This window comes from Petromyzon marinus, chromosome 41, assembly GCF_048934315.1.
Source record: "Petromyzon marinus isolate PM22_M1 ecotype Great Lakes invasive population chromosome 41, UKy_Petmar_22M1.pri1.0, whole genome shotgun sequence".
NCBI lineage: Eukaryota > Metazoa > Chordata > Hyperoartia > Petromyzontiformes > Petromyzontidae > Petromyzon > Petromyzon marinus.
In genome coordinates this window covers 7,384,418-7,438,736 of record NC_133707.1, presented here as the reverse complement: position 1 = coordinate 7,438,736, position 54,319 = coordinate 7,384,418, and the positions used below count along the sequence as shown (strand labels likewise).

At 48.6% G+C, this 54,319-nt stretch overlaps 2 protein-coding genes across 5 annotated transcripts; both read left to right on the top strand.

The window, feature by feature from the left end:
• Positions 1-1,834: 1,834 nt before the first annotated feature.
• On the top strand, positions 1,835-22,930 carry POFUT3 (protein O-fucosyltransferase 3). The gene is made up of 6 exons (XM_032969444.2): positions 1,835-2,297; positions 8,645-8,972; positions 11,802-12,215; positions 13,387-13,610; positions 14,414-14,632; positions 16,362-22,930. Exons 1-6 carry the CDS (start codon positions 2,223-2,225, stop codon positions 16,662-16,664), a joined length of 1,563 nt encoding a protein of 520 aa, XP_032825335.2. The 5' UTR covers positions 1,835-2,222; the 3' UTR covers positions 16,665-22,930.
• A 3,303-nt stretch (positions 22,931-26,233) lies between these two features.
• MELK (maternal embryonic leucine zipper kinase) lies at positions 26,234-54,006 on the top strand. Of its 4 annotated transcripts, none has more exons than XM_032969440.2 (18): positions 26,234-26,465; positions 29,322-29,460; positions 30,344-30,429; positions 31,123-31,239; positions 31,570-31,713; positions 32,507-32,575; positions 33,011-33,103; positions 33,949-34,047; positions 34,600-34,668; positions 35,576-35,674; positions 35,992-36,078; positions 36,707-36,859; positions 37,621-37,809; positions 38,370-38,778; positions 41,327-41,417; positions 43,938-44,160; positions 47,216-47,319; positions 49,700-54,006. In XM_032969440.2, the coding sequence occupies exons 2-18, from the start codon at positions 29,394-29,396 to the stop codon at positions 49,878-49,880; spliced, it is 2,280 nt and encodes a 759-aa protein (XP_032825331.2). In that variant the 5' UTR covers positions 26,234-26,465; positions 29,322-29,393; the 3' UTR covers positions 49,881-54,006. The 4 variants fall into 4 exon arrangements, with proteins under 4 accessions (XP_032825331.2, XP_032825327.2, XP_032825328.2 ...); XM_032969436.2 differs by having other exon boundaries at positions 43,935-44,160; XM_032969437.2 differs by lacking the exon at positions 26,234-26,465 and adding an exon at positions 26,473-26,663 and having other exon boundaries at positions 43,935-44,160.
• The last annotated feature ends 313 nt before the right edge of the window (positions 54,007-54,319 follow it).

Sequence of the window (54,319 nt, the reverse complement as noted above, 5' to 3'; positions counted from 1 at the left end):
GAGTGGAGAGTTTCCCAAACCTGGGAAGTGTGCTTATGACTGGCTCCAGTTTAACAGCAGAGGTCTCACTCCGAATCAGTCGAGTGGCAATATATTTTCATCGGCTGCGTAACGCTGTGTGGAAGCTACCTGGTCTGTCGCTCCGCACTAAGCTTCAGGTCTTCTCGGCCACGGCCATTACCTCCCTTCTCTACGCTTGCGAAACGTGGACCCCCCTAATGGAACATCTTCGCCGGTTAGAAACATATAGGCTGGCCTGCCTACGATCCATCCTGGGTTTGACCAGACTGGATTGTGTGAGGAGCTCACAAATCCTTGAAAGATCTGGGCAAGGTCCCATCGGTGAGCTCCTCCGGCAGGCAAGGCTGCGATGGCTGGGTCATGTAGCCCGCATGCCCAGCCACCGCATGCCGAAACAGCTTTTGTTCGGCTAGAGAAGAGATGGAGTGATGTGGTACAGGAGGCACGGGCTAGAGAAGAGATGGAGTGACGTGGTACAGGAGGCACGGGGCTAGAGAAGAGATGGAGTGATGTGGTACACGAAGACGTGGAGCTGAGTGGACTTGCCGATGACTGGTACCAGCGGTGTCAGGATCGGCCTCTGTGGAGGAGGCTCGTGAAGGACGCTACTGGGCAGCTGGAGGCAGTCGCCCTCCAACAACAACGGAGGGCGGAGGAGCGACGCTCACAACAACGAGCGGAGCGCCGGGTGGCTAAAGCACAGCAAGTTCGCACAGTAGGGGGCACAGGTGGTGCATCAGCCAGTCATCTCAGTCAGTCGACCCGTGGCACCTGGGTCTGCCCCGTGACCTCCTGCCAGTGGGCGTTCGACACTTCACGTGGCCTCAAGGTGCACATGGCCTGGCACAAGCGTCGTGGTGACGTCACCGCCACTTAGTGGCGAATGGCGGTTGTTGTTGTGTGTGTGAGTGTGTGTGCATGTGCGAGTGAGTGTGTTGTTGTTGTGTGTATTTGTGTGAGTGTGTGTGTATGTGTGAGTGTGTTGTGGGGAGCGGTAGTGTAGCGGTTAGCGCTACGCTGCGCAATGAACCTGGCGACCCGGGTTCGATTCCCGCTCACGACCAACACCAGTGACGATTATCTGAACCGGTCCCGGGCATCCCCTAGGTCGACTCAGCCTCAAATGAGTACCTGGTGCGGTGTGTAAATATCGCCACTAGGGAGACAAAGGCGGTCGGGCGTGGTGCTGGCCACCCACCCCCTCGTGTACCGTTCCGGCCTTCATAGGTGCTCGCTAACAGCACTTGCCCCTACAGTCTGTTAAGGCTATACGGGGGATCTTTGATCTTTGTTTTTGTGTTGTTGTGTGTGAGTGTGTGTGTGTATGTGTGAGTGAGTGTGTTGTTGTTGTGTGTATTTGTGTGAGTGTGTGTGTATGTGTGAGTGTGTTGTTGTGTGTGAGTGTGTTGTTGTTGTGTGAGTGTGTTGTTGTGTGTGCGAGTGTGTGAGTGTGTATGTATGTGTGAGTGTGTTGTTGTTGTGTGAGTGTGAGACTGTGTCAGCGTGACACTCAAAGAGTGTGTGAGCGTGACAATAGCGAATATTTGAACCGGTCCTGGGCATCCCTTAGGTCGACACAGCCTCAAATGAGCAACTGGTGCGATGTGTAGTAAACATCGCCCACTAAGGGAGACAAAGGCGGCCGGGCGTGGTGCAGTGCCAGCCTGCATAGGCGCTCGCTCACACCGCATTGCTCCAACAGCCTGTTAAGGTCATACAGGGATCTTTGTCTCCGTGAGAGCGTAGAGAAGGCGAGGGGGGGGAGAAAATGCATGGAGATTTGGGGGGAGGGGAAGTGCGTCTCAGAGGAGGAGGAGGAAGGAGGGAGGGAGTGGAATGGCTACAGAGAACGACTGGGGGAGGGAGGGAAGGAGGGCGAGAGAGAGAGTGAGGCTGTGGAGGGAGATAGTTGCGTGATGTGTCGGTGTCGAGAGAGGAGAGGGGATGCCACACTGGGACGAGGAGGGAGGAACACCGAGAAGAGTGGGAGAGAAAGAGACTGTTAGAGAGAGCGTGAGAGTGGGAGAGAGAGAGAGACAGTGTGTGTGTGATGTTGATGTAAAGAGAGAGAGAGGCACAGAGTCTGGTGGAAAGAGGGAGAGAGCATTTGAGAGAGAGAGAGAGCAACACACAGATTCAGCGAAGACCGCAGGCTCAGAGAGAACAACCTCCTCCTCATCCTCCTCCTCATCCTCCTCCCCATGGCCTCCCAAAGAGCTCTCTTCTGCTCCTCTCTAGGAGTAGCTGCGTGCATCTTCATCTTCGTGAGCCTCCAGGTAGTACACCGAGTCCCGCAGCAGCATACTGACAGTCTATACATTGATACAGTATATACACGAATATAGTATACATGCATAGTGTTCACTGACAGTATACACACTGATACAGTATACACACTGATACAGTATACACACTGATACAGTATACACACTGATACAGTATACACACTGATACAGTATACATGCATAGTGTTCACTGACAGTATACACACTGATACAGTCTACACACTGATACAGTCTACACACTGATACAGTATACATGCACAGTATACACACTGATACAGTCTACACACTGATACAGTCTACACACTGATACAGTCTACACACTGATACAGTCTACATGCACAGTATACACATTGATACAGTCTACACACTGATACAGTATACACACTGATACAGTATACACACTGATACAGTATACACACTGATAGTGTACACATTGATACAGTATACACACTGATACAGTATACATGCACAGTATACACATTGATACAGTCTACACACTGATACAGTCTACACACTGATACAGTGTACACACTGATACAGTATACACACTGATACAGTCTACACACTGATACAATCTACACACTGATACAGTATACATGCAGAGTGTTCACTGACAGTCTACACACTGATACAGTATACACACTGATACAGTATACACACTGATACAGTGTACACTGATACAGTATACATACACAGTGTTCACTGACAGTATACACACTGATACAGTATACACACTGATACAGTATACATGCAGAGTGTTCACTGACAGTCTACACACTGATACAGTATACACACTGATACAGTGTACACTGATACAGTATACATACACAGTGTTCACTGACAGTATACACACTGATACAGTATACACACTGATACAGTATACACACTGATACAGTATACACACTGATACAGTATACACACTGATACAGTATACATGCACAGTATACACATTGATACAGTCTACACACTGATACAGTATACACACTGATACAGTATACACACTGATACAGTATACACACTGATACAGTATACATGCATAGTGTTCACTGACAGTATACACACTGATACAGTCTACACACTGATACAGTCTACACACTGATACAGTATACATGCACAGTATACACATTGATACAGTCTACACACTGATACAGTCTACACACTGATACAGTATACACACTGATACAGTATACATGCATAGTGTTCACTGACAGTATACACACTGATACAGTCTACACACTGATACAGTCTACACACTGATACAGTATACATGCACAGTATACACATTGATACAGTCTACACACTGATACAGTCTACACACTGATACAGTATACACACTGATACAGTATACACACTGATACAGTATACATGCATAGTGTTCACTGACAGTATACACACTGATACAGTATACACACTGATACAGTATACATGCACAGTATACACATTGATACAGTCTACACACTGATACAGTCTACACACTGATACAGTCTACACACTGACACAGTATACATGCATAGTGTTCACTGACAGTATACACACTGATACAGTCTACACACTGATACAGTATACACACTGATACAGTATACACACTGATACAGTATACATGCAGAGTGTTCACTGACAGTCTGCACACTGATACAGTATACACACTGATACAGTATACACACTGATACAGTATACACGCATAGTGTTCACTGACAGTCTACACACTGATACAGTATACATGCACAGTATACACACTGACACAGTATACACATTGATACAGTATACATGCACAGTATACACATTGATACAGTATACACACTGATACAGTCTACACACTGATACAGTATACATGCACAGTATACACATTGATACAGTATACACCCTGATACAGTATACACACTGATACAGTATAGTCATTATCATCATCAATGAGGATTATCGGAGTTGGATGACAACTGATTCTGTCCTACTCATGATCAGCATTACAATAATCATCATCTGTCAGTATAGTGTATATCATCTCATCCATCACAATCATTGTGGTTGGATGATTGATGTAAATTGTAGAAAGTTAGATGATACGCTATCCAATTCATAATAATCATATACATCATCATCTTTATCACCAAAGTCATCATCAAATTGACCATATCCGTCTTATTATCCATCAACTTTATCATCGAAGTTATCCTCTTATGGTCCATGTTGTCTTATTTAATATTAACCATCAACATCAACACCATCATCGTCATCATCATGAGCAGCAGGAGAGTAAGTTGTGCTCCTGATGTTGGGTGAGAGGCGTCATATCGACGAACAATGCCCTTCGTTGCCTGTACTGCGTCTGGAGACGCGGTACTCGTCGTATATTTGCGGTGTAAATGGCACAACTGCGTGAGAATCCGCAGTGTGTCCGTGAGAATCGGTGGAGTTACTCGCTCGTCACCTCCCCCACCCCCATCACAGATGTGAGTCCGTGTCTACGTGCATCAAGACGATCACGGGCTTTGGTTAGGCGTTACTGGAATGGCGTTCGTATTCTTGGTTCTTTCGGTAAAGTCACGTAGAAGGGAAACAATAAAATTATTTTAAAAAATATATGAAAACAATAAAATTCTCAACGACGTTTCGACTGCAACACAAGCAATCATCATCACACTTGATGACTGCAACACAAGCAATCATCATTACACCTGATGACTGCAACACAAGCAATCATCATCACACCTGGTGACTGTAACACAAGCAATCATCATCACACCTGATGACCGCAACACAAGCAATCATCATCACACCTGATGACCGCAACACAAGCAATCATCATCACACCTGATGACCGCAACACAAGCAATCATCATCACACCTGATGACCGCAACACAAGCAATCATCATCACACCTGATGACCGCAACACAAGCAATCATCATCACACCTGGTGACCGCAACACAAGCAATCATCATCACACCTGATGACTGCAACACAAGCAATCATCATCACACCTGATGACTGCAACACAAGCAATCATCATCACACCTGATGACTGCAACACAAGCAATCATCATCACCACACCTGGTGACTGCAACACAAGCAATCATCATCACACCTGATGACTGCAATACAAGCAATCATCATCACACCTGATGATTGCAACACAAGCAATCATAATCACACCTGATGACTGCAACTCAAGCAATCATCATCACACCTGATGACTGCAACACAAGCAATCATCATCACACCTGATGATGATGAGTGCTTGTGTTCCAGTCGAAACGTCGTGAGAATTTTATTGTTTTATATTTTTATTAGAATTTTTTTTTTTATTTTATTGTTTCCCTTCTACGTGACTTTACCGAAAGAACCAAAAATATGAATCCCTGCAGTCACGAAAGCTTTAAATCAAAATTTAAAAATGGAATGGCGTTGTGGTTTATATTGGTTAGGGGTATGGCCAGGATTCTGGATATGGATAGTACTGTGCTTGTGTTAGGACTAGCTACGGCTGGTACTTGTGTTAGGGTTATGATTAGAGTTTGGGTTAGGGTTTGGGGTAATGCACATGGCGAGCATTTGCGTTCGACTTAGGGCGAGAGTTATCGGGAGGGTTATGGCTATGATGAGTTATTGTTATAGGTTAGGGATAGAGTTAGGGATATGGTTATGGCTATGATAAGTAATTGTGTTAGGTTGGGGTTAGAGTTAGGGGTAGGATTATGACTCTGATGAGTTATTGTGTTGGGGTTAAGGATAGGCTTTCGATTCACATGCGTGAGTGCCAAGACTGGACAGGACTTGAGTTAGAGACAGGGCTTAGGCGAGGGTCAGAACTGGTTCTGGCTTAGCCTAGGGTCACTGCTGGTTGCTTGGGCTCATGTTTTCTGGCTGCTATGCCACTGCAATGCGTGGATAATTCATCGCCGAGCCTGGCTGATGCCAGCATTGTATTCTTTAGTTCGGCTAAAGTGACTCACAAACACGCGTTTTTTTTACATTTTCCACGTTCAGCCTTATAGACGTGCAAGTGCTGCTGTTAGCGAGCACCTATTAAGGCCGGCACGACGCACCCGTGCAGATCACACGTCCGACGCGGCTGTGTGCCACGCCAATGGACATTTTGGAATAGCCCAGAGTGCAACTGAGGTCACCAATGTCAAACCATGAACCACATAGCGACAACATTGCTGGCTTCCATAATTTAAATCTATGGGTCTCTATGTGGCTCTTTGGGTGTCAGTGTAAGTCGTCTGTAGGTCTCTATATACGCCTATGAATTTCACATGTACGCCTACCTTCAAGTGAGTCTATATCTCGAATCATGGCCCACAGTGCCTCATTGCCCGCTTCAATGTTTAATGTTTAGTCTCTGTGCGAGTCTCTAGTTCGCTTTGCGAGTCGATGGATGTCCATGCGAGTGTGCGGGTCTCATCGTCAGTCGTTGGGTTTCTGTGTACGTCTAGGAATCGCCATGTGAGTTCTGTTCTGTATCATTTTCGATATTCACCGCGGGGCCACCGCTGAAGCCGTCCACTGGCTCATACCAGCACGGCCACCACACCCCACTTTGCCATTGTCTATAGAGATACAAAGGCGGAAAGGTGTGTTGCTGAACCTGTTGGCCACTCCACGCCCACGCGTGTATGTGGGCTACCTCGATACGTGCCCCCTCGCAGCACCAACTCCTTACACAGTTCATCCACCGACATGTTCTATTCACTGCTGGACGAAGGCCTTCCCCACACCGTCACCGTATCTCACGGTCCCAGTTTATGACGAGTGACCGTGTTCCATCCACTGCTGGATGGAGGCCTCCCCACGGTCCCGCATGGGCCCAAATGTGGAATCTGTCATTCGGCACAAAAGCCACCACGCGATGCGCACGCACAACAACCCAGCCGGGCGAGTCCGGCGTCTTATTTAGTTTCTGCCCGCCCTCCGCCTTCACGCACAAAAGAATTCGCAACGTTTCCAAACCAGTTGAGAGCGTGACACCCAGAAAAAGAAAAAAAATCCGTGACAAAAGGGATTCGTGACACTTCTGTTTGTGAGACACGTACACAGACAGCATTGGCCATTCTTGAGCACGCGACGCTTGCAACTTGAGCCACCCCCATCTGTAAAGACGCACTTGTCACCTGCATCGTATCACCAACACCACAGTGAATGTGTGTACGCGCGTGTCTTAGTCCAGGGGCCAGTTCCGTTTCGATTCTTTCTCACGACCAACGTCAGTGACAATTGTCTGAACCAGTGCTGGGGGCCTCCCCTAGGTCGACTCGGCCTCAAATGATTACCTGGTGCGATGTGTAAACATCGCCACTGGGTGGGGGGAGACAAAGGGGGCCTTGCGTGTTGCTGGACACCCACCCCCTCGCATTCACAGATGCTACTCGCAAACAGCACTCGTCCCAAATCGTCCGTTAAGGGGATCTTTGTCTTTGTCCAGCTTGACACGGCTGGTGCGGTTTGCAGTTTGCCTCCAGTGGGGTAACAGATGAAGGTGCAGTCCTGCAATTGCTAACTCGTGCCGCTGCTGACAGAAGGGCCTCCTCGAGAGGGAGCTCTCGAGAGCCTCTCTAGAAGCTGTTTCGCCCGTATCTACGCTGGCCAGATGTCTTGGAAGAGGTGAAAGAAGTACTCACCCCATACCCCACCACACCATTTACACAGAGTGGGAGGATTAGGTGTAGGGGATGTTGAAGGCAGGTGACGTGACCACCCACGTTTGGCCCCAACGCCTGAACAATATTTTCGCCCCCAGTTCACCGCATCCAGTAGACACCGCTCGCTACGCGACCGTGGCTGCGACTCCACAGTCTGGCAGCGAGCCCGAGCAGTAAATCAGCGAGGTATTAAAGCCCTGACCACGAAGGACATGGCCGAGCGGGGCTGAAACATTTTTCGTGAGAAACGAAGCCTTGGGTACTGTACATCTAACCTGGGATGCTGCCAGGGTGCAAATGTTTGCACTCCGGATCTGAAATCGATTTTATCTCCAGGCGCGACAGTTTGAATAATGGTACGGAATTTTAATCTTTGTTTAGACACGGAGGAATCCGATGAGCTATGAAGCTCTTTTTCACAGTTAAACGTTTCTTAAATACCCACTACCACGTCTGTCCACTCAGCAGTGAAAATGTGTGCACCAAACGGCAAGTCGTGTGTGGTGAGGTAAAGTGTGGGTACCCTCCCTCTTCCTTCCTCTTCCAAGCGTTCTAGCCAGCCTGGAAGAGTAGCGGAGGCCTTTCCGCCAGCATGTGACCCGAGTCAGCGACTTGCAGGGCTGCGCCTTTACCTCTCGGAGCACGCTCCGCGCTCACTCCCGCCTCGTCGGCCCCCCGTCCCGTCCCGCCTGCAGGTGGCCGACGAGCTGAGCGGGTACGAGCGTGCCTCCCTCCCGGGGGGCCGCCGCGTCCGCCCGAGGGCCGACGGGGAAAGTTTGGGGGGCCCGCGAGCCGACGACGCCGGGCGGCCTCGGCCCCGGCCCCGTCACGGGAGCAGGGTGGTGAGCCGGGAGGCGCAGCTGGAGGCGGGCGACGCGCGCTACCCGGTGCTCGTGTGGTGGACGCCGCTGACGGGCGAGGCGGGCAAGCTGGCGCGCTGTCCCGGCGTGCCCGGCGACTGTTTCTTCACGGTGGACCGCTCGTACCGGCGGCACTCCATGGCCCGGGCCTTCCTCTTCTACGGTACCGAAATTGTCTTCATATTATTTTTGTATTTTATATATTTACGTAAAATATAGAGCGCGTTGGCAGTTCAAGGCGCTCTATGACGTGGCGAAATGTTGACTACCTCGCCTGGTATACAGGAGGTCGTGGGTTCGATCCCAACCCTGACTCCTGCTGCACATTTTGAGTTTGCATGTCTCTCTCCACGTGTTCGCGTGGTTTTTTTTCTTCGGGTCCTTCGGTTTTCCCTCTCCAAATTTATAATCAACGTTATCACACGTTTAGAGTGTTTGGCCCCTGTAAATGTCCACGTGCTAAGCCACTTCGTTGGGCTATCATTTGTGATAGCCAGGTCGCTTCTGAAAAAAAGCTGGTGAATATTTTTGTTCGTAGTTTTTAGAGTTTATAACGTACAGTGAGGGAAAAAAGTATTTGATCCCCTGCTGATTTTGTACGTTTGCCCACTGACAAAGAAATGATCAGTCTATAATTTTAATGGTAGGTTTATTTGAACAGTGAGAGACAGAATAACAACAAAAAAATCCAGAAAAATGCATGTCAATAATGTTATAAATTGATTTGTATGTTAATGAGGGAAATAAGTATTTGACCCCCTATCAATCAGAAATATTTCTGGCTCCCAGGTGTCTTTTTTACAGGTAACGAGGTGAGATTAGGAGCACACTCTTAAAGGGAGTGCTCCTAATATCAGCTTGTTACCTGTATAAAAGGCACCTGTCCACAGAAGCAATCAATCAATCAGATTCCAAACTCTCCACCATGGCCAAGACCAAAGAGCTATCCAAGGATGTCAGGGACAAGATTGTAGACCTTCACAAGGCTGGAATGGGCTACAAGACCATTGCCAAGCAGCTTGGTAAGAAGGTGACAACAGTTGATGCGATTGTTTGCAAATGGAAGAAACACAAAAGAACTGTCAATCTCCCTCGGCCTGGGGCTCCATGCAAGATCTCACCTCGTGGAGTTGCAATGATCATGAGAACGGTGAGGAATCAGCCCAGAACTACACGGGAGGATCTTGTCAATGATCTCAAGGCAGCTGGGACCATAGTCACCAAGAAAACAATTGGTAACACACTACGCCGTGAGGGACTGAAATCCTGCAGTGCCCGCAAGGTCTCCCTGCTCAAGAAAGCACATATACATGCCCGTCTAAAGTTTGCCAATGAACATCTGAATGATTCAGAGGACAACTGGGTGAAAGTGTTGTGGTCAGATGAGACCAAATTGGAGCTCTTTGGCATCAACTCAACTCGCCGTGTTTGGAGGAGGAGGAATGCTGCCTATGACCCCAAGAACACCATCCCCACCGTCAAACATGGAGGTGTAAACATTATGACAACTTCACCGCATCAAAGGGACGATGGACGGGGCCATGTACCGTGAAATCTTGGGTGAGAACCTCGTTCCCTCTGCCAGGGCATTGAAAATGGGTCGTGGATGGGTATTCCAGCATGACAATGACCCAAAACACACGGCCAAGGCAACAAAGGAGTGGCTCAAGAAGAAGCACATTAAGGTCCTGGAGTGGCCTAGCCAGTCTCCAGACCTTAATCCCATAGAAAATCTGTGGAGGGAGCTGAAGGTTCGAGTTGCCAAACGTCAGCCTCGAAAACCTTAATGACTTGGAGAAGATCTGCAAAGAGGAGTGAGACAAAATCCCTCCTGAGATGTGTGCAAACCTGGTGGCCAACTACAAGAAACGTCTGACCTCTGTGATTGCCAACAAGGGTTTTGCCACCAAGTACTAAGTCATGTTTTGCAGAGGGGTCAAATACTTATTTCCTTCATTAAAATGCAAATCAATTTATAACATTTTTGACATGCGTTTTTTCTGGATTTTTGTTGTTTTTATTCTGTCTCTCACAGTTCAAATAAACCTACCATTAAAATGATAGACTGATCATTTCTTTGTCGGTGGGCAAACGTACAAAATCAGCAGGGGATCAAATACTTTTTTCCCTCACTGTAGTTTAAAAGTGGCAACAAAAAGTGAGTGATTTAGATGGCAAGGGTGCGTGCAAGGGCCGAGGAATGAGCGACTCCAACAGAGGGCACGTGGTGGAGTTTGGGGGTCATACAGGGGAGGAACGGGACGGAGGGGTGAGGGGAGGTTAATGGAAAAGAGGTGAGGCTGTGAGAGAGGAGCGGACGAGGTCAAGGAGGGAGACGGCTTAATGAGCAGGGGAAGTTTATTCCAGTGGTAGGGTGCGCAGGTAAAGGTGCAGCCTTGCAATTGCTTGCTCATGTCACTGCTGGTGGAAGATCCTCCGCTAGACAGGAGCTCTACAGAGCCTCTCTACAAGGTATGTTGTCCTGCCGATGCTCGCTGGCCAGACATCTTAGTGGAGGTGGAAGTACCCACACTTTACCCCACTACAAGCAACCTGCCGATTGACTTCACTGCTGGAGGGAAGTTGTTGGGTGGGATTCAATAAACTTGCACCGCCGTTTCAACTGCCACGCCAGGAGATGTTTTCGAAACGGCTACCTCTGGTTTGCAAGCCCAGTTTTGCCGTCCATTGCACCATGGTAACAATCTCCATCATCATCATCATCGTCAGCATCCTCACTTAATATTTAGGACTCTCCATAACTCCTCAAAGTGGAGGCCCTTCTGCCAGCAGTGACGTGGGGGAGGATATTGCAGGGCTGCACCTTTACCTATCTAAAAAATCATGACATTAATAAACAGCCTTATTTAGTTATTGTATTTTAGAAGGATTCCTCAAGAATTGTGGGGGCCTGAACAAATGTCTCATTTGTCTGTCTTACCACGAAATCTGGCGCTGTCACCCGCCTCCTCCAACACCCCCCGCACCCAAGGCACGGACTTCAGTGCTTGGGACCTCCCCCTGCCGCGCCAGCGCTCCCACGACTGGGCTCTGTTCCACGAGGAGTCGCCCAAGAACAACTATGTGCTCTTCTGGCCTCAGACGGCCGCCCTCTTCAACCACACGGCGACGTTCAGCCGCCGTTCCGACCTGCCGCTCACGCTGCAGTTCGTGGAGAGCACCAAGGCGCTGATGTCGCATCGCCTGCTGGTCGGCGCGGCCAAGAAGAGCCGGCTGCGGCGACCGGCGCCCGCGGGCCGGGGCCTGGCGGCCGTGGCGTACGTGCAGTCGGACTGCGAGCCGCCGTCGGACCGCGACGCGTTTGTGCGCGAGCTCTCGGCGTACATAGACGTCGACTCGTACGGGCGCTGCCTCCACAACCGAGACCTGCCCGGCCCGCTCACCGGTGAGCGGGAGAGGCATCCGCACTGTGCGAGGGGGCAACGCCATATCCCCACGCAGTAGGGAGGCGCGCTTGCTTTCAGACGCGCTTCTGCGGCCGTCCGGAACGCTCTTCCTTCCGATATTAGGAAGCCACTGGAGCTATGCACTTTTAAATGATCTATATTGAAAACTAATTTCTTTAGATCCGATTTTTGTGTTGAGTTTGTTGTCTTACCCCCGCACCACCGATTATCACAGTTCACTACGTATGCACGTGATGTTAATTCACATTTTTTCTGTAACCACCTTCTCCTGGTGAGCCGGGGGTACGGCACCTCCTCGACCAGGGGTCGGAAACTTTTCAAAGGAGTAGAGGAGTCATTGTTTGTGTTTTTGTCTTTGACCAAAATAGTTCGAGAGCCGCATCACATGCAGAGCTACGCATACACAGACACAGCAGCAAGTATACAGCAGATGACAAACATATTCTGACTTAAATGAACAAAATTGGTGATTGAATAAACTGCGACTATTTGGTTTTCCCCCCCTTAGTTATCCTGTAACAACACAGTTTGACGGTTGTACATTTTATTTTGAGTTAAAGCTTTCGTGACTGCAGTAATTCATATTCTTAGCTCTTTCGGTAAAGTCACGTTGAAGGGAAGCAATAAAATAATAAAATATATATTTAAAGTCTAAATAATAAAATATATATTTAAAGTCTTGTTGAGGGGAAACAATAAAATAATTAAATATGTATAAATATATATTTTATTGTTTCCCTTCAACGTGACTTTACCGAAAGAGCTAAGAATATGTTGTACATTTTGTCGTCACCAAGACATTACATATTGACCCATTCACTGTCATATTTAATACATTATCTTTACGTTATATTATGTTTCAGATTTCAGGTTGTTTATTTTTATTTTCAAACGGCTGCTCGCAAGGGGGCAGCCAAAGAGTCAGAATGGGGCTCCGGAGCCGCACGTTGCCGGCTCCTGTCCTCGATGCTCATGGGTAGAAGGGGATTTAGCGACAGCAGCGTGTGGCGATCCGCCAACCCCTCGCTGCTGCTGCTGCCTTCACAGCGGTGCCACCACCACCAACACCGCCACCACCAACCACCACCGCCACCACCAACCACCACCGCCACCGTCACCGCCACCCGCCCTTGTGCTTGCTTCACACAGACCCGTCGGCGATGGAGGCGGAGGGGTTCCTGTCGCTGCTGGCGAGCTACAAGTTCGTGCTGGCGCTGGAGAACGCGCTGTGCGACGACTACGTCACGGAGAAGCTGTGGCGGCCGCTGGCGGTGGGCGCCGTCCCCGTGTACCGCGGCTCGCCCAGCGCGCGCGACTGGCTTCCCGACCCCGAGCGCTCCGCCGTCATCGTCAGCGACTTCCCCTCGCCCAAGGTTCCTCGGCGCGTCTCCGTGATCCGCCGTCGGCCGCTCCTCCCTGTTTGACGCTGGCGGTAGATTGCGTTCCTGAAAAGTTCCGTGTCGAGCCGTGACCGCGTCGAGCGGGCCATTGCTCTGGGTGTACACATTGCAGGGCACGAGTGAATAAAAAACGATGCAGATGTCGTACAAAGAACTGAGATGAGGGTAAGCCCCCCCCCCCCCCCGCGTACTGTATCATACCGTATACTGTATCGTACCGCTCAGCCGCGCAGCTCAAGAAAGTAGTTCAGAGTCGACCGCTCACAAACCGCGTTAACACGGCGTGCGCGTTCCACGTTGTGCGTAAAGTGTCCCGTAGTAGAAGAAGCGCATCACGGCAAAAACGCGTTGCAGCGTGAACACCGCCACGCGGTCAGAGCGAGCGCTTGCCGAATGTAATGACCCTATGATACGGGTGGGCAACCTTGACCGAGGGTCACGTCCGGCCTTCCCGTGCCTTTGTCGGGCCACACATTCGTCGATCTCAACCCGTTGGTCGCACGAGCCTGCCGGGGGTCGACGTGAACCCATTGCGTGCAACACATACGGATCAAGCGATGGCTCGCACGCTACTGGTACTCTCGCACGCGTCACGGGAGCGCGGACTCTTTCGCCGGATGGTGGTAGCGCGTGAACTGTAATCCGTCACTGGAGGCGATGGCTGCAGCTGTTGCCGATACCGCCGGCCGTGCTGCCGCTGACAATGGGTCAACTGCGACCACACCACTCACTCGACGCCTTCTTCCCTCGCCATCTCCTCTTGCTCCGACCCGCAGGAGCTGGCCTCGTTCTTGCTGTCGCTGGACGCCGACGACACCCTGTACGACGACTACCGGCGGTGGAAGCTGGAGGGCCGCGTGCGGAACGCGCGGCTCCTGACGGCGCTCAGCCGGCGGTCGTGGGGCGTCAACGACCCGGCACAGGACAACTTCATCGACGCGTTCGAGTGCACCGTGTGCGCCCGTGTCTGGGAGAACGAGGAGCGCCATCGGCAGGTGGGCGGCGATGGATACACTGCGAGATGTTAGCTACCTCGCGTGGTATACGGGAGGTCGTGGGTTCGATCCCGACCCTGACGCCTGTTGTATATTTGGAGTTTGCGTGTTCTCGCCATGGATTTTTCTCCGGGTCCTCCGGTTTTTCCCTCCACATATTAAATCAACGCATGCGCATTTAGAGTATTTGGCTGCTATCAATGACCACATGATAAGCCACTTCATTGGGCTATCATTTGTGATACCCAGGTCGTGTTTGAAAAATAACTATATAGCTCAGTGGGCCTTACCTAGTAAAATAAAAAGAAAGTTTAAATATTCTTAGCTCTTTCGGTAAAGTCACGTTGAAGGGAAACAATAAAATAATAAAATATATATAAAACAATAAAAATTCTCACGACGTTTCGACCATAACACAAACGGTCATCACCTGATGATGACCGTTTGAGTTATGGTCGTGATAATTTTCATTGTTTTATATATATATTTTATTATTTTATTGTTTCCCTTCAACGTGACTTTACCAAAAGAGCTAAGAATATGAATTACTGCAGTCACGAAAGCTTTAAATCAAAAGTTTAAATAGTTTAGCATATTTGGAATTTGCATGTTCTCCCCGTTGGTCGCTTTGATTTTTCTCTGGGCCCATCGTTTTTTCCCTCTTTGTCAAATAAAGAAAAACAAAAAAAGGTAGGGCAAGAGCAGAACGTGTTATGAGGGTCAAAGGTCTTCTTTTTCTTTCTCTGTCTGGTAGGGGAGTTGATCGGCAACATTCATCTTAGGGCTGGAACAGTCAGTCGATTAAAAAGCTGAGGTGGTAAAGGCGCAGCCCTGCAATTGCTCGCTCACGCCACTGCTGGTGGAAGGACCTCCACTTGTGGGAGCTCTAGAGAAGACCCTCTGAGGGGGTTCAAGTGTCACTTTTTTTTCCATTGCGATCAAACTCGCAGCAGCGGCTTTTGGCTAGCCGTCGGACAAAGACGGCTACTGCATCGCTTCTGCGGCCGTCTGGAAGGCTCTTCCGATATTAGCAAACCACTGGAGCAATGCACTTTTAAGTCATCTAGATTGCAACCTCATTTCTTTATAACTGATTTTTGTGTTTAGCTTGTTGTCCTTCCCCCGCACCTCCAATTTGAACGATTGGCTATGTACAGTGCGAAAAAAGTTCAACAAACATAGACATTTTGTTTAACCAAGTAGGAACTCAAGAGACCAGGATAGTCTCAATTCCTAAAGTGACTTAGGTCAGCAACATAACAAAAGTTAATAAACGAAAAGGTACAGCAATGAAGCAAATAGAAATCCAAGCATTAACAACTGAGTCACATATATTGGCTGTTCTTCCATGCTGGCTGGACTTTTGTGAATGTTTGGAAGTACCCACAATTTACACCACGACACACGACTTCAGGGGTAACTCCATGGTGAATATCTAAAATGCTGTTGCCGGTAAATGATCCAATTGGGCAGTGGTGTTGCCATGTGGTTCGTGGTGTGAAACACAGACTCACATTTACGTTCATAGACTTCGAAAGGAGACCCATAGATCGGTGACGACCAAAATGTCATCATCGGTCATGCTCAATCTGCTGCTGGGCGAACTCCTGCCCAACATGTACACACTACAGTAAACATTTTTATATCACCACGCATGTGGTAATTGATTATTTGATAAATGAATGAACGAACAGGCGAACTAATAGATGCAACGAATGAACGCACGCAGGGTCTGCCGAGGCGCGAGTGGAGCGCTGACCCCGCTGCCCTCAGCTGCCCAGCGCCAGCGCCGTTCCGCCCGGCGCTCTCCGAGCCCGGAGGAGCGGCGGCGGGGGCGGAGGCACGGCTCCGGAGGAGCGGCCGCCAACGCTCGGCTGCCCCACCCCAGCCGGGCTCCGTCGTGCGGGAATTCTGGTTGCCGATGCACCGGCAGTCGGCGAGGGAGGCGGAGGCCCTGCACGCGCTGGTGCGGCGCAACCGCAACTACACGGAGGCGCAGTTCTACGCTCGGGCGATGCGCGGCAAGGTCTGACTGCGTCCGTCTCAACGAGGTGTTTCTTTAAAGTTTTTTTTTTGTTGGGGCCTGTGGACCGCTCAGCCGGTGCAAACATTTCTCACAGGGCTCGATTCTGACAAACAGACTGATTGTTGTGTCTAGTTTGTTGTCCTCCTCCCCCCCCGCGCCTCCGATTAGCGTGGTTGGCTACGTACGCTGCGAAAGAAGTTCAACATACGTACACAAACGTGGACTACTCGGCCCCTGACCCCTGGTGGCAAAACACATTCACTCGTCTCTCTCATTACCACTCATACTGAATGATTCGTTTTACCGGAACATTTTTTTTTTAAACGCAGCTATGAGTTTTTTTTGGGGTGGCAATTTATATCTCAGGGTGAAGGTAGTTTAATTAGCGTAGTTTTACCGAACTTCATTTTTTTATTATTAAATATGATGAGTCAAATATTAATGAATGTTTAAAACAACAAGTTATTATTGCCAACCTGCATTTGCATCATAGTCCTACAGACCACCTGGAAGACCGTCATGGAGCACTGGTGGTCTGGGGATCACATTCTGAGAGACCTCACTGAGAACCACTGTGCTAGAGAGACCACACTGAGAACCACTGTGGTAGAGAGACCTCACTCTGACAACCACTGGGCTAGAGAGACCACACTGAGAACCACTGTGGTAGAAAGACCTCACTGAGAACCACTGTGGTAGAGAGACCTCACACTGAGAACCACTGGGCTAGAGAGACCACACTGAGAACCACTGTGGTAGAGAGACCTCACACTGAGAACCACTGTGGTAGAGAGACCACACTGAGAACCACTGTGGTAGAGAGACCTCACACTGAGAACCACTTGGCTAGAGAGACCACACTAAGAACCACTGTGCTAGAAAGACCTCACTCTGAGAACCACTGTGCTAGAAAGACCACACTGAGAGGCACTGGGCTAGAAAGACCACACTAAGAACCACTGTGCTAGAAAGACCACACTAAGAACCACTGTGCTAGAAAGACCTCACTCTGAGAACCACTGTGTTAGAAAGACCACACTGAGAAGCACTGTGGTAGAAAGGCCACACTAAGAACCACTGTGCTAGAAAGACCTCACTCTGAGAACCACTGTGCTAGAAAGACCTCACTCTGAGAACCACTGTGTTAGAAAGACCACACTGAGAACCACTGTGCTAGAGAGACCTCACACTAAGAACCACTGTGCTAGAAAGACCACACTGAGAACCACTGTGCTAGAAAGACCACACTAAGAACCACTGTGCTAGAGAGACCACACTGAGACCCACTGTGCTAGAAAGACCTCACTCTGAGAAGCACTGTGCTAGAAAGACCACACTAAGAAGCACTGTGCTAGAGAGACCTCACACTAAGAACCACTGTGCTAGAAAGACCACACTGAGAAGCACTGTGCTAGAAAGACCTCACTCTGAGAACCACTGTGTTAGAAAGACCACACTGAGAACCACTGTGCTAGAAAGACCACACTAAGAACCACTGTGCTAGAAAGACCACACTGAGAAGCACTGTGCTAGAGAGACCACACTGAGACCCACTGTGCTAGAGAGACCACACTAAGAACCACTGTGCTAGAAAGACCACACTGAGAAGCACTGTGCTAGATCTTCCATGGTTCTCCTTGACGAGTGGAGCGGGCGACGTCCCATCGCCTCCCGCTGCGGGCACGCCGCAGTTGGTTCCATCGTGAGGTGGCGTGCGGTGGGGTAAAGTGTGGGTGCTCCCACCGCTTTCAAGAAGTGTGACCAGCGCCGATGAGTAGATCTAAACGTGCTCTGCAGGGGTTCTCTAGAGATCCGTTTAGCAGTGGCATGAGCAAGCAATCGCAAGGCTGTACCTGTTTCGTTTACAGTTAACAAACTGGCACTGGGGCAGATATTCATGTGGTTGGCTCGGGGGTGGTGATGTACGCAATGTGTTGATGTGCCATGATCACCGTCATGATCACCACCATCATCTCGTGGTTTGTGTACAATCTTTTCTTTAAAGATCTGTGTGCACTGACTTTATATAACCGTGTAGATATATTTTTTACGGCATATTTTATGTTTAACCTGATCGTAACTACTTAAACGTTTTGTAAGTGATTCTTTATTTTACTATTCACACTCTACAGGCAATGTTTCAACATATTTGTAATAATTAAAACATTCCAGTGTGTATATATTTTTTTACAGAATTTATAAAAGTACAAGGTATTAGGTGAAAATAGTAAAATTTATATGACTTCTGTTGAACATGGTATGCAATCTTATACACAAATTTGCAATATCTCTAAGAGCTATATCTAGAGTATTGAGAACTTTATATTAAACACTATGCATTTGCACTTACTTTAAATTAGGCCTTTCTATGCTATATCGTAAATGAGGAGGTTGTTTGTCCATACTTCACCATAATGGCCAGTGCGGTTTGGTGAAGATGGGGTATGGAGAAAGTAGTTCCATCATTCTCACTCGCTGCTAGTTGCGACGGGAATCGAACTTAGGTCGCCGGGTTCATAGTGCAGTGAAATCTAAACTAAACTATGTAAGGGCCACTGAGCTATGTAGCTCTTTTTGAGAAGGGATGTGGCCACAAATGACAGCTCAATGAAGTGGCCTATCACTTGGAAATGTATAGCAGCAGCCAAATACTCTAAACGCGTGTTGATTCTAAATGTGTGAGGGAAAAGTCGGAGGACCCGGAGAAAAATCCATGGAGAGAACATGCAAACTCCAAATATACAACTGGTGTCAGGGTCGGGATCGAACCCACGACTTCCTGTATACCAGGTGAGGTAGTTAATGTCTCGCCACCGCGGCGCCCCGTATCGATATGTGAACCGATATTCTGACCCCTGTCCACCCACCATCCCCATTGTGGTTTAGTATGGTCAAACAGCCTCCACGACTGTTATGACATGGGGGAAACTTTAATCATATCAGTTCCACTGCCGCTGCCAATTCTATTCTTTTGTATGACGATGGCGGTAGCAATACGTTCAGGATCTAGATGCCCAATGTCGAGGTCTGCTGGCTACGACGAGAGGGCTTCAGGAGAGAGTTCGTGTACAACCCCTACCAATAGTGCCCTCACAGTGTTGTATAATTAAGCCGTAACTTTACAATTGGCCGATGGCGCCATCATATACAGAGGATCTCAGAGCTTGGGCGATTGTTGGTGCCAGCTCGCCGCGTGTAAGCTGCTGCTGCTGCCTTTCCGCCTGTCTGTGGTTCATGATGGCTCTGAGTCGTCGTCTCTCTTCGAGAGCGAGTGACCACTTACAAGTCGAACTTGTCATTATTATGATTTGCTCCGTGTTAATTTCAGTCAATGGCGCAGCTATGGAGTGTGCAGATTGCACTGCTTTAATTTTATACATATACACAACCACTAGAGGTGCGACGATGCACACTCACTCGCCCTATAGCACTGTGCAAAGACTTCCTTTGACATCGTCCGGGTGTTACCCTCCACGGGTTTCTGGGTTCGTTTTCGAACATTCCTTTTGCTGGGTTTACAACTTTGTTTTTTTAAATCTCAAACAAGTGATGTTAAAGTGATTAAACTGTTTGTAAAGTCGATGGAATGGATTAAACGAAAGGTTACGTCCTTCCGAAAAAAAAAACATGTCCTGCTAGTCAGCAGTATAAAACTTTGTACGTTGACATATTGTCGATTAAATTAATTTATTATGCAGCGAATACACTTCAGGTCGCAGTGAGCTACACGTGACAGATTACGTCCAACGGCAGACACTTACTGTGAGACAGCTGTAATGAGCAATATGTACAACCTTTGACAGTTACAATCACAATCGACATCAGTATAATAGTGCCTGTTACAGCAAACAATTCTACATTGGAAAATGGTAGCAGCTACGATACGAATTCACGTTTGATTCAAATAAGTCGAGTTATTGTCTGTTGTTACGTCTTCATGGAAACCCAGTGATTGTGCAGTGCGTGTTTGCGAGCTCTCGAGCTCTCGATGTCCACCTGAATGTATCGCGGGCCTCCTCGGAGGGAGGGGGGGTGGTGTCACCCACCACTTACTTGCCTTGTGAGCCCAGCCATAAGTGCTGTTACATGGCGTATTTCCATGTTCAACGTGCCTTACATGCTGACGCTGGCATTCGTGAGCCCATTATGTGCGCGTGTGTGTGTGTGTGTACCGTCAGGCTCTTCATATTCAAGCCCCCTCTTAGCCGTGCTTTCCATTCATGACCTGTGCACCCCGATCGAACTGCACGCTTTGCTCCGGGTTGCCAACCTGGCCTGGCTCTCCCAGGATCGTTCTCTGGCCGACGTAGCAGCAGGGGCGGAGCCGCAGGGGGAGCTGGGGGGGGCTCAGCCCCCCCTGAAATTTTGGGAAAGTCGGTAATCGGGATAACCGGATATCCGGCTGCTGCAAAATGCTGCAGGCTGCCACCTTGTGTGCTGCCCTGCAGGCTGCCACCTCGTGCTGCCACCTTGTGCTGCCCTGCAGGCTGCCACCTCGTGCTGCCCTGCAGGCTGCCACCTTGTGTGCTGCCCTGCAGGCTGCTTGAGCGGCAGCCTTTCGAACTTATCGAACTTATTAGCCACATCAGCGGCTCCGACCTATTAATAAACTCCGCGTTCAAATCCAATAAAATTTGTCTTATACATTTGTGGCACCCATTGGAAAACATAAACACTGGATATCTCAGAATATTGAAGTCAGCCCCCCCCAAAGTCAAAATCCTGGCTCCGCCCCTGCGTAGCAGTCCTGGAAAATATATCCCAAGTCCTCCCAGGGCATCGAAAGACTCAGCTTTTGTCAGTTGCATATTAATAATGATTTACCACTCGCACGGATTTTGTCTCCTGTGTTGGTATTGTTAGATATTATTATTCTTCTTCCCATGATGTGCCCCCATAGTTTTTTGTAACTTAGAGGTGGCAATTGTAACGTTCCTCTATGTTTGCAACATGTGTGCGGATATGAGGGAGTGACTCAGAAGTTCTGACAAACCATTTATCCAAGAGAAAGTGATTCGGAAAGGAGTGGCATATCTATCAAGTGTGTCGGCGCGGTGCGACTGCTGGAAGGTTTTAAGGGCTGTAGAGACCCAGGCTGTGGGCCACTTGAAAAAAGAAGGAAAACATTGGACGGGGGAGGGAGGGGGGTCTCATTTAATTCCTTGCACCAGGGCCAACGCCACGGTGGAGAGATGTTAACTACCTCGCTTGCTTTACCGGAGGTCGTGGCTTCGATCCCGATCCTGACGCCTGCTGCTGTATATTTGGAGTTTGCACGTCTCTCTCCCCATGGTCGTGTGGATTTTTCTCCAGGTCGTCTGGGTTTATCCTAATTTATAATCAACGTCACGCATTTGGAGCATTTGGCTACTGCTGGAAATGTTCACGCGATATTTCACTTCGTTGAGCGATCATTTATGATAGCCAGGTTGCTTCTGAAAAACAGCTATAGAGCTCAATGGGCCTTACCTGGTCAAATAAAAGTTTAGTTTAGTCTGCCCATTGACCTATAGTCTTTGGCACGGATAAGAGGGAGTCACGTGGACGTGGTGGCAAATTATTCCCATCGTCCACAGCTCTCTGATGTTGTTTTCGGGTCGCACCCCCACGGCGTCGTTTGGCAATGACGTCCGATGTTTCGCTTCGCGTGCTGGGGAGCGAAACGTCAAGACGCGACCCGACCGGCACGCGTTGCAACCCAAAGACGCAAACGCAAGGAGAGCTCTGGCAGCCACCTGAAAAAACGAAGGCAGCAGCCCAGTGCCCCGTCATCCATCTGTATCCATCACTCGGATGCTGCGTGGGGCTAATTTGCGTGGATAAACACAGCTAATAGGATCCACACAAATAGCGCTTCAACATCGGAGCGGATAAGGCGAGTTTTGCTGTTTCGCAAAAAAATGCAGGTTATCCTCGAATGTTCTCCTGCATATAGATAGATATATATATAATTATTATTATATAAAACTGTATACATTTTGGCATATGCCTAGATTGTTGTTAAAGGCCTGCGTGGGGACCATTGGATATGACAAATATATGTTGTACCTGTCTGAAAATGTGCATTGTCACGCCCTTGCCTATCATTCGAATAAACCGTTCGACAAGAGAAAATATCTTCCCGGTGTATTTTTATTGTTGTAAAATGCGGCTTTTCAAGGACTGCTTCGTTACTTTATTGATTAAGGACGACCGTCTCGTATTCACATGCATTGTGGCTCTTGAAATACTGAGTTTTAAGAAAATCTAATAAAAAATGGCTCTCCTTGTTATTTTGATTGCCGACCCTTCTACTCGAGTATGTATTTTAGTGGTATAACAATGCATAGATTTAAGGATTCATTTAGATTTGTCATGTTTTTTTTCCCCCACAATTGTATCCCGACTACGCTGTCACGTCATGATACGACGCATCAATCAGGATGTCTCTAACAGAGAACGGTCTGCAGAAGTAGATATGACAGAACTACTGCAGAGGTCCTTCACGTGACCTCTGGTCCACAACGTGGGGGGCAGCAAGGTTGATATCAAGCCTCAATACACGCGTCGAATATCGTGTCCAAGCTTAAAACGTTTTTACAATGTACGGTATGTGTTCTACGTATTAAAATCGCGTGTCCCCCTCCGGCCACTTAGGGGCCGCTACACTAATCATGTTAGAAATGTAATCATGACCCTGAATCATAACAAGTTGTTGAATAGCGAAAGCAGTGAAGCATTTAAATTCAAGTTCAAATTGAATCAATCAATGTGTCACCCATATGACATGATAAATGTTGCTCTTCTGGACTTTGATGTAAAAAAAGGTTAAGAACCACTGGTATGGACTGCTCAGAGACGTAAGCGCATGGGGCTTGGGCAGGACCCAGTGGTGTAGTAACGACGTTATCAGCTCAGCGGTGCGGAAATGGGTAAGGTGGGGCCCCAATAATTGATTTGTCTCGCACGGTGGCACCTAGGCTGTATTGTATATCGCGGCTCCACTTGCCTAATCACATCGTTACGCTCACAGTCTCGAACATGTGTAGTGTCAGCGATTCGGAGACGAGGTTTGTCGGAAGCACCTTCATTTATTTAGAACATTCACGGTCTCGCCTGCACGCTGTCAATAGTCGCTTAGCCTGGCCTATACACAACACGAGCCGTCTAACACCGGCGGTGCAGACTGGGACAGCCAACAACTATCCTGCAGCGCAATATCTAGCGAAGACGGCAGCGACGACGGCGACGAGACGACAGTGACGATGAGACGAGTCCACTCCCAGAACCAGCAGCCTCGAGCTCCCCGCTCTCGGCTCCTTTTATCCTACCAGCGCGGCCTGGCCACGCCTCCCTTCTCGAACCCGCTTGCAGGTTCCAGGGATCCTCCAGATGGGGTCCTCCGTGACCCTTGCCCGAGTTCCTCCGCCCTGCCCACACCCCGTGCACACCCTCACCGGCGTGTGCACTGTCTGTCCACCACAGCTGCCGCTGCTGTCCACCAGCTGGCGCTATTACACTACACATGTGTAAAGACTGCGTCAGTAAGTCTCGAGGTGAAGACAGGGTGTCAGCGAGGCTGGATGCAAAGAGAAGGTGCCAGCAAGTGTGGAGGTTCTTGGTTGGGAAATTCCCTAGAGTGTCCAAAAGAGACAGCTGGGGAAATTCCCCCAGAGAATCCACGAGGATAAAAGCAGGGCAAGAAGGGATGTTCGGGGTCTGCGGAGAGGGACTCGGGCCATCGTCGCTGTCTTCACATCATCGCGGTCTGCTCGGTCATACGATCTCCACGTCGGCATTATCTCATGATGACGGGGTCCTAAGCTACGTTACGTGAAATCAAAAGAAACTTCTAAAGTTCGAGTCCGGAGTCATTACACATGCAACGCTGTAGAGGCTCTCCGCCTTCGCAAAATGTAGCCACTTCAGCTCCGTAGGAGTACTTCTGCAATACAATTGACCCGTTTCTAATTAAATATCCCACAAACGGGAGTTCTATGCCCAATGTTCTTTTCCTCAAGCTACTTACGTTTTTATTCTTTGGGTCTTTCGGTAAAGTCACGTAGATAGGTTGAAATAACAAAAAAACTACGACGTTTCGATCACAACACAAGTGATCGTCATCAGGACTATCTACGTGACTACCGAAAGACCCAAAGAATATGAATTCCTGCAGTCACGAAATCTTTAAGTACTTGCGTTTTGTTACGATACATTACGTTTCTTTACGGTGACAAAAGCCCCTCCCCACCCTCCCCTCCCCACCCAGCCCCCCCCCACCCTCCACTCCCCACCCAGCCCCTCCCTCCCCACCCAGCCCCTCCCCACCCTGCCCTCTCCACCCAGCCCCACCCCTCCCATTTTTGGATGCACGACGGACGGACGGACACAATAATCCCCTGTGGGCTGGTGTAACCAGGAGGTTCCTACCAGTATAAAGGGGCCCTATATAATAATAATAATAATAATAAAAAAACACAAATATTAAAACACAAATTTTTTACTTGCATAGTAAAGTAATTGTATTTTTTGTATTTGCTACACAGCCAGATAATACGACAAATCGCGAACCTTAAACACCCAGCCTTCATCAAAGTTGAAGGCAGTATAGTACTATAGTAATAGAGCAAGTGCAGAATCACTGAACCGGAATTGACAGCTTTGAAATCATTGAGCACGGGGCCCTTGAAAGTGCGGGGCTACTACATATGTAGGGGGCCGTCCATAAATGACGTCACGCGATATTTGACCCCCCCCCCCTCGTCACACGGCGTCTAAAATAGTCAGACCCCCCCTCAAAATTGACGTCACAAAGCTCTGCCCACACCCCCCCTCCCAAAAAAAATATAAAACATGCTTCAAATCGCTTTAAACTATTGTCATTGTAGTGCGTATTTAATGTGGCGCTGCACTCGTATGTTGTAGGAGAAAACATTTATTAAAACGTATATTTAATTAAGTAGAACGTGTTGTCTATATTTATTTAAAGTTGCGCATTTTGATGTGACGTCACATTTCTCAAACCCCCCCCCCCCCTTGTCACACATCGTCACAGATGTCTGAACCCCCCCCCCCCAGGTGCGTGACGTCATTTATGGACGGCCGCTGGCTACTTTTGCTACGAGGATAATTCCCTGCACTGGGACATCGCTAATCATGGCGAGCGGTGATGAAGGGGGGGGGGGGTCCCGGGAGTCGAGGCTAAAGACGGAGCGCACAGCCAAGACGAGGGAGGCCACGTGCGCATGTGGAGATGGAGCGGCAGCGTGGATCGTTGCATCGAACGACCACGACAGCTTGGGGAGGATTTCATCCAGCAGTTGAAAAGATAATGGGCTGAACTGGAATAACAGCCGGGACGACTGAGTCGATTGAAGGACTAAACGTTGTAATCGACTACTTTTTTATGGTTGATTAACTACTCGCCTATTGTATATTATTCCCCTTCACGGGACACAACGTAAATGGAAATGTGTTTAGCTCTGACCATCAAAACGAATGATTATTTTCACCCTCCGCCCCCCGAGCGCTGACTTGGTACATCCCCAGAACGAGCCAATCACAATCTTGCTTGCTACCCTCCCACCCCCTCCGTGTGTTCGAGGAATGGTAGAGTCCCCCGTGAGGCCCCGCGCCGCGCGCTGATTGGTCGGTTCGTACCGCGCGTCGGTTTTTCCGCTTTTTGAAAAAAGATACAAAAAATTCCCCCCCCCTCAAAATTTCACGAAATCTCAAAACTCGACGGTAAAACATCACCGAATCAATCGACAAAAATAACATTAAACCAGCGCGCCTTACAGCTACAAACTACGCGGCGCAGACGCACGGGTAAGAATCGCCCCTTTTTACGCGGTGTTTTTTAAACGTGTGCCGGGCTCCATCCAGCACTGCAGCGCCTCAGACGAGCGAGCGAGCGGGCGGGCGAGCGGGCGAGCGGGCGTCCAAGGAACCACCAACGGAGGGGAGACGGAGCCGGGAAATCGGGCAGGATCGTCGTCTCGCGGGGAGCCTGCGAGGTTGTTACCGGTAAAATCGGTGCCATTAATCTTCGGCTGACGCCGTAAGACGCCGCATCGCATTTCGCGCGATGCGGCGGCAGTAGCACGGAGGCTGACCGGCGCGGTGAAGGAATTCATGGGCCAGCAAGCGTCTGTAACAAGTGAACGGCGTGGGGAAGGCTTCATCGCGGTTAACGATCGGTGATTAATGCATAGTGATATATGTTAACGTGTGTAGGCTTTAGCGAACAATTTTAATCAAGGGGGTTTGAGGTTAGATCGCGTAAGTATAAAGTGTGTCGTTAACCCTCCACCACCCGACAGCCACTAACATTTGTCACGTTAACAGAACGTGCCAGTTAGTGGGCCTGACGTGGTAACTGATTGCCACGTTTTGTTTACGTGACGCATCTTGATGGCTGTGTCGGGTGGTGCAGCGTTACGACACATTTACACTTACGCGATCTAACCTCAAAACCTTTATTTTGAGTAATATATCATGCAGTTCTGTTTACGTCATTTACCAGAGTGGGGAAGTATGATAACATGAACTTCACCACGACCTTCACGGCGTGGGGGTTAGCTGACAACAACCGTGCGTTTACATGTAGGCCTTCATCCAGCAGTGGATTGACAAAAAATACTGCTATACGTACGTGCGCCCGTCCCGAACAGATGACTGTCGTGACAAGTGTATGGAATTGTTGCGATTCGAATCGGAGCTGGGTAATTAAAGATAATCTTATCGAGAAGCAAGCTTCTAAGTCTTGTAAACATGAGTTTGAGTCCCAGTCAGGGTCAACAAAGCCATCATTATCGCTATCACCTCTCCAGGGGAAATTAAAGAGACACAAACCGGACCGGACTGCACCACTTTTTTCGGAGCATAGCGATTCACAATTCTCAGCAGTCTCCAACTCTTATTATCCAGTATATCTCTCTGGCCTCTCTATGTGATTTGAAAGGGGGGCATTGGCCGAAACGTCGTCTGTAATATACTTTTCATTTTAAGGCTGCAGTGTTGTTGACAAACGTGTTGAGATGTTTTATTGTTTGTGCTTATGCACCTCTGTCAACGCAGCATCGCCAAGCAATGCTGTCAGTTATCGTTAAGTTCACAAAACATCACGCATCGAATCGCGTGTGTCACGCGAGTCGATTGTATTAGCTGACTTTGCCGCATGTCGTGGAAAGGTTTCACGTGACCCGACCAGCCACCAGAGGCCGCTACATTCTCCACAAAGTGAACAAAATCGGTTATTCAATCGCGACCCAGAGTATTGACACCTGATCAGGCTGAGTAAATTGTTGGCTTGTATAGAACAGAAGTTGGCAACCAAAATAACAAGAAGAGACATTCTTGGTTCTTTCGGTAAAGTCACGTAGAAGGGAAACAATAAAATAATAAAAATATAAAACAACAAAATTCTTACGACGTTTCGACTGCAACACAAGCAATCATCATCAGGTGTGAAAACCACAGCAAGAAAATTTGAAAAAAGTGGCATTTGTTTTTTTTAACGTAAGGACCACGGAGAGCGATTTGGCAGTTATTCAGATGGACGAGTGATTTTTTTTGAGACATTTTATTTATTCTGTAAAAAAAAGCTCAATATTTCATGAGCCGCAATGTGTGTGAATAACGTCACGAAGCTGTCCTTAAACAGCCGCGTGTGGTTCCGGAGCCAAAGGTTTCCGACCCCTGGGATAGAACAACCAACTGCGAACTGGCCACGGAAACTTGTGTGTTTTTGTTTCCCTGTATTCGGAGAAACTAGTTTTAAAAAGGGCTTCCCTGTGATCAGAACACATTGCTCTCAGCCCTTTAACTCTCCGGGGTCTACTCTTATATAAGCGCACAACTTTATCTGTGACGAACGCTGCACTTTCCATCATGAACGACGGAAGCGCAGGAACAGACTTTCGATTACTTTGGAATCGATCTGCAGACGGCGGTCTTCTCACACGGCCAGCTCTATGTCGCCTTATCTCGATCCCGCAATCCCAAACAGGTGAAAGTTCGCATCGAACCGAACCCCCCAAGCAAGGCCATCTACTTATCGACGAGAGAAAAATTCACACGAAATGTCGTTTTCAATGAAGTCTTCCAGGTGTAAAATGATATAAGCTTTTAATGAAGAAATACAATAATCTAGTTCAAAGATGTTTCATTTTAAAACTTCAAAACGGAGCATCGGGTGCTTGCGTGAATGTGTCGTTCGTATGCAGTTTTTTTGTGACTTTCCTGGCCGAAGGCCGTGAATGGTTGCGAGGGGCCGCCATAGGCGCCCCCGAACAACCCCTCATATACAATGAGTACCAATTTCTGGGAAGGCCAAAGTGGTTGTTCTATGGTGTGTCTTGTCCCTGTCATTGGAATGTGGAATTTCAACAACTGGCTCAGGGTTGTAAAAGAGAAATGATCACTTTACCCATCCTCATTTGAGCATTTTGTGGTGTTGAGGTGGCCAGAAGATAGCAATGCAGCAATGGATGCTTGACTATCTGTGCAGGCCCTTGTGTTATCGCCTCCAATGATGTGGTGGGTTTTCTCCAGGCACTCCGGCTTGCTCCCACATGAAGAAAAACGCATTAATGGCATTGTCCAAACATCCCCAAAGTAGCGAACCAAAATAAGTTACAATTTTAAAGGTTGCTAACAGCTGCATTCTTGTGAATCAACCAGGACTGCAGTGCTGCTCCCACACCTCACTGCCCCGGGTTTCACTGCTGGAGCGACACGTGGGGGGACGACGCCATGACGGCCCAGGATGACTACGAGGAGCTGCTACGTCTCTACGAGCTCAGGGAGACCATCGGCTCAGGCAAGGCGACTGCTCCCCGTGCCGCCTTTCTGCTATTCCTGGCATTTTCCCCGTTCGTACGGGGCCTGCCTTCCTCGTCCTATTCCCCCACTCATTCCTGTCCTGGGTCATTTCCACGTTCACTCTAGAGGCCTTCATATCCTTGCTCACCACTTCCCACTCATGTGAGGTCTGCCTTCCCGGTCCTCTTGCTCATTCAGGGAGTGCCACAGTGGTGAGATGTTAACTACCTTGCCTGGTATACAGGAGGTCGTGGATTTAATCCCGCCCCTGATGCCTGTATATTTGGAGTTTGCGTGTTCTCTCTCCCTGTGGTTGTGTGGATTTTACTCCGGGTCCTCTGGTTTTTCCTTCCCCATTTAGAACAATGCGTATTAAGCTACTATAAAATTTCACGCGATAATCCACTTTGTTGTGCTATCATTTATGACCAGGTCGTTTCTGAAAAAGAGCTATACAGCTCAGTGGGCCTTACCTGGTAAAATAAAAGAAATTGAAATGGTTAGTCTTTCATTCCAGTCCTGGGCTACTCCGCACCCACTCAACAATCTTTCATATTCTGGTTCACCATTTGCATCCACCTCTTTCTAGGCCTGCCTCTCGCTCTCCACCCTGGTGCTTCCATGTTCATCACCTTTCTTCCCATGTGCTATTCCTGCAACAACCTTGCGCCCATCTACCCTTCCGCATCTTTTACTCACCTACCCTCCTCCCTGTGTCTCCCGCACCAGCTACCAAGTCTAACTTAATGCTCCCTGCGAGTCTATGAATCGCCACAATTCGGGATCACGGTTTGGGGTCACGGATGAGCACTTTTTTGGTACATTTTCACGAATGCTCACGTTGTTTTTTGCCCCCCTCTCCCGCTCACCCCTGTCCCCAGGTGGGTTTGCCAAGGTTAAGGTCGCGCGTCACTTGCTCACGGGGGAGAAGGTGGCCATCAAAATCATGGACAAGGCTGAGCTTGGGGTATGTGCGTGTGTGTGTGTTTTGCTCTGCACTCCACACACCAGCGCTTTCCCTGAGAGTCATGCAATTACATTCAACAACACTTGTTGAGTTGAAGTGGTGATGTAATGGTTAGCCTGTCGTACCACGATCTGTGCGCCCTTCGTTTTCATTCCTGGCCATACACGTCGGTGGTAATTGTAATCCCAATCAGGCCTGGGACTCCTGTAGGTCAATTCAGCTGGAATTGAGTACCAGGTGCTATGTGTCAACTGTGGAGATAGAGGTGACTGACCATGAGTGATTATGGCTATAATATTCCTTTTGTGTGCAATCCTGACCATAATCTTGGTTCTCTAACAGTGCTTGTCCCTCGTGTCTATCATACAAAATACATTTTTAAGGTTAGTGTGTGTGAGCAAAATTGGCATAGTGGTTCATGCGCTGTGCTACTGCGCGATTTAAGTTATCACCCATGGGTAAAATTAGTGGCAACTGAACCGAACTTGTCCTGGGCCTCTTGTAGGTCGACTCCGTCTTAAATGAGTACCTGGTGGAGTGCGCAAACATCAGCACTGTGAAGACAAAGGTGGCTGGGCGTAGGTGTGGCCACTTTCTCGTGTAACATGGAAACTTCAATAGGTGCTTCTGAACAGCACTTGCCACAATCTTTAAGACTGCATGAGCAATCTGTGTGGATGTGTGTGTGTGCAGGATGATTTGCCACGAGTGAAGACCGAGATAGAAGCCATGAAGAGCCTGAGCCACCAGCACGTGTGTCGTCTCTACCAGGTGATCGAGACAAAGACGAAAATCTTCATGGTGCTGGAGGTGAGAAACAGTCACCAGTAGTGAGTCACTGCCCACGTCCCCTTCCAGAGAGAGTCCATTACTGATGATAATGGCCTTCGTTTTCCCAGGAAAGCCTCACTGAATGTCAAGGCTATGTTGTCAGGAAGGTGTGTTACATTGGGGCGTTTGGCCAAATACATTAATGAGTGTTTGGCTTTGTGTGAGAAAAAGCCAGATAACCTAGAGCTATCTCAGCGAATGATGTAAAGAAAAGCTTAATTACTAACGAGGCTTGGTTAAAATATTTTGCCCCGTAGATTCGCCAGGCGCAGCATTGCCGGAGAGTCACGGCGTGTGCCTGTCCCACAGTACTGCCCGGGCGGGGAGCTATTCGATTACATCATCGCGCGGGACCGCTTGCCCGAGGAGGAGGCACGTGTCTTCTTCCGGCAGATCGTGTCGGCCATCGCCTACGTCCACAGCCAGGGATTCGCACACCGTGACCTCAAGCCGGTGAGAGGCACACGAGGCTGTGTTCACTGGCCACCTTTGTCCATCCGTCCATCCTTCTGTCTCTGTCTTTCTGTTCCTCATTCCGTGTCTTTCTGTTGCTGTCTCCATCTCCTTAATTTTCCCTCTCCTTCCATTCTTCTTTGCTTGTGTCCTGTGGTATGGTCCTTCCATTCCACTGTGCCGTCCGCCAGTTTGTATGTCCTACCTGTCCTTTTTTGCACCCTTGGAAGTGAGCTGGTTCCATCTCTAAGTTGTAATAATGATAATAAAAACAAATTTTGATTTAAAGCTTTCGTGACTGCAGGGGTTCATATTCTTGGTTCTTTCGGTAAGTCACGTAGAAGGGAAACAATAAAATAATAAAAATTATTTTATTGTGTCCCTTCTACGTGACTTTACCGAGAGAACCAAGAATAATAAAAAAAAAAAGACTTTATATTAAACATTCTGTCCTTTTCGCTCTACATCGCTCTTTAATCACTCTTCCACACACAAGTGCATGGTCTTCCTAATTAGGCCGCTTGTTGAGCACATGCCTTTTCCCAGTGGGCATCGTTAACTTTTTAAGATTCCTGCAGTGGTGCGTGGTGAAAGCTTGACAGAAGAATTGTCAACACGCAGCACGACCTGAAAGACCATGCTTGGATCAAGATTGGCCGTGGGAAAAACAACGTGTGAGGTTCACTCTCCCGCTTTGTAACTGCTGGACATCCGTGAAAAAGAGCTTCATAGCTCATTGGATTCCTCCAGGATGAATAAAGGTTCTGATTTCTGACTGTGACTCCTCCTGCAGGAGAACCTCCTCATCGATGAGAACCACAACCTCAAGCTCATCGATTTCGGGCTCTGCGCTCGTCCCAAGGTGGGGGGGGGGGCAAGGGGTGGGGGCGATGGAGGGGGTGAGGATACGTGGTGGGATGGGTCTCTTTATAGTGACGCGGTGGTTGTGTTGTTTATGTCTGTGTGCCGGTAGTGGTGTGGTTGTGGGATTGTTTTAGTGTGATCGTTATCTGTAAAGTGCTTGTGTGGTTGTGGATCTTTGTTGTTAGCTTGTGTTGTTTGTGCCTGTATAGAGTGGTGGGGTGCATTTAATGTTGGCGTGGTTGTGTTCCGGTATATTAGTGGTGGTGGGGTTGTGTCTGTGCTGGTGGTGTATAACAGTGGAGCGGTTGCGAGTGAGAGTATAGCGTGAGTGTTGGCCCGTGTGGCAACGTGTCTGTGTGATGACACCAAGTTTGTAGCGTACGCTGCTGAGCTGGTGGTATGGCTGTGCTGGCATGGTGCGTCGTGGTTGCAGGGCGGGCTGGATTGCCACCTGGAGACCTGTTGTGGCAGCCCGGCGTATGCTGCACCAGAGCTCATACAGGGAAAGCCCTACTGTGGCTCGGAGGTACGAAACACGTGCACAACGATTTACGTATTCCCTTTTTACGTCATTTCACAAATAGAGGACAGTCTGTTCTCCTGTAACGCGGTAGTTGCGTTCCTCAAGAACACCGCGTTGTGGAAAAATCGAGTTCTAAATAATATATTATATAGGGTAAAGCACAGTCCGCGATAACACGAGAGATGCGTGCGCAGGCTGAACAAAGATTGAGGCGTGTGGGCAGCATCCTGAAGCATCCAGCAGCATCCCGCCTTGTGTGACGCTACGCCGAGGCAGCCGTACAACCGCTTATTCCTACTCGCGCGACGTAGTCCTGTGCACTCAACTGCGTTATATCCAATTTGCATGATGAAAACACACGCCGTTATAGGAGAACAGACTGTACGCCGTCACGTTATTAATACCGCTACCCGATTTGCGTTGCCTCAACCCACACGTCGCATGACTGCGTCACCCGTCCTTTCTCGCAATTGTCGCTTCGGCCTTCGCCTCCACCTAGCCGGTACGCGAACTACTTTGCGCCGCGCGTAAAGGAATGTATCATACTGTCGAGTAAAATATATTATATGTGTACAGTATTTTGGTGATTTCTTATCGTGTACTGTATCTTATTGTACCCTATATAATTTGTGTTAAAGTTTACTGCTGCACACGAGTGTTGAGTACAGTATTTTAAATAATTTAACGTAAAGTGGGTGCGTCTAACATTAAGATGCGTGCATTAACACAGCTTCACCGTATCCTCTGTTGTCTTTGTTCATTGGTGCTCGCTAACAGCACTTGCCCCAAAATCTGTTAAGGCTATATGGGGGAACTTTATCTTGCGCGTTTATGTGTGAGTCGTACAGGCTGACCTGTGGAGCATGGGTGTTCTGCTCTACGCCCTCCTCTGTGGCTTCCTCCCGTTTGATGATGACAACGTGATGGCATTGTATCGCAAGATCCAGGTGTGTGTGGATCTCTGACTCTGACATTTAAGTTTTTTTTTACTATTTTTATTTTACCAGGGAAGGCCTCAACTATATAGCGACCCAACCACAAATGGTAGCTCAACGGAGTGGCTTATTACGTGGAAATTTACATCAGCCAAATACTCTATATGCTCATTTCTTAATGTGGAGGGAAACAACCGGAGGACCAGAAAAAATTTACACGACCATGGGGAGAACATGCGAATTCCAAATATACAGGTGTGAGGATCGGGATCGAACCCACGACCTCCTGCATACCAGGTGAGGTAGTTAACATCTCACCATCATGGCGCCCGATAAGAAAACTAAAATATTATCACAGTTGCTGAACACAGGCCCAAAGGCTCTAAAGCGGCCAGCAACAAACAGCACCATTAAAGTTGTAATAGATAAGAGCTAACACGTTAGCAAGGATGCGGACTTGAAAGACATCTATCTTTTAAAACATCTGAATAAATCTCTAGTGGTATGAAAATGACGACGATGATGATGTTTGTTAACGTGAGAAACTTGATTTCCTTTGTTCAGAGGGGGAAGTACGAGATTCCCAAGTGGCTGTCACGCGAGAGCATTACACTCCTCGACCAACTCCTGCAGGTGAGTGCTCGCTACATTCCTAGACCAGCTCCTGCAGGTGAGTGCTCGTTACACTCCTAGACCAACTCCTCCAGGTGAGTGCTCGCTACACTCCTTGACCAACTCCTGCAGGTGAGTGCTTGCTACACTCCTAGACCAACTCCTGCAGGTGAGTGCTTGCTACACTCCTAGACCAACTCCTCCAGGTGAGTGCTCGTTACACTCCTAGACCAACTCCTGCAGGTGAGTGCTCGCTACACTCCTAGACCAACTCCTCCAGGTGAGTGCTCGCTACACTCCTAGACCGACTCCTGCAGGTGAAGGTTTGTGTGAGCTGCTGTGGGATGCCCTTGCGGTGTGGCCATGCTCATCGATAATGTTTTAAGTTTAACACATGTTTTCGCGACCAGTAATATAATCATTATTATGGCTGTTTGAGTTGTTAACCCACAGGCTACGTTTCTTAAGTAAGCCAGTAAGCAAGAGTGCCACTGTGTGTGTGTGCGTACATGCTTAAATATATGCACGTGTGTACATTGCTGTTTGGGCGGTTGCGCATACATGTGCGTGAGTGTATGAAAGTAAATGTGAGGTGGGGCGGTGGTTAGTAGACTGCGGTACAAACCGGTATAATATCACTGGTGATTCTGGCAACCTGAATTTTTATTTCTAGCCATGGCTAATATTAGTGCTGCTTATCTGAACTGCTCTGAAGTTGACTCGTCCTTAAATGATTACCTGTTGCTGTGTGTGTAAACATCAGCATTAAGGAGACAAAAGTGGCCGGCTTTGGTGCTGGCCACGTCACCCCTTGTGCGCCGTTCCAGCCTTGATAGGTGCTGGCTGACAGCGCTTGTCCCCCAACTGTCTGTATGACTACATGTGGGGGATCTTTGTATTTTGCTGTTCCGTGTGTGTGATCACATAGGTGGACCCGACGCGTCGCTTGGCCGTGAGACATCTTCTAGGTCACCCTTGGCTAATGAGCGGCTATGGCTGTCCCGTAGAGTGGCACAGCAAGTTCCCGGTAACTCCCGTCCACACACTCTCTCTCGCGCTTCTGATCCATCAGGCTATTGACGTCAGCTCTCGATTATGGGAAAGCAGTGCCCTCTACTGTGAGCCATTCGCTGACACGTTCGGTGTTGTCCTGCTTTGCCAGAGATCTGGATGGACCACTTCCGTTTCGTGACATGACAGTCATATCACGATCGCGATAAAATCGTGAACATTTTTACAATTTTTTAACTGGACGTTAATAAAAAAAAAACGCCGTAAACGTAGGCGTTGTCCTCGCAGTGGTCCGTTCAAGTGACGCGGCTTCGTGCTCTGTGCCCGTGCCAGCTGCTTCACGTGGACGAGGACTGCGTGACGGAACTCGCCGTCTTCGTCAAGAAGTCCAAGCAGCGGACGGCAGAGCTGGTCTCGGAGGTGCGTCCATCGTGTGACGGTGGCAGTGGTTTAGGCTGAAACATCGGTTCATTGAAAATAAGAAATTGTGCACACACTTTGACGCAGGCATCGTAGACCATTGCATGTCCACAAAGCGGCTTAGGTTTGGTCGGATAGAGAGGGCTTAACGAGAGGAGATTCGATGATGCGTTGTTGATTGGCACCAGTGGTGTTAAGATTTGTTTCTGTGGAGGAGACTCGTAAAGGACGCTACTGGGCAGTTGGAGGCAACTGCCCTCCAACAATGGAGAGCAGAGGAGTGGCGCTTACAACAATGCAGAGCACCAGGTAGTTAAAACAGCGGGTGGGGATCACAGGTGGTGCACCTTCCAGTCACCTCGGTCAACCCATAACACCTGGGTTTGTCCCGTGACCACATGCCAGTGAGCCTTCAAAATTTAACGTAGCCTATGCACAAGTGCACCTAGCCTGACACAAGAGCTGTGGACACATCACTTCCAATTAGTTGGAAAAATTGCAGCCGTTTACATGTCGGAGGTGCATGTATGAAGTGTATGTCTTTGTTTTTTGCAGTTGCGTTTACGAACAGCACTTGCCCCAACAGTCTGTTAAGGCTATATGGGGGATTTTTTTGTCTTTGTTGCAGTGGTGCTACGACGAGTTCACAGCCTGCTACCTGCTGCTGCTCGCCAAGAAGGCGTCGGGCCGCCCCGTGCGTTTGATGCCCCCGGGTGTCACCGCCCCCCGCTCCTGCCCCCGCGTGCGCGTCGCCTCTACGCCACACGCACGCGCCAACAAGGTGCGCTCGCACGCACGCACGCACGCTGACTAGCACGCTTGCATGCGCTTGTACGCCCGGGGTGGCGAGATGTTAACTGCCTCGTATACGGGATCGCGCGGGTTTGATTCCGACCCTGATGACACACCTGCTGTATATTTGGAGTTTGCAGTGTCTCACTCCCCGTGGTCGCGTGGATTTTTCTCCGGGCTCTCCGGTTTTTCCCTCCACGTTAGGAATCAACATCGTTGCGTTTTGAGCATTTGGCTGCTATGTATTTCCACAAGATAAGCTACTTCGTTGAGCTATCATTTGTGGCCAGGGCACTTCTAAAAATAGCTATAAAGCTCCGATTAGCACCTCCGATTAGCACTGTTGGCTACGTACGGTGTGACAAAACGTTCGACATAGATACATAGCTTAGTCGGCCTTTTCTGGTAAAAAACAATTGTTTAGGTCGTTTTAAAAATAGTTTTTTAATAGTATGCACTCAAACATACTTGCAAACATGATCTCACACTGGTGCTTATTTCCTTAGATAATTTCTGTATCATTGCATGTGTTTGTGTGTGTGTGGTGCTTTATTGATTGCGTGTGCGTGTTGTGCGATGATTATTTTTTAATCCGTTATCGTCATTGTAATAGAACGCTGACACATGAAGCGTATTAAGGGTTATGAAAGCACGCATGCCGAAGTGCGCGAGACGTACCGTCATTTCTTCGTCATTGTCTTCCTTGTCGTCATCACCGTCATTGTTTTATCGGTCTTTACTGTCCCGCAGTCAAGAAAGGCGCTGGCGTTCATGGCACCACCTGGCGGAGGGGGCGAGGAGGGAGGAGACGGCGTGGAGCAGGAGGATGAGTCAGAGGACACGCCGTATGTGTTTGGCTCCATGGACTTTGACGACGCCGACTCTTACTTTGACGACTGCCCCTTCAGAAGGGAGAGGCATTGCTCAGGCCGACCGCCGGTATGGATGTGCGCGTGTGCGCGCACACACACACTACACTTGTATTCGCACGCAAACACGTGCACGTATAGAGACAAAGATCTCCCCGAAAAGACTGTTGGGGCAAGTGTTGCTAGCAAGTAGCACCTATGAAGGCCGGCACGGCACGGGATGGGATGGGTGGCCAGCCAGTACCACCCCCGGCCGTCTTTGTCTCCCCCAATGGCAATGTTTACAACACCATGCCACTGGTGTTAGCCGTGAGCGAACTGGGGTCGCTGGGTGTGTAGTAAATCGTGCAAACCATGAAACTCCAACAGATGGATCAGGCAATGCTTTTCAAAATGCGTTTGTCCTTGGCATCATTTAATAATAGGTCCTACCCTCCCAGTCTTCAACCTGCACTGACCAGTGTGGTGAAGTATGTAAAAAAAAAAACAATGACCGGCATGGCTTTGTCAAGCCTTCATTTACTGGTGGATTGATGCTGGCTGAAATGTAAGAGGTCAAATCAAAACAGATTTCCCATTGACACCTCAGAGCGACCGTTCTCGTTGACCTGTGACCTCCATCCTTCTTAGGCCAAGAAGCCCCGACCCAAATCCGAGACCACGGAGTACGACGTGGCACAACCGCGACGGGCCCGAGCTACCGCCCCGGCAGCGGCGACGAGGCCCGGCGGCAAGGAGAACGTTCCCCACGCCCGCCCTCCCAAACCCAGCACTTCCTCATCGTCATCCTCCTCTACGTCGTCTCTTTCCTCTGCATCATCGCCACTCAAACGCAAAACGCCCGGTGGGAAAGGGAATGCCGCCACTCCGCGATCAACGCCGGCGCAGGCCGGGAAGCCCTCCACGCTCGTCGCCCTCACGCCGGGTTCCCCGACGTGCCGGGCCGGTGCCGTAGCCGAATCGGACTCGGAGAGGAAAGCGGTGACGAGGACTCCGGCATGGGTGAAGGAGGTGGTGGCGTCGTGGCACGCACCGCAGGGTACGAACGCAGCCGACGGCGCTGAGTTGGTGAAGAGTTCGTGGCTGAGCCGTGCTCATTATGTTGAAAACTTATTTCCTTGGAGCTGCTTTTTGCATTTAGTTTGTTGTCCTTCTCCCGCACCTCCGATTAGCACGGTTGACTGTATGGTGCGAACGAAGTTTAAAATACAAACGTACATACGCGGTACGGCTCTTAGCAAGCGTTGGCAAAAGCCGGGCTGACTTGTAGGTAGAGATGGCACTGCGCTCCGTGGTGTGCTGGGAAAACTGGAGAAATTTCAGAAAGGCTTGGGCATCTGTTGATTGATTATTATATTCTCTGTCATGCTGGTTTGTTAAAGGAAAAGTCTCTCGGAGGTCTCGAGACTCTTTTCTAGGTAGTTCCTGCTAAGTTTTTTCATGCCATGGTGGCGAGATGTTAACTCCCTCGCCTGGTATACAGGAGGTCATAGATTCTATCCCAACCCTGATGCCTGCTGTATATTTGGAGTAGAATCAAAGTACATTTAGAGTATTTGGTTGCTATACATTTCCACGAGATAAGCCACTTCATTGAGCTACCATTTGTGGCCAGGTCGCTTCTGAATAAGAGCTAGACAGCTCAGTGGGCCTTACTTGGTAAAATAATAATAATAGTTTAGTTTTACTTTTTCGCCGTCGCGGGTGATGATTGCTGTGGGATATTCTAATCGAGTCGTCCGTGGGTTATTTGCGGAATTTAGACCATGCTGCCGAATGACGTCACAGGATCGTTATCATCTACGCTGAAACACTCGGCGCATAGTATTTTTTATTAGTACATCAGCTGTATTCATAGTGGCGGTCACTGTATTAGAAAAGACGGTGACAATAATACACTTAGATCCCATTTTTCCTTATGGCTGGTGCACATTGAGTGATCGCTGTTGGTGATATGCTGGTAGTGATGATAAATTGCATGTATGAACTCATTGCTACTCAGGTGCGTGTCCCATATGATGTAGAGAACGGCGTATACACGCGTTGAAATGGATGCATGTTAAACTTCTTTCGCACCGTATTTAGCCAACCGTGCTAATCGGAGGGGAAGGACAACAAATTAAAGACAAAAAGTAGTTTTAAAAACCGCAGTTCTAAAAACGTAGGGGATCAGATCCCTCTACATCACGTGGGACGTGTTTAGTAATCATCAGGCATGTGAGGTGCAATGTCTATTTGTATAAGAACAGAGTACTTGTAGACTAGGAGGTGGGTCTCAAGGACTGCCTATTTCCCTGCTATGGCACCGGATTGTCAACGGGTGGCGCCAAAGTTATTTGTAAAATTCAGGCAGTTTAGCAGCTGAAGTCGACGATGAAAACGTAGTGTCAGTTGCATTGTGTGAATATCTCATCGTTTGCAATTCTATGCGTGAACCTGCATACGAGCTAAAGAGTAAGGACATTTTTACTTAAAATTGCGGACTGATGAAGCTACCAGCGTTACCAATTTTTAAAGTGGAGGTGGTTTAGGGGTCGGGAGCACAGCTGAGATTCCTGGTTTGAGTCTGGGTTTGAGTGTGGATTTCATCCGCCCGTGATTTAAGAAGATTTTCAAGTGTAATGAGTTGATGGTCTTGGCCCCGCTACCAGTTATTTCTCGAAATGACTGTATTTAATAATTAATTTGGCTAACTTAAACAATTCCGTTTGCATGGCGTGCGATTGACGCGCTTTGCCCGGCATAAAATGTGTGCCACTAGTCTAGATAAAGGGGCCGATTGAAGGGACTGGAGATGCAATTCTGGGCCGTCATATTTTGGTGCCACTTTCTCACGTGGAGTGATGCACTCCTCGCTGCACAGTGCCATTATTTTATTTTATTAATCTTCTGACACGGCGCTGATGGCACAGTTGGAATATAATTGGGAAGACATTTGAAAGTGTTGCCGTTGTAAAATGTCAGGGTAATAAAATGGTCCGGGGCCAGGTTCAGACATCTGAACCTGGGCCTGGACCTCCCTGAGGTTGAATCAGGCTTAATATGAGTACCGAGTGCATTGTGTGAACACTCGTATATAAGCAGGCAAAGACAGACTTGTGAGCGTGATACTGGCCGCCTTACCCCCGCACCATTTGCTGTTGTGGATTTAATGGGTGCTCGCTAATGGCGCTTGCAGAGTCTATAGCAGGGGTGGGAAACCTGTTCCCTGTGGGCTGAATAAGGCCCAGGACTTAATTTCATACGGCCCAGGGCCACATGAAACTTATGACTTCGGAATGGCCAACGATTGATATAATTATTCATAGCCAGCGAGTGTCTTAGCTGCACTAATCGGCTACTGGAGGGGAATATTTTTGATCTGGCCCACACTGTGTTACATCTTAGCGCTCAGTCACTTCTGACACTGTAAATGGCCTCTATGCTCAGTCAGCACTCACATCATTTTTTGCGTTGCCATTGAGTAACACCGGGGTGTTTATCTCGCCAAAGGTATTGAAAGTTCCAATTCGGACCTCGGTAAGGAAACGGTTGCTCGCCGTTTTGTCCATGGGACCTAAACGTGTGACATTTTTTTGCCGTTTCAGGACAGGGGGATTCTTCTCCGCTTGTATCCAGGCGTGGTGACCCCCAGTGTGAGCGGCTGCGCGTGGCCCCACAGTTGAGTCCAGACCGCAAGTGAGTGTGCCCCCCCCCCCCCCCCCCCCAACGCATGTGGTACCAACACAGTAGCAGGAGTACCACCGCTACAAAAACCAGAAAGAACAAGACAGCCAAGCTGGCTGGCGCATGACATTTTCTCCCCTTTTAAATTTCTTGTGGTTTCTTGAGCTATTAGCTGGGACGTGAGCCACCGTGTGTGTTTACGAACGTTAATTGCTTTTGTGGCTGGTGCCTTCTACTTGCCTGGCCCCTCTTGCTCTTCCCCCCCCCCTCCCCCCGACCACTTGTCCAGTAACAATTCTCTATTCTGCTGCATCTGCACGTTTTCCGTTTGTTGCGGAGGTTCACTGTTTAAATCCAGTGGCCGCCCTGATTACCTTGGATTAGCGCAGTTGGCTACGTATGGTGTGAAAGAAGTTGAACATACATACATACATGACTGCAGGTGTGTTATCCGTGACAATGCCAAGACTACGCGCCGTCTGCTTCACTGAACTTTAAATGTCCCGCAAGAGTTGGCCATCGCGTGCCGGCGTCAGGGTTCAAATTTTACAAATTCGAAAATTATTCGCAAATTACTCAGTTGGGATTACACGGAGCTATCATCGCCCCCCTAGTGGCAGTCTGATGCCCCAGGTCACTAACAAATGAGATGCATCCTGGTCTGTTGGGTACTCACCTGGTTAAACAAAACAAACTTGAAACTTTGCACACCCGCGCGTGGAATGTGAATGTTATTTATTTTCTAAGGAAATATGCGTCTCGACTCTCTACTGGAGGGTCCTGTATTGCGATGTTTGGCCAATTCCATTGTAGAGACAGAAGGGCCGTACATCAACTTGCGTCCACTATTTAGCCACGGAGAGCCAATTGGGAACTGGTCGTCATCACTTTATTTATATTGCACAATTCATAACGTAGGTCTCGGTGCGTAACCCCCAGCTATACATTTGAAAACGGATGTTATGAACCGGCGACATTATTTACGCGAGCGAAATGCATTAAGTTTAAGACCTCGACAAGTAATTATCATAAAACAAATTAATGCAGAGCGGCTAAAAGAGATTGCGTTCAAAGTATTTCATAAGAGTAAAAATAATTGTCTCATTCCTACACCCCGTGTAAGCCACGGGGAATAGGCTCGCACTCGGTATGTTGTAGGTTCAAACCCCTATCGTGAGTCAATTTGACCCATCGTCCCCGAAGGGATCGATATAATCAGTAACACTTGGCGCTGAAGTTCACAGTGATTGTTTAATGGACTAGCCTCCTCCATAGGAATGTAATTTCCACCGCTGGCTCGGTATTGTAAACAGAATATGGCCGCTTCAAAAGGAAACCATTTACACTTTTGTATCACTTTTTAACACAAGTTGAACGCATTGATGTAGTAACTTTGTTCGTCTGTAACTTTCCTAATGATGATCCAATATAAAGTTGTAGAGCTGTTATTGACTTCCACGATTGAAAACCGGACAAATTGATAAAAGGCTTTCCCAAAACATAGAGATGAAAAACAAGTCCTAAAAGCAAGAGTGCGCTTCCACCTCCCCTCCCGATGTCCTCATTACCTGCGGAGTCCTTTCGCGTGAGCTGGGTACGCCACGGTGATTGTAGGAGTCACACCGATGGGCACTCTTTAAGCCGCTCTGCCCCCCAACCTCTGTAACTCCCTTGCCAGGCAACTCCGCCTGGTCCCATCTCTCTGCTTTCAAGTCTCTCCCTCAAAACCTTCCTCGTCAACCCCCGTGCCTTTGGAACCCACTCCTCCCCCCACCCCCTTAATCGTTTACTCATTTATTTAGAATACATTTTGATGTTTAGTTTTGTCGTCCTTCCCTTGCACCTCTGACAATCACAGTTGGCTACGTACGGTGTGAAAGAAGTCCAACATGCATACATGCTTTCTTCTTCCTCCCCAACGCTTGCGACCGTCCCGTTCCCTCTTGTTCCCGTTTGTAATCCTGCGATCTTTTAAGATGTTTGTTACGGTTTCGGGCACGCAACAAATGCACGTTGTACTTACATCTCTATGTATGATCTTATTTCGCACCGTGCGTAGCCAGCCTTGCTAATCGGATGGGCGGGGGAAGGACAACAAACTAAACACAAAAAGCAGTTCTAAAGAAATTAGTTTTCAATCTAGATTTAAAAGTGCACAGCTCCCAGTGGCTTCCTAATATTGGAAGGAAGAGCATTCCAGACGGCCGCAGAAGTGCACCAGAAAGTGCAGGATGCGGTGACCGTCTTTGTCCCATGGTTCGCGACAAGCCGCCGCTGCGAGGATGACCGGAGTTTGCGTGTTGGTTTATGCTCCTTGACCAGATCAGCAAGCTATTGTGTGGTTAATTTGTGGCAAGCATGTTGCGTGTAATGAGCATGGTTTCTGATTGACAACTGCTCGTGGAACACCGTTCATATGCGGGAGAGTCCATGGGCACGCACCAAATATTCGACCTGTTGGTACCACGTGAGGTGGCAAAAATGTTACCAACACCTTTAAATCGCGAATGAAAGTGAATTATTGGTCAGCAGATTCGGGTCTTCGGGGTCCGACACTGAACGTGGCTCTGCCGCTGCCGTCGCCACCGGTGGAGGAGTCGTAGCGAGCGGCGGCGGCGGTGCCGCCGGTGGCTCCAAGACGCGGCGCGGGGGGAAGGTTTTCGGGAGCCTGGAGCGCGGCATCGACCGCGTGCTGGCGGCGCTGACGCCCAGCAAGCGGCGCGGCTCGGCGCGGGACCTTCCCCGGCGCACGCGGGTGAGACGAGAGACGGGACGCTGGAGAGACGCGCATCGGCATTCCTCGCCCTTTGTACTTAGCCAGCCGTGCTAATCGGAGGTGCGGGGGAAGGACAATGAACTAAACACAAAAAAAACGTTCTAATAAATAAATGAGTTTGTCAATCTAGATGATTTAAAAGTGCATCACTCCAGTGGCTTACTAATATCGGAAGGAAGGGGCGTTCCAGACGACCGCAGAAGCGCATCTGAACGTGTGCGATATGGTGACCGTCTTTGTTCGATGGCCAGCCAAAAGCCACTGCTGCGGGAACCGGAGTTCACGTGATCATGGTGTGTATGTTCCTTATGTTCCCTATGTTCCTTTAGTCGCTTTTCCGCATTTGGTCCCAGCTAGCACGAGGCAATAGCAGTGCCACTGGAGTTTTTCCCACTGGCTCTTTGCTGCGCCGAGTCGGAACCAAACCGTGATACGCTGACTTCACAAGTCAGCTGAATCTGCCTCGGGGTCAAGCAGGGCCAGAATGTGAGGCTAATCACAATCAGAATATTTGTTCATACTGGAGAAATCTGATGGGACATAAAGCTTTTTTTTACAAATGTCCAATAATGGTAAGTTCATCCCATGTGACTTTAATGAGTATCGTGAGTACAAAGAATTACTGTGTCATCAACACGCGACTCGACTCGTTCATTCACGTGCTGATTAGTGCTCACCAACATTCTCTGCAGACTATTGTTTTTGTGTGTCATGTGCAAAAGAGTGTTCCTCTGTTCCTCTGTGGGGAGCAATGGTGTAGTGGTGGTCTAGCAGTTAGCGCGCTGCGCTACGAACCCGGCGACCCGAGTTCGATTCCTGCTCACACCCAAAACCGGTGACGATTATCTGAACCTGGTATGGGCCTCCCCGAGGTCGACTCAGCCTCAAATGAGTACCTGGTGTGGTGTGTAAACATCACCACTGGGGAGATAAAGGCAGTCAGGCGTGCTGGCCACCCACAAACCTCATGCGCCATGCCGGCCTTCATAGGTGCTCGCTAACAGCACTTGCCTCAACAGTCTATTAAAGGCAAAATAGGGGATCTTTGCTCTTTTTGACCTCTGGATTCACTGGTTGACCTTCACATATGATTGTGCCATCATGAATTCTAGACCTTTTACAAGCCGCTCTGCTTCGCTGTGTGTGTGCCCCCATGCGTGCATGTGTGCATGCATGCACGCGTATGTGCCAGTATGTGTGTGTATGTGTGCGCATGCATGTGTTTGTGTGTGCACTACAGGCAAGGTGCTGGCTACCTGCCACCTCGTGTACCGTGTTGGCCTTCATACGTGCTACTCGCGAACAGCACCTGCCCCAAACTGCCTTTATGGGCTACACGGGGGATCTTTGTCTTTGTGCACAAAAGCTTGTGTACACATAGGAGTGTGTGCGCATCTGCAGATGTATGTGCACTTGCATGTGTGTGCACTTTCTTGCATGTGTGTGTATGTGTGTGTCCGTGCGTGTATATGGTACTGGTCACCTACCACCGCACGTGCCGTGCGGAGTTCACAGGTGCTAGCTTATAGCACTTGCCCCTACAACTTATGTCGGCTATCCAGGCGTATTTGTCTTTTGAACGTGTGCCTGTGTGTGTGACGCATCAATTATGCGTCCAAGAAGGCATGAAAGATTCCTATCAAGGGCTCACATTTTCAGAACTATCTTTCTCTAAAACAAACCATAAATACCATCTCTGAAGTATTATTCGCGGGAGGGAGGGAGGGAGGGGGGAGGCTTCGAGAGCTTAGAGATAGATCTTTTACATTTCATTACACCGCTCCGGAGCCCCATTTTTTTTTTTATGAAAGCACAGGGAGATGAAACTGGCCAAAATAAAATAATAAAACGAAATAGACCACACACACATATATATGCTTACTTATTTGAAACCGAAAAGATACAATACATACCGTCTAGCTACCAACTAGATTTCAATCTCTTTTGCCGGGTTATTAGTCAATAAGAGGGGCAGGGAGTGGGAGTTTGCATTTAGAGTAGAGCGGCGTGGCGAGAGATGTGAAATAAGGGCAGGTCATCGCCGGGGCGGGGATGGGGCTGTGTGGCCCCAACTAAATCCCCCACCACCTCCTCCTCTCCACCTCCATCCACCCTCCTCCTCCTTTGCTGTCCCCTCGCTGCTTAGGGGTTTTAGCTGGCCCAGGGTCTCCACTCTTGGTCTGTCGAAGTCACCCCTCAATTGTTGTAACCACAGCTACTGTCAAAGTGTCCCCTATTTGTTGTTTTATGCTCGCATCTCATCTTTGCTCTTCCTCTCCCTTTTCCTCTAAATCTCTGTTTTAAAAATTCTAAATGGGATGTATCCCTCCTCACTCTCCGCATCACGTGGCCATTCCATCTTGGTCTTTCCCTGCTTGCTTCTTACACGACACTTTGTACCCCAATTCGTTGTCTGATGTCCTTAATTCTTCCCTTATCTCTCTGCCCGCATCCTGGCAATGATGGCGATGATGATGTTGCCACGGTTGGGGGTGACTGCCTCGTTCTATCTCAGCGCTCACCCATGCGTGCCGCCTCTAAATATACTTTTCCTTGATTTAAATCACACACGGGCACCCACTGATATTCTTTCTCGACCAGAGGAGGCATTGCTGCGTTTTTGTACAGCGTCTCCTAGAAATACTGGGATGAAGGCTAAACCAGTGGACCTTTGTCTTTGTTGTATGTGTATATATATATGCATGAGTGTACGTGTGTGAGAGAGTGGCAAATAGCAGAACTGGTCCTGGACCTCGCCTAGATCAACTGAGCCTTTCATGATGCGTGGCGCCATTTGTGTAAACATCAGACACAAATTAGTACCTGGTGCAGTGCGTAAACGCCACTGAGGAGACAAAGGCGGCCGGGCATGGTGCTGGCCACCCGCTCCCTCGTGTGCCGTGCCGGCCGTCATAGGTGCTGCTCATAAACAGCCCTCGCCCCTACAGTCTGTTAAGGCTATACAGGGGATCTTTGTGCCAACCCTGTGTTCTCCCCCTCCTCCCACACTGTGCCCCGCGTGGCTTGTTGGCAGTACCACTACAACGTGACTCCCACGGGGAGCCTCAGTGCCGAGCAGGTGCTCGCAGAGTTGGTGCGGGTCTTGCCGCAGAAGCACATCGACTTCCAGCAGAAGGGGTGAGCCCAACTCGCCCCATACTTCATCGCCTCCTGCCTAATGATGCTTTGTTTGCGTTTATTTTCGTGCCGATTTCTATTTGCTTCATCGCTGTACTGTTGTGATTTTATTTGTAATTGCGTTTGTCAATTTGGTGACTCCAGGTCACTCTTGCAGTCGAGTCTGTGCTGGCCTCTTTTGTTCTCGCCTTGTTGAGCGAAATAAACCTGAACCTACAACTTGAACCGGCGCCAACTCATATAGGCCGGCAGCTGGCATGTCACTCGACACCACAGCCCAATGCCATTCATTTAAACGAGTCAAACACTGGGCCAGCTTCATCAGCAGGGAGTGGCTTAAACTAAAACTATTTAAACAATTTTTATGTTATCAGGTAAGGCCCACTGAGCTATGTAGCTCTTTTTCAGAAGCTATTTGGCCACAAATGATAGCTCAATGAACCGGCTTATCACGTGGAGATGTATAGCAGCCAAATGCTCTAATTGCACGTCGTTTCTAAACATGGTGGGGAAAAATTAGATTTTAAGTTTTATATAGCCTCTTGTTGCAGCAGCCCTTTTGCCCACTTCAGCAATTTTTCTTGCTGTGGTTGTCCCACCTGATGACGGACGCTTGTGTTGCGCCCGAAACGCCGTGATTTAATTTATTTTATTTTATACCTACGTGACTTTACCGAAAGAACCAAAGAGTATGGTGGGAAAAATTAGAGGACCTGGAGAATAATACACACGACCACGGGGAGAACATGCCAACTCCAATTATATAGGCGTCAGAGTCGGGATGGAACCCACGACCTGCATACCAGGCGAGAGAGTTAAGAACTCGTTACCACGGCGCCCAACATCTCACCACCATGGCTTTTTGAACAAATTCCTGTGGAAAAACGTTAATAGGATACAATTTTTTGCCACTCCCTGACGATGACTCCTCTTATTTGCCAAAAAAAAACCGCGCCTATGATCATAGGCGGAGCCAGGGGGGGTGACATTCTGCGTATAAGTGTACGACACTCGGTCTGGCGGACTCCGTGCAACTGCATTGTCAGAGTGTGTCGCCAACCGATGGCGTCTAGTTCAACAGCCTGACTCTCTAATCATTCTTGAAATTAAAATTTGTTGAATGTCACCCCGGCCTGAGATCCTGGCTCTGCCCCTGCCTATGATGGAACAAATGCAGCACCTGCGGCAAACACTTTGAGGTTCGTCTTACGAGCAGAAAACCGAGTGTAATAATTGAATTTCTTGTGCAATGCCACTGTTCCTATCAGCAACAAAATATTGGATAATGTTTAATGAGTTCCGGCAGGCTTTAAGGATAACAGGAGGGTCACTGTATTATTATATGGGCGAGGGCGGCGTCCGCAATGTTGTTTACGTATTACCCACAATGCGCTGGGGCATCACATAATTATTTTGTTCAGGGTAATCGCTTCGCTGACCTCGGCGGTTAATGTATTTGTTGCCCTCTGACGGGTTGGTGGTTGGGTGGGTGGGGCGCGAGAGCGAGTGAGGTGTTGGGGGTGGGTGGGTGGGGGGTGTAGAGGGGTAGGGGTGCATGCTGTTCACCAGCTGGTGAGCGTGTCTGGCCACGCACTCGTTGTTTGTCTCCGCGTGCGTGCGGGTACCGGTGGGGGAATGGTAGCGTAGTAGTTAGGGCGGGGGTGAGGATTCGGCCTGCGACAACAGTTCATAATATTTTTTCAGAATCAGAATATGTATTTATTCTGGAGGAATCCGATGAGCTGTGAAGCTTTTTTTCACAGTTGTCCAGATTTCGAAGCGGCCCCCAAACTATATTTATTTATCCTTCTACTGCAAGCGTCTTAGCAGCACTAATGAGGTTGTAGAGGGCAATATTTTCCTTCTGCATTGCCCTGTGTTCACAATGTAGCTCCACAGCAGCCTACAACAGCTGCATGTTTGACGTATGGTGGTCACACATTCAGCACTTGAGCACATTCTGGGTGATTTGGTTGTAGCTTCATGCTATATATAATATATACATCAAATATAATGTAATTAAGCGTGAATTACAAATGTTTAGTGATTTTTGAGTTATGCCTGTGCTCTCCTGGCAATGCAGTCCACTCTATTTGTTTGTACTAATTTTACAATGGAGGAACTTGAAAACACCAAGACGTATTTATCTGTTACGATAATCATAATGTGTTCGACTAAAGATGTCTCACATACTCATGCTCCCACGCACACACACCAACTCGCACAAACACACTCTGTCGCACACCTCTCGCACACATCCGCGCACACACCCGCGCGCACTCTCGCACACACCTGCACACTCTCGCACATACACTCTGGCACACTCTCGCACGCACCCGCACATACACTGTCGTGCGCACACTCGCACGCATGCACGTAGGTACACCCTCAAGTGCCAGACGCAGTCGGACTTTGGCAAGATCACGATGCAGTTCGAGTTGGAGGTTTGCTCGCTGCTCAAGCCCGAGGGCGTGGGCATCAGGCGGCAGAGGCTCAAGGGAGACGCGTGGGTCTACAAGCGGCTCGTGGAGGACGTCCTCGCGTCTGCCAAGCTGTCCTAGCTCGGCGTGTCGCCCCCACTGTGCCGCATCTCGCCGCCGTGTAACTCCTCTCAAACTTCCGTTTCCTCGCGTTCCTCCCCTTTCTCCGCCAGTAACGCCCCTTACCAAACTCCTTTTCTCTTCTGCTCCCTCTAACCTTGAAATAACACCGTCCTTCTATCCCCTCTATTGTATGTATGTATGTTGAACTTCTTCCGCACCGTAGGTAGCCGACCGTGCTAATCGGAGGTGCTCCCTCTCCCAATGTAACCCAAGAACTCCGCTGCCTTGCCCTTCTGTTCTTCCCTCTTAACGTTATAACACGCGGGTGGGGAAACTATAGCCCGCGACTTTGTCATATGGTCTGCTGGGCCAGATTGGACCCACCACTACAGGGCGGCCCACAAACAATAGCATTTGGGAATGCGAGAGCCTTAGCTGCACTAATGTATATATGTTGAGCTTCTTTCGCACCGTATGTAGCCAGCCGTGCTCATCGGACGTGCGGGGGGGAGGGCAACAAACTAAACACAAAAAGCAGTTCTAAATAGATACGTTTTCAATCTAGATGATTTTAAAAGTACATGGCTCCAGTGGTTTCCTAATAACGGAAGGAAGAGCGTTCCAGACGGCCGCAGAAGCGCATCTGAAAGCGCGCGATGCGGTGACCACCGTCTTTGGTTCGATGGTTTATGATCCTTGGCGAGATCAGCAAGGTATTAAAAAGTACTAATCAGGTACTAGAGGGGAAATATTTTTGACCTGGCAACAACACTTTGTAATCTTAGCTCATCCAGTGAATTCTGTCACTGCAAAAGCCTCTTTATTCTCGGTCGGCACGCACGTCGTTATTTTTCCCCGTTGCTATTGGACAACGCTGATGTCTGCGCGTCAACGGGGTGTGGCCCGCCGTCGAGATTGAAAGTCCCATTGGGCCTCGGGAAGGGAAACATGGCCCCACCCCTGTGGTAACGACGACCCCGATCCTGTTCCCGCTCTGTCCCTCCGTCTCGTCGTGTAACACTACCGCTGCTGCCACTCACCTGCACGTCGGCTAAATAGGGACGCATCCCTATCAACACGTAGCCCGCCTGTGTGCGTGTGTGTGTGTGCTCGCGGCCCGCTGGAACTAATCCACGTATTTTTAAAGCTGCAATTGTTTAAAGCTGCACGTGTTCAGCTAAAGCTTTGGTTGTGGTCGGTAAGGAATGTCTGATTTGTTGGTGCTGACGCTGCATGTGCGTTGCGGTGAGGTATGATTAACAATGCATGCTTCCTTTGCGTTTGCAAGGGTTTTATATTATTAGGAAAGTGAGTCGGTAGAATTTAGTGATCCTAATGAGCTAAGGGTTCTGTGTCGGGTAAAGAAAATGGTTCAGTATCATATGAGATGAGACGAAGGTTCTTTATTAAATTATGCTCGAGTTCTCTATCGGACAAGACGAGGTGTGTATTGGATGGGCCAAAAGGCGTCCTCTGCTGGATCTGAAATAATCCAATGGACCACTTTTCAAGTATCAATGCAATGTCACATTTTCAGTAAAGTTAGAGAGTCTTGGGTTGTCTGGCGGCCTGGTCACAATACATTTACCAAGTTTTGCGTCTTAATATTTCAAAGTAGTATGGTTGAATTATAATAAATATGCATTGCCAGTGTGTGAGTCTATATAGCATCGCATCTTAGGACCTTGTGCTGAACACGATACGAACGTAGAGAGCACTTGGGGGACAAAATACATAAGGAAATATACTGAAACAACGCGCGGTGGGTAGATTAAGCAGCGGCGTAACACCGCGTACGGAACCGGCGCAACCGCAGAATTGCTATAGCGCATAACGTAATAGCGCGTAGCTTGTCTGTGCAAACACTGCCACTGAACCGTGCTTGCTTGGTTGTGGCGATCGTTGTTGTGCTGCCGTCGTTTGTTCGAGGCATTTTCGCTCGTGGGACGAGGTGGGGTAAGAAGATTGGAACATTTTCAGCGTGGCATTTTTGCATGAATCTCCATTCGAAGTCAAACGCAATTTTGCCCATCTTACTGAAAATATATTCTTGTCACGTTTTGTACTCCAGCACCATTTGCCATTTGTTTACACGGGCAAACGCGAACTGAGATTTGCTCGCTCTGCTGACGAGAGCCAAAAAATTTCGAAACCGGTCCACAGTTTTTCTTGTTTTTGCGCGGACAGATAATGTAGTAATTCTATTCTCGAAGCATAACGCTCCCATTTCATCGCGGAGCCGATCGCTGCTCATGTTCTCAATCTGTTCGCCACTGAAACTAATTTTTGATACCAATCCGGCAGCGTTTGCCCTGAGGCTTCTCTGCTCTTGGAATATGATTAAATGTATGATGAAATTCATAGGAATCTTGAGCCATCTGAAAAAAATGCCTTTATTATCACATTTTTGCACGCATTATGATTCAACCTAACTTGATCGCTGCCTTGTTACTTGGTAATGTGTACGTCTGGCGGGACGATGGATTGTTGTCGGGAGTTGGAGCAAGTTGTAATGCATGCTGGAAAGGGTGGATTGTTGAAAACAGCTGCCGAGTGGGTTCGTGAACGATGTCGTTAAGGAGTCAGTAGGTTGCTTAAATGGTTTTGGTGAGTAAATGTATAGAAAGTGAGTGTGGCTTCCGTTGGGTTGAAATCAAGGCTGGGTCTAATCTGGAATACCGACCTGAAAAAATATGTCCACACCTTGCACACCGCATCCAGGATGCCTCACTGTGGATGGCTTCCCAACTCGGCACGTGTCACCCTCCACTCTACCAACGGCCGGGGAAATATTCAGATAATTGAATTCCTGCTGAGTTGGTATTTTTGCGATGGCTCTACATAACAACTCGCCTATGTGTTTTCAGGTTGTGCCGTGCGTTGTACGGCACAATGGCCGACGTTTTGCTCCACGTGCCAGGGGAGCTTCTTCGGGAAACTGGATTGAACGTGCGGCTTCCCAGCACGTGGGGCTGAAACGTCGGACATTGTGCCCAACAACACGCGGTGCAATGCGAGAGCACGCCGGAGAGCTACTTGCCCACGATAAAAAAAGAAATCATAGCGTGCCACAATGTTCGTATCTGCCTCGCTTGCCGTACCAAAGCGCCTGAATGCGTGATGAGGTTTTCGGCTTGTGCAGTGGCATCAGCAGAGTGGTGGCTGCCTGATGAATGTGTAGGATGCTCTGCCCCGTTTCTCTTGTTTTCCCGCTTATGTTTGGTTTATTTTTTAAAGGTCAACGGTTCTATTTCCCCCCTTTCTCACGAGTCGTTTAATTTAGCCGACGATTTTCACGCCGCATTATCCCCGTGTTGGTCTTACCTTAATTGCGTCCACGACTGTTTTGTCTTCTTGAGTGTTTTTTTTTAAGAGCGTGAATAATTCAATGCTACATTTTTTTTGTACGTGTTTGTGTGTGCGTGCGCTACTTATTCAGACTGCCACGTACAGCTGTGAGATGCTAGTGGGGCGGGGGGGGGGGGAGTCGTTGCATCGTCGTTAGCGCACTGCTAAAGAAACTCAGCAACACGAATTCGATCCCTGGCCAAGTGGTATCTGAACCTGTCCTGGCCCTCTTTTAGGTTGACTCAACATTAACATGAGCACAGTACGTCGTGTGATCATCGGCACTTGGTAAACATAGGTGGCTGCGTGTGTTCTGTGCAGGCCTTAATAGGTGCTCATTCACGGCACATGCTTCTGTACCCTGCATGACTATGGATAACCATTGGTATTTTTTGTATGGGAACTGGTGTCAAGGCATACTTTGCGTTTGCCAGTGCAGGTTAGCGACGGGTTAGTCCTAGAACCAGTTGAGATATCCCTTACCACCGATGTTAGCCGTGTCAAATGAGATGCACCACAAACTCTCGCTGATTAAATAAAGACCAGTTTAAATGCACATTCGGGTTAGTACAATTAATACAAACGCCTTGTAATTATTCTGAGCCATGCTGTGTCTACTGCTGGATGGAACCTCGATGTAAAACTACTGCATGCGATTGCCAGCGTACTTGATATGTGTCCCAATACTTCGTCATTACTGAACGGGTTGGCGTCTGTATTTTAATTGCTGTTATATATGATTTACATGTTTCATTTGCACACACCGAAAAAAATAAATGATTTTGTGGGCTTACAATTTACTGTCTAGGGTTTTGCGGTTCTGCTGTACGGCTCTGATATGTTTCTGGATTGCACCGTGCATTTCGCATGTTGTCCGACGTTTTGCTCCACGTGTTAGGAGCTTCTTCAGCAACTGGCCAAGCAGGAATTAAGTTAATATTCGGTAACCTGAAGCTCTACGTAAGGCCCACTGAGCTATATAGCTCTTTTCAGAAGCGACCAGAAAAGATAGTCCAATGAAGTGGCTTATGTGTAATTGTGAAGCAAACAAATACTCTAAACGCATATTTCTAAATGTGGAGGGAAAAACCGGAGGACCCGGAGAAAAA

What these genes read in the sequence shown, in the direction of transcription:
- POFUT3 (XM_032969444.2), top strand. Translation starts at nt 2,223, where the DNA reads ATGGCCTCCCAAAGAGCTCTCTTCTGCTCCTCTCTAGGAGTAGCTGCG. An exon ending in TCATCTTCGTGAGCCTCCAG is followed by an intron (nt 2,298 to 8,644) that starts GTAGTACACCGA and finishes TCCCGCCTGCAG; the next exon opens with GTGGCCGACGAGCTGAGCGG. An exon ending in ACGAGGAGCGCCATCGGCAG is followed by an intron (nt 14,633 to 16,361) that starts GTGGGCGGCGAT and finishes GAACGCACGCAG; the next exon opens with GGTCTGCCGAGGCGCGAGTG.
- MELK (XM_032969436.2), top strand. Translation starts at nt 29,394, where the DNA reads ATGACGGCCCAGGATGACTACGAGGAGCTGCTACGTCTCTACGAGCTC. An exon ending in CAGGGAGACCATCGGCTCAG is followed by an intron (nt 29,461 to 30,343) that starts GCAAGGCGACTG and finishes CCCTGTCCCCAG; the next exon opens with GTGGGTTTGCCAAGGTTAAG. An exon ending in CACACCGTGACCTCAAGCCG is followed by an intron (nt 31,714 to 32,506) that starts GTGAGAGGCACA and finishes CTCCTCCTGCAG; the next exon opens with GAGAACCTCCTCATCGATGA.